Raw genomic sequence first — 72,089 nt, 5'->3', positions numbered from 1 at the left:
CTGTAATTCAAAAACGGCTTGACTGATTTGAACGAAACTTGGTATGCAGATCCCTCACTACCTGGGGTGATATGTTCTGGAGGTCTCGCGGCCCACAACTCTATGTTGCTTGCTCAAGGGTGGGTTCACCCAAGAATTTATATGTTCTTGCTCCAGGAGGTGAAACTAAAAATGTTGTTTATAATCACGTTTTGCATTAGTTGTATTGTATTCATTTTGTCAAATATTTCACATTATAATTTGAATATTGTACTTTTTATTAAGTTGTAAAAAAATAATTTCATTCACCACTATAAAGTATCTTTATTTGAATCCATTTACAGTGTTATTGCTATAATTAAATACCCGTGCAACGCCGGGGCATCAGCTAGTATTTAATATTATTTTCTGATTCTAGATCCTCTGTGTTCATCCCACGCTTCTTTGAACTCCATCACCATTTTCCTCTCCACCAGCTCTCTCAGAAGCGCATTCAAGGCATCTACCACCCTCTCTGTAAAGTAGAATTTCCTAACGTTGCTCTTGAATCTACCTCCCCTCAACGTCAAATTATATCCTCTGGTTTTACCATTTTCCTTTCTCTGGAAAAGATTTTGTTCTACGTTAATACCCTTCAAGTATTTGAATGTCTGAATCATATCCCCCTGTCCCTCCTTTCCTCTAGGGTATACATATTCAGGGCTTCCAGTCTCTCCTCATACATCTTCTGGCGCAAGCCTCCTATCATTTTCGTCGCCCTTCTCTGGACCGCTTCAAGTCTTCTTATGTCCTTCGCCAGATACGGTCTCCAAAACTAAACACAATACTCCAAGTGGGGCCTCACCAATGACCTATACAATGACCTTCTTTCTTCTACTGGCTATGCCTCTCTTTATACAGCCCAGCATCCTCCTGGCAGCAGCCACCGCCTTGTTACACTGTTGTTGTTTTTTTGCCTTTAGATCTTCGGACACTATCACCCCAAGGTCCCTCTCCCCGTCCGTGCATATCAGCTTCTCAGATCCTAGCAAAAAGGTTCCTTCGGATTATTAATCACCAAATGCATTACTCTGCATTTCTTTGCATTGAATTTTAGTTGCCAGGCATTAGACCATTCCTCTAACTTTTGCAGATCCTTTTTCATATCTTCAGTGTCTACTCCATTACAAATCTTGGTATCATCTGCAAAAAGGTACACTTTTCCTTCTAACCCTTCAGCAATGTCACTCACAAACATATTGAACAGGATCGGCCCCAGCACTGAACCCTGAGGGACTCCACTACTCATCTTTCCTTCCTCCGAGCAACTTCCATTAACCACCACCCTCTGGCGTCTGTCTGACAATCAGTTTCTAACCCAGTTCACCACTTTGGGTCCTAACTTCAGCCCTTTAAGTTTGTTCAACAGCCTCCTATGAGGAACCGTATCAAAGGCTTTGCTGAAATCTAAGTAAATTACATCTAGCATATGTCCTTGCTCCAGCTCTCTGGTCACCCAATCAAAAAATTCAATCAGGTTCGTTTGACATGATTTACCTTTTATAAAGCCATGTTGCCTCGAATTCTGTAACCCATTAGATTCAAGGAAGAACACTGTCCTTTCTTTCAGCAACACTTCCATTATTTTTCCAACAACCGAAGTGAGGCTCACCGGCCTGTAGTTTCCCGTTTCATCCCTGTGACCACTTTTATGAATAGGAACCACATCCGCTCTTCTCCAATCCCTGGGAACCACTCCTGTCTCCAGAGATTTGTTGAACAAGTCTTAATAGGACCCGTCAGAACCTCTCTGAGATCCTGGGATGGATCCCATCTGGTACCATTGCTTTGTCCACTTTCAGTTTTTCAAGTTGCTCATAAACACTCTCCTCCGTGAACGGCGCAGAATCTACTCCATTTTCTCGTGTAACTTTGCCAGACAATCTCGGTCTTTTTCCAGGATTTTCTTCTGTGAACACAGAAAAGAAGTATTTGTTTAACACATTTGCTTTTTCCTCATCACTCTCCACATATCGGTTCCCAGCATCTTTTAGTTTAGCAATTCCATTTTTCATCTTCCTCCTTTCACTAATATATCAGAAAAAAATTTTGTCTCCCTTTTTTACATTTTTAGCCATTTGTTCTTCCGCCTGTGCTTTCGCCAGACGAATCTTTCTCTTGGCTTCTTTCAGTTTCATCCTGTAGTCCTTTCTGCACTCCTCTTCTTGAGTTTTTTTATATTTCACAAACGCCAACTCTTTCGCCTTTATTTTCTCTGCCACTAGTTTGGAGAATCATATCGGCTTCCTTTTTCTCTTGTTTTTATTTATTTTTTTCACATAAATGTCTGTAGCCATTTTTAGTGCTCCTTTCAGCTTAGACCACTGTCTTTCCACTTCTCTTATGTCCTCCCATCCTAACAGCTCTTTCTTCAGGTACTTTCCCATTGCATTAAAGTCCGTACATTTGAAATCTAGGACTTTAAAGGCTCCTTTTATCAAGGTGCGCTATGGGGGTTAGTGTGTCAGACATTTCATCATGCGCTAACCCCCGTGGCAAGTAAAAAACCTAACGCCTCATCAATGGAGGCGTTAGTGACTTGCGCGGCAGGCGGTTTAACACACGGTATTCTGTGGATTAAACCCCTACCGCACCTTGATAAAAGGAGCCCTAAGTATCGTGCCGCGCTCTCCACTTTAGCCATTATATCAAACCAAACCGTTTGATGATCGCTACTTCCCAGGTGAGCACCCACTCGAACATTAGAGATAATAATAATAATAATAATAACTTTATTCTTGTATACCGCAAATACCATGGAAGTTCAATGCGGTTAACAATAGAAGAGACTGTACATTTACAGCGAAGTTACATATTACAGCGTTATTACATTTACAACGATGTTACATATATGGCAGTGAAAGGCATGAACTAAAGAAGAGACTGTACATTTACAGCGATGATACATATTATAACGGTGTTACATTTACAGCAAAGTTGAATATATGGCCATGAAAAGGCATATACTATGGAGGCCTGAAGGGCCATTAGATCAAAACAGAGATTGGGTAAGAGTGGCCATAAGTGGCTTGATAAGGAGGGCGAAGCCAGAGGGAATGGAGGCGTATCGAGGTCGGGAGGGTGCAGGGAAGGAGGGCAGGCAGAGTTAGCGGAATTTGTCGAAGAGGTAGGTTTTTAGTGACTTCCTGAACAGGTGATAGGGCGGAGAGTTGGAGATGAGGTCGGTTAGGCAATTGTTCCATTTGCCCGCTTGGAATGCTAGGGTTCTATCAATGAATCTCTTGTAGAGGCAGCCTTTTAGGGAGGGAAAGGTGAATAAGTGGGCGTTTCGTGTGCGAGAGGGGCCTGCTATTTCAAGGTGCTCAGACAGGTAAATTGGGGAAAAGCCAGTTAGAGTTTTGAAACATAGGCAGGCGAACTTAAAGATGATCCTTGCCTCTACTGGAAGCCAGTGGAGTTTGGTGTAGTAGGGGCTAACATGGTCGTATTTTTTGAGATCGTAAATGAGGCGGACGGCCGCATTTTGGACTATTCTTAGATGTTTGATGGTATTTTTATAGATTCCAAGGTAAATAATGTTGCAGTAGTCTAATATGCTTAACACCAAAGATTGAACGAGTAGTCATAGAAAACATAGAAACATAGAAGATGATGGCAGAAAAGGGCTACAGCCCATCAAGTCTGCCCACTCTGCTTACCCACCCCCTGTCTATGCCCTAATGACCCAATTTCCTTATCTTGACCCTCGTAGGGATCTCACATGGGTATCCCATTTATTCTTAAAGTCTGGCACGCTGTCTGCCTCGATCACCTGCACTGGAAGCTTGTTCCAATGATCAACCACTCTCTCTGTGAAGAAATACTTTCTGGTGTCGCCATGAAATTTTTCGCCCCTGAGTTTGAGCGGGTGCCCTCTTGTGGCCGAGGGTCCCTTGAGAAAGAAAATATCATCTTCCACTTCGACACATCCCGTGAGGTACTTAAATGTTTCGATCATGTCTCCCCTCTCCCTACGTTCCTCGAGAGTGTAGAGCTGCAATTTGTTCAGTCTCTCTTCGTACGAGAGACCCTTGAGCCCCGAGATCATCTTGGTGGCCGTCCGCTGAACCGATTCAATTCTGCGCACATCTTTACTGTAATGTGGCCTCCAGAATTGCACACAGTATTCCAGATGAGATCTCACCATGGCACTGTACAACGGCATTATGACTTCAGGCTTTCGGCTGACGAAACTTCTATTGATACAACCCAATATCTGCCTTGCCTTAGATGAAGCCTTCTCCACTTGATTGGCAGTTTTCATGTCTGCACTGATGATTACGGAAATCGGAAGGCTTGGTGGTCGAAGTAGCGTTTGATGGTGCACAGTTTCCAGAGGGTACAGAAACATTTTTTCACCTGGGCATTGGTATGGTCATCGAAAGTCAGGATGCGGTCCAGGATGACTCCAAGGATTTTTATGGTGGGTAGGATAGGGTAATCTAGCCCATTCAATTTGAGGGAAGTGTTTGTTAATTTATGGTTGGGACTCGCTAGGAAAATTTTGTTTTTTTCAGAGTTCAGTTTTAATTTGAGTTTTGAGGTCCATAGTTCTAACTCCATTTGTGAGGACCAGATCCAATATCGCTTTTTCCCTCGTGGGTTCCGTAGTGTGTTGTATTGTGTTTTGTTTTTGAAACACAGTGTAAATTCCAGACTACATCTGGAAATGAGCATTTTAAATTCATAAACCTCAAGTACCATGGTTGGTGACTGAAATTGATCAGTGGACCTGTTTGACTATAAATGAATTTACAGATTAATCTAAATGTAGTATAGAGAGTGACGTGTAACTCTCAGGAGCAAAACAATAATCTTGTCATTCAGATGTGGAATGGAGATCCTGTATATATTTACAGTGCATAGGAGTTGAAGGTTATTATTTTAAATAATTCTTTCAAGCAGGTAGTTGACAGATAATTTGGTGACATAAGTAGAAAAATTGAAATCTCTGTAGTGTCACAAATATCTGACTATTAACCACGATTAACCATTAATCGCATTGCATCTGTATACAGATTTATTTAACTATCCCCACTGGTATACAAGCTCAGCAAGATTATTGATATAAACATTTGGTTACACTGATAAGATCCCATGATAGAGATGAATGATGGACTGAGCTAGAAAATAGACGCCAGCCCAGATCCGACAGGCATGCTAAAGGATGGATATTATATAACCTCTAAGGATAGAGTCACAGTTCTGTAATCCAATCTAATGATTGCCTTATACCAGAGGTAGGTAATTCCGGTCCTTGAGAGCCGGAGCCAGGTCAGGTTTTCAGGATAACCACAATAAATATGCATGAGATAGATTTGCATCTCAAGGAGGCAGTGCATGCAAATCCATCTCATACATATTCATGGTGGAGATCCTGAAAACCTGACCTGGCTCTGGCTCTCGAGGACCGGAATAGCGTGTAGGGCTGGCCTGAGGGCTCAGATGCAGGAGCTGCTTGCTGTTCTGTTGTAGACTTAGGGCTCCTTTTACTAAGCTGCGTTAGCGTTTTTAGCGCACGCATTTTAGCGTGCGCTAAACCCGCGCTACGCAGCTAGAACTAATGCCAGCTCAATGCTGGCATTAAGGTCTAACACGCACGGCAATTTAGCGCACGTTATTCCACGCGTTAAAACCCTTGGTTCCTTTTCTGAACCAAGACAGGGAAGTATCACATGCCCTGGAATAAAAGATCACTCATCATTTACTTACTTACCCCCCTTGTCAAAAGCCCTGAAGCCCTTTAAATCCCTATGGGCTTTGGGGCAGTTACCACAGCGGCAGCCGCTAGCGCAGCTTTTTAAAAATAAGGGGGGGGGGGAGAAGGAGGTTATTTATTTAAAATATTTATAGCCTGTATCATCCACAGATCTGATCATTGCTTAACAGTGAAACAGCCAGTCTTAGGGTCCTTGGGCTAGATTCACTAAGCAAACCGATCGTTTGCGACCCGATTTCCCTCTGACCCGATTCACTAACCTCTCCTCCAATCCGATTCTGATCCGTGCATGCAAATGAGGGGAAACGGCATGCAAAGTAGGCAGGGACACGATTCACAAAACTTTTCAGGGAACAGCGACTGGGTTGGCCGATCCAAAAAGAAGTGACTGCTGAGGACCAGTCACTCAGGTCCTTTCTGACTGCCCTGCCTTCTGCTGCCCTGCTTCTCTGCTCTCAGACCCAATCTCCTGCCTGCCCCGAATCTACTTCTCTCTCCTGCCTGTCCCGAATCTCCTGTGTGCCTCGAATCTACTTCTCTCTCCTGCGTGCCCCGAATTTCCTGCTTGCCCCGAATCTACTTCTCTCTCCTGCCTGTCCCGAATCTCCTGTGTGCCCCGAATCTACTTCTCTCTCCTGCGTGCCCCGAATTTCCTGCTTGCCCCGAATCTACTTCTCTCTCCTGCATGCCCCGAATCTCATTCTCTCTCCTGCCTGCCCTGAATCGCCTGCGTGCCCCGAATGTCCTTCTCTCTCCTGCCTGCCCCGAATCTCCTGCCTGCCCCAAATCTCCTTCTCTCTCCTGCCTGCCTCGAATCTCCTGCATGCCCCGAATCTCTCTCTCTCCTACTTGCCCCGCATTGCCTGCGTGCCCCGAATCTACTTCTCTCTCCTGCCTGCCCCGAGTCTCCTGCATGCCCTGAATCTACTTCTTTCTTCTGTCTGCCCCAAATCTCCTGCGTGTTGCCAAATCTCCTTCTCTCTCCTGCCTGCCCCAAATCTCTCCTACCGCTCCGACTCTCCTGCCCTTCCCTGCAGTGTAAGCCCATGGTTTTAACCCGCAGGCTTAAAGTGGGTTAAAACCATGGGCTTGCAAAAAAAGTTTAAAACAGTTAAAAAATAATTCTCTGCTGGGCTCATAGGGCCAGCGCATGCTCAGACCATCTACAGATGCGTCGGGATCGCTCTGTAGCAATCCATGCAGTGGGTGGAGGGGTGGGGGTGGGGGGGCGTGTCAACAATTGTCCCCATTTGCATGCAGGCCTTCTGTGAATTCATCCCGAGGGTACTCAATTTATTTATTGGAAGCCTGTGTGGAACACTGTCAAAGGCTTTGCTAAAATCTAAATACACCACATCTAGTGCACTTGCTGTATCCAATTCTCTGGTCATCCAGTCAAAGAAATTGATAAGATTCGGCTGACAAGACCTATCTCTAATGAATCCATCTTACCTCTGGTTCTGTTATTCACCAGATTCCAGAAACTTCACCATTTTCTGTTTTAAAAGCGTTTCCAGTAATCTGCTTACCACAGAAGTCACACATACCAGCCTGTGATTCTCTACTTCATTCTTACTTCCACTTTTCTGGAGAGGGACCACATCTGTCCTTCTCCAGTACCACTCCCGACTCTAGAGAAGCATTGAAAAGATCAATCAGCGGAGCCACCGGAACTTTCCTAAGTTCCTTCAGCATTCTCAGATGTACACCATCTGGCCCTATCACTTTGCCTACCTTTAATTTAGCTAGCTCCTCATGAACACAACTCTCTGAAAATTGATCAGGGTCTACCACTCCTCCATCCTTTTTCACATTTATATTTTGCACTCCCACTCTCGGTGCTTCAGCTGTGAACACACAACAGAAATATTTGTTAAACAATTAGCCTATTCTTTATCAGCTTCTACATATTTCTCCCCTTCACCTTTGAGTCTCACAATGCCACTTTTGCACTTCTTATCACTGATATATCTAAAAAAATATCTTGTCTCCCCGTTTTATTGTCTCAGCTATTTTTTTCTTCCATTTGCATCTTTGCTTTTCTGACTACTCGACCAGCCTCGCTTAACTTTTCCAGATATTTTTGCCTGTCTTCCTCTTTCTGCAACCTTTTGTAGCTTATGAAAGCTAACCTCTTATTCCTTACCTTTTCAGCTACTTCTTTTAAGAACCAAAGCAGCCTTCTTTTCCTCTTACTTTTACTTACTTGCCTCACCAAAAGGACCACCAATCTGGAGGCAGAGCGCTGGGCTGCATGGAGGTGGGACTAGCACTGCAGCCTGGAGCTGGCAGAGTACCTGATCTGCTGGGGCAAACTCTTCAATGGCCTGCGCTGCATAGTTATCCACCACATGCTCGCCGTTCCACCGTGAGAGAAACTGGGTGGGCCTGAGCCAAGATTGGTCGGGCATGCAGGGACCGCCTAGCCCACCCATAGATAAGCCCCTGCGTCAGGTGACTCAGAAGATATGCAAGAACCAGCCGATATTCGGAGCCAATACTGCTCTTTGTGTGGTCCTTCTGCTTGGTTAGATATACAGGAACCTTCACTGTATATAGTTCATGCCTGCATTCTGGTTCTGTCCAAACCACGCTGGCATTGCTTGGATTATAACAGGCCAGTTAGAGGTGACATTCACTATCTGGTTAAGTGTTAAATATAGTCACACAGCCATTGGACCCTGATTTAACCAGGCAAAAGCCTTTTCTGCCTGGTTACATCATTCTTAATATCAACCCTGTAATTTTTTGCTAAGTACCCAGTTGGCTTGATGCATCAGCCTCTATGAATTTCGACACTGTAAAGGCAGCCGAAGCTGCCGAGTAACTCAGTCAGATGCCTGAGTGCTTTTCCAGTTCTCTCTTGTGAAAAGAAGAGACCCACAGAGCTAAGCACAGAGTGAGGCTTGTATAATGCTTGCCTCGTCCATCCGGCAGCAATAACCACATGAAAGTAAAAACCTTTCCTCTTATGTATTTGTCCTCTAGTGCTTTAAGTAACTTTTAGAATAAAAACAGATGCTAATAACATATTTTGTCTTTTTTAGTTTTGTATTTAATACGGTATAAAGTAATGTGGTGGACAGATACAAATCTAAACTGAGTACAGCATAAGAGCAACTCTTTGAGCTAGGCATGTGTGTTACATGTGTAAATGTTTAGAAAATTAGCATGTAGCGTTACCATATTTATGAGAGAGAAAAAAAAAAGAGGCCACAAAAAATAAAAATGGTTATTAACTTTGCTAAAGAACTATTTTTTCATAGCCAATGTATACAAAGATATTAGTTAATGAACACACATCAAACCACTACTACTATTATTTATGACTTCTGTAGCGCTGTACATTAAACATGCAAGAGACGGTCCCTGCTCGAAAGAGCTTACGATCTAATTATGACAGATACACAGAGCATAGGGTAGATCAATATATATTCAGTCCATGAAGTGGTATACAAAGGGATGAAAAGGTAGAGAGGGTAGGGGCTGCAGAGGGAATGAGAAACAGATTGGTGTATTAGAAGTTGGACGTGATAAGGACCTAAACACAGCTTCAAAAAAAGTGGGCTTTGATCCTGGATTTGAATACTGCCAGAGATGGAGTCCAATGTACTGATTCAGGCAGGTTGCTCCAGGCATATGGCGCAGAAAGGCAGAAGGGGTGGAGTCAGGAGTTGGCAGTAGAGGAGAAGGGTACAGACGAGAGATTTACTCAAAGAACAGAGTTTCCGGGGCGGGGTGTAAGGAGAGATAAGAGAGTGGAGATATTAAGGAGTACACTTGTAGGTCAGTAAGAGGAGTTTTAAGCAGACAGGGAGCCAATGAAGAGATTTGAGGAGAGGGTAACATGAGCATAACAATCTTGACGAATACATGGCCAAAATAGAACTCCTTATCTTTCCTCCTAAACCTGCTTCTCCTCTCCCTATAGTCTCTATTTTGTTGGATAATGTTCTTATCTTCCCTGTCTCGTCAGCGCACAACCTTGGGGTCATCTTTGACTCCTCTTTGTCCTTCTCTTCACATATCCAACAAGCCGCCAAAACCTGTCGCTTCTTTCTAGATAATCGCTATAATTTGAACTTTCCATTCTGATCATGCTGCCAAGATTATTATCCACGCCCTTGTCACCTCTCGCCTAGATTACTGCAATGTGCTTCTCGTGGGTCTCCCGCTATGCCATCTCTCCTCCCTCAATCTGTTCAGAATTCTGCTGCATGTGGCTGATTTACAGTACAGCAGGAGGCAATAATCTACAGTACTTTTGGATTTGAGTTTAACTGAGTTTGAGCCCAAGTATACTTATCAGAAGAGCAGATATCCATCAACAACATTCTTGGTTTCTTTCCGAGATATATGTGTAACTATATGCATGACATATGATTAAAATTCTGTTGCGCAAACAAAATTCCTCTGACAGATTCAACCAGAAGGGAAATAGAGTGGAGATCAGCAATGCCTTTCTCTCTCTTTAGCACTCCTATGCATCTAGACTGACTAATAGGACAGACATGGTTTTATGTAGGTAGGTGTGTTGGTCATAGTCGTTTCTGAAATCGAGTGGATTACAGGACTTGAGGCAACATGGATTCACTAGAGACAGGTCTTGTCAGACAAATCTGATCAATTTTATTAGACAGGGTGACCAGAGAATTAGATAGAGGGAGTGCACTAGATGTGGTGTATTTAGATTTTAGCAAAGCCTTTGACAATGTTCCACACAGACGTCTAATAAATAAACTGAGTGCCCTTGGGATGGGTCCCAAAGTAACAGGTGGGTGAGGAACTGGTTGAGTGGAAGGCGACAGAGGGTAGTGATCAATGGAGATCGCTCTGAGGAAAGGGATGTTACCAGTGGTGTGCCTCAAGGTTCTGTTCTTGGGCCTGTTCTTTTTAACATTTTTATAAATGATATTGCTGAAGGGTTATCGTGTAAGATTTGCCTCATTGCAGATGATACCAAAATCTGCAATAGAGTAGACACGCCGGATGGCCTGAACTGAACCGACTATATAAAAAATACAGCCACACCTCATGCGACTTAAACTACTGCCCATCGTATCTACTCACAAATGCCTCCCCTAAATTCAAAACCAGCCTCATGCAGTGGATACAAAGCACTCTCATAGAAGGCCAATTCCCACAAGATCTAGGAGAGATCATAATCACACCCATACTGAAAGACCAAAAAGGTCCTGTAGACACACCTACCAACTATAGACCGATCGCTTCGATCCCACTCTATGTCAAGCTGATTGAAGGACTTGTGGCTCAATACCTCTCTAACTACTTAGCTGACCACAATATACTTCACTCATCCCAATCAGGATTTAGATCTTACCACAGCACGGAAACACTACTAGCAACACTACTGGACATAGCCCGACAACACCTCAGTAAAGGTCACAGGATCCTAATTATCCAACTAGATCTCTCCGCAGCCTTTGACCTAGTTGATCATACCATACTACTCCAGATACTTGATGCAATAGGGATCTCAGGGGTGGTATACAACTGGTTACAAGGATACCTTAAAACAAGAGCTTACAGAGTTAAGATAAACGATACGAAATCCAACACATGGTCTAATCCATGTGGAGTCCCTCAGGGATCTCCACTTTCACCCATTCTATTCAACCTCTACATCTCTTCCCTTGGCACCACTCTAGACAACCTAAATGTAACATCCTTCAGTTATGCAGACGACATAACTATCCTCCTCCCCTTCGAAACCCAAGACAACTCCGCAACTGGACACTTGGAAACAATACTGGACGAAGTAGAAAAATGGATGACAAACCACAAATTAAAACTAAACTCGGACAAAACCAAATTCTTAATGCTTGAAACGGACAAAATCCCATCCATAACAGACCTGGAAATTAAAACTATCAAATACCCAATCCAGACCTCCCTCAAAATCCTGGGAGTGCTGATAGATAGATGCTGCACTATGCAGACTCAAATAAACAAAACTACCCAAAAAGCATTCTTCACAATGCGCAACTTAAGAAAAATAAGAAAATTCTTCGACAAAGAACACTATAGGATCATTGTTCAATCCCTGGTACTAGGACTTGTGGACTACTGCAATATCCTATATCTACCATGTCCTACAAAAATGATCAAAAAACTACAGACCATTCAGAACACAGCTCTCAGACTAATCTATTCCCTCGGAAAATATGACCACATAACTAACGCCTACCTAGACTCACATTGGCTACCGATTAGAGCCAGAATCCAATTCAAACTATACTGTCTAATCTTCAAAGTACTCAACGGTACAGCACCTGCCTATCTAATCGATCGTCTAAACCGTAACCTTCCACCCAGAATAAGAAGATCACGGACACCATTCTCATACCCACCACTCAACGGCACTCATCGCAAAAAGCTTTATGATAACCTCATAGCAACACATGCAGCAAAACTCGAACCCTCCATAACCAGATTGTTAACCTCAACATCTGACTTCAAAGCATTCCGTAAAGAAATCAAAACGCTACTTTTCAAAAAGCATATTCAAAACACCTAATCTCACTCTCCTCTTCCACGTACACCGACCAGGTTTACCCACTCCCTGGCACCATACCCTCAACCGACCAAAATAAAAAAAAAAATAAAATTAAAAATTAAACCCAATTCCTCCTACCGAATCATATTACCTACCAACGCCTGGAAAAGATTTGATATGTAATGTAATATAACTGCTTTCATCCAATGTTACTAAGACTATACTCATTCTGTTACTTTGTCTTACCCTAAATGTCATGTACCCTCCTGGAAATGTCCAGCTTCTTCTTATGTAATCCGCTTTGAACCGCAAGGTACAAGCGGAATAGAAATCACTAATGTAATGTAATGTAATGTAATGGTGTGAATAACATGAAGAAAGACCTGGCGAAGCTTTAAGAATGGTCTGAAATTTGGCAGCTAAAATTTAATGTTAAGAAATGTAAGGTCATGCATTTGGGCTGCAAAAACCTGAGGGAACGGCACAGTTTAGAGGGTGAAGAACTTATGTACACGACAGAAGAGCGGAACTTATGACATTTGATTTCACCGAGCTGTATTTCCAGTGGCATAAACTCCTACACATCTCCTGCAGCAGATTCAGGAATGATGCATGGTTGTATATATGAGTTGTTATAAAGGAATTTTTGATGGTTACTCAGTTTTCTTACTATTAATGATTGTGAAATAAAGTGTAACCAGCTAAGTACATTGCCAGTGAAAATATATCTCTATTATGATGTCATAGTGATATTTTAGAAATGCTATTCACATTCTAGATGTGTATAAAGCAGCATAGAAATGTTCATATTGCATGTACATCTAAATCGTAGTTTACAAAGCTGGGATATACACAGCTAAACTGCAATCTGGTCTGGGCCTGTTTTGGGTGGGTTTAGAAGAGGCCTAAAAAAGTTGAGTATTCCACATCCCCGAAGGAAAATTCATGTTTATATATATATATAAAAAAATCAACATTGAGATTTATACCTGCTGGCAGGCACATCTGGGTTTCAAAAAGGACCTCATTTTGTGCAACGCTGCACTGGAGGGATTTTAGGAGATTACCCCCTTAATCTCCCAGTAATTGCTGCTCAGATGAATGTGAATCTGAAACAGGATATTGGAGTCTGTGACAGTTTAGGTATAATAAGCTTTTATGTTTCTAAAATGGCTAAAAAGCTCCACCATGCTAGGAATGATTAAGATGGGGATCACGAACAGATTGGAGAAGGTTATCATGCCGCTGTACCGGGCCATGGTACGCCCTCACCTGGAATACTATGTCCAGCACTGGTCACCATATATGAAGAAGGACACGGTACTATTCGAAAGGGTCCAGAGAAGAGTGACTAAAATGGTTAAAGGGCTGGAGGAGTTGCCGTACAGCTAGAGATTAGAGAAACTGGGCCTCTTCTCCCTTGAAAAGAGGAGACCGAGAGGGGACATGATCGAAACATTCAAAATACTGAAGGGAATAGACTTAGTAGATAAAGACAGGTTGTTCACCCTTTCCAAGGTAGGGAGAATGAGAGGGCACTCTCTAAAGTTAAAAGGATATCGATTCTGTACAAACGTAAGGAAGGTTCTTCTTTACCCAGAGAATGGTAGAAAACTGGAACACTCTTCCAGAGGCTGTTATAGGGGAAAAACATCTTCCAGTGATTCAAGACAGAGTTAGACAAGTTCCTGCTGAACCGTAACGTAGGCAGGCAAGGCTAGTCTCAGTTAGGGCGCTGGTCTTTGACCAGATGGCCGCTGCGGGAGCAGACTGCTGGGCACGATGGAACACTGGTCTGACCAAGCAGTGGCAATTCATATGTTCTTATGTTTACCACATAAATGTTTACAGTATTTGCTTCTTTTGACCCCCCTTGATATTTATGGCTTCTGGCTGGCTAAATAGTGCTGAATATTGGGCAGTATGTTGGCCAATCCTACTCTAAAATATTATCGGAACTTGACATGTTCCCCGAATTCTGATTTGAGAATGGAACGAGGCTGGCAGCGGGTCGTTTGTCACGGGGTTGCTCCTTGAAACAGCATATCAGCAAAACATGGCTCTGTGTTGGAGCCCTGTTCAGCTTTGCAGTTATAGATGTTTATTGCTTATTGAGCAGTTGAAGTTATAAAGAATAACGAAATGAGAAGAATGTTAAATATTCAGTGGATAATGGAGGAAGACCAATGAGGAGGCCAGCGATGTTGAACCTGAAACTTGAATGAAATAAGATGTTCCAGTGTAGCCTCTGAGGTCTGACTTCCTGGATGCTATATTTTGAAGAGATATTGGTGAAATAAGAATATTTCTAAAATCTAAAATGAAATATTGATTGTGAAGTTTAGATGCGACTTAAGCTTGAGCATTAAAATACTTCACTAAAACAAAGAACTGAATTCTAGTCATAGTTTTTTAGTAATTATCAATTCTGATTTGTACATCCTTTTGAAAATGCCACTCCATGCGTTAGTGTGGGTGCAACTGTGCAGACCTCAGAAACAGTAGACAGTCCTAGGTGGACTGGGGCAGTTAGTGACAGACTCTCCCGGTAGTGTGGCTGTTTACACATTGGCAAGAGGATGCCCACAGCTTTGTAATGGTCTGCATGATGTAGGTTTACAGATTGCAGTACACGAGTTATTACAATGACAGGAAATGCAGCCATGGATCCATAGATACGAATTACAAAAATAGAGATCTCGGAGCATCTCCAAAGAGGTTGCTGTCTAAGAGAATAGATAAAGTGGATGGGAATGGTATAGGAAGGTATAAAGCAGATGAAAAGGGATGGGGGAGGGGAGTTTATAGCAGTGTTGAAAAGGGGTGAGAAAATGTTGGGGAGGGGAGTGATGTAAAAAAAATCTGTGAAGAATAAGGATGTTGTAGCACAGTGGTCTCCAACGCAAAGCCTTTGCAGGGCCACATTTTGGATTTGTAGGTCCTTGAAGGGCCTCAGAAAAAATAGTTCATGTCTTATTAAAGAAATGACAATTTTGCATGAGGTAAAACTCTTTATAGTTTATAAATCTTTCCTTTTAGCTAAGTCTTAATAATAATATGGGCTTTGGGGCAGTTACCGCGCTGCAGCCGCTAGCGTGGCTTTGTAAAACAGGCCCTAGGGGACACTTGATGAAGTTACAGAAAAATACTTTTTAAAACCAATAGGAGGAAACATTTTTTTCACTCAGAAAATAGTTAAGCCTGGAATGCGTTGCCAGAGGATGCGGGAAGAGTGGTTAGTGTAGTTATAACAAGGGGCAGGTGTACAATAAAATGGTTGATAATAATCTATTACATTCATGTTTCTGAGTAGAGGGGCGGTCTAATAGCCTATTCCTATAAATTGTGTCTTTGCTGTTGGGGTGGGGGGTGGGAAAGGAACAGCTTTTCCCTGAAAAAAAATGATCTCATTTATGAAAAAAAAAAAAAATATATATATATATTTATTTATTTTGTTTTTTTCCATAAATGAGATCATTTTTCTTCATTAAATTTGACAAAAAACTCTCAACTGGAAATCATTTTTCTAAATGCTGGATTCGGGTGAATCAAGCTCCATATGTCTGGGAGAGGTGACAGAGAAAAGGGACTTTCATTATGCCATGGCTTTCACTCCCTATTCAGAGTGTTCACAAGCCGACTATTTATCAGACAGTGCACAGTGTGCTGGAAGACCTCACGTGGCCTCTGAATGGAATAGCAATTGAGCTTGATTCACAGAGGTTTCTCTGCTATGCAACATTTTAAATGCACATTTTATAATGGAATCTGTTTTATTCCTTTTTGATGTGGGATACTGCTGTTTCTGTGCACTGGATGTCTACCAGGCTTTATGATCCTTGCAATTTGTAACTGTACGAGCAGATGCATTCTTAGGGTCTGGGAAATGATCCTGGCTGGTGGTCTTCCTTTCCCACAATGCCAGCAGAATGTCCTATTAGACCCTTGAGCAAAATACAGGTGTGGGCACAGATTTCTGTGATTTTCTATTTATTTATTTATTTTATTACTTTTTAATTATTGCACTATACATACTTGAGTAATTGTCCAAATGTATTTAAGTTCTCCCCTTGAGGTTAGATGGCATGTGAATTAAACAATGGTAGAGGTTTCTACCGCAGCCCAGAGCGCTAAATGCTCCAACGCTGCTTTGACACGCATAGAATGCGTCAGAGCACTTAGCACTCCGGGCTATGGTAGAAACCTCTACCGCAGCTTAGTTAAAGAGGGCCTTAGGCCCAGATTCACTAAAGATAGCGATTCAATTGCTATTGGCCAATTTCTGGCCGATTTTTAATAAGATTCACTCTTGAAACAGAAACACGGATAAAAATGAAATCCAGGAAAGTTTCCATCAATGAATATAAAAAAATATTATATCTAACCCTCCTTAGACCACAAATTGAAAATAGGGGGCGTATAACAAATCAAGAGAGAGAAGAGAAAAGAAATATAATATGGAGTAAGGCTAATAAATGAGAACTGTTGAACACTTATTATTACATCATACTTTAGCTGATTCTACTCCCCTTGTGATCTTTTTCAAGTCTATAAACGCCATCAAATGTTGAAATTTAAAAAATACGTATTTTAACCCAAGGTATTTCACTACGCATTTGCAAGGGTACATTAGAAGAAATGAGGCCCCCAAAGATCTAACCTCCTCCTGCATAGCTAGAAACATTTTTCTTTTATCCTGAGTAGCCTTTGTAACATCTGGATATATCCAGATCTTTTGTCCCAAGAATAATGACTGTGATTTTCAAAAAAAAAAAAATGTTTCATTACCAAATTTAAATCATTTTCAAAAACAAATGAAACTAGAAGTGTAGATCTCTCTGTAACATCCATCAATGATTCTTCCAATATGGCTGACAAGTCCTGAATCAAATCTCGTTTTTCCTTAATTTGACCATGGTTCTCCTTTTCCTGAGAGAGAGAAGCTGGTACTTCTTTTTTTGAGGAATATGGTAAATAATACACCTTGTTTAAAGGAGGTATATTTGTAGAGGAAAAATCCAAAATTTTCACAAAGTATTTTCTAAGCAAATCAACCGGTGCCATCTCAGTCATTCTAGGAAAATTAAGAAGTCTCAAGTTTAGCCTTCGATTAGTTTTCAGACCTGCAACATCTTTATCTGCTTGTACAAAATGAGCCAAAGTTTCCTGTTTATTCACTTCCAAAGACTTAGATAAGTTGTCCACCTTACTCACGAGTAGTGTTGTCTCTTGGGTCAATTTGAAGACCAAATCTGTCAGGTTTTGAATTGCCTTCCAGACAGTATCAAGGGTTACCACAGTGCTTCCCATGGTTGGTGGTTCAATAGAGCCCTGACAGTGATCTTTTGGCTCTACGGGTGAGACTCCGCCTTCATGGCTCTCGAGCTTGGTGTCTTCATCTAGGCCCAGGAGCGTCATCTCTCCCTGTTCACCAGCCGGGCATGGTGGAGGAAGATTTGCCGGTGGGGACAACGATGCGTCCAGTCCCAATGCGGTGGAGGCTCCCTCCTCCAACTCGCCTGCAGGAAGACCAACTGGTGTTTGGTTCAACAGTTTAACTGTGTAGCGATCGAGGGACTGTTGGATTGGGGATGACATCTGTGAAGGCGTTAAAGTCGGATTCGCCTTCACTGTCCCTTTACGCTTGGTGTGAGGCATAACGCTGTTGAAAGAAAAACGAAGAATCAGGACAACTCAGCAGCTTCTCAACCTCAAATCACACTCAGCCTCAATCCGCCATCTTCCCACGCCCCTAGATGTTCCCCTCGGTTCACTATCTTTTTTGCATGCAAATGATTTGCACGGAGGTGCAAATCATTTGCATGCAAACTCCCGACTCAAGTCACTCATTGAGTGATTGAGTCTGGGCAGCCCTGATAGTAGCGACAGGAGAAGCAGCCTCCTGTCACTGCTGTCAGGGCTTCTGCCGGGGTTTTTTTTTTCATTTTTTAAAAAAATGGCACTGATATTTTGAGTGTATTACACATGCAAAATATCTTGACAGTAAAAGAAAAAAATGCCTCCCGCCCTCCTGACAGTGCCCACTCCCACCAACCCCCCAAAATTGGCAGAAGGAATGCCCACTTCCTCCAGCCACCAGATGCTCCCACCTCCTCTGCGTGAATATGGCAGGAGGATGCCCACTCCCTCCTGCCATTGGCACCCTCCACCGAACCCCCCCAACTTAGATATGGCAGGAGGGTTGCCAACTCCCTCCTGCCACCAGATGCCCACCACCTTCCAGCTGACATCAAACTAATCCCCCCCATTGGAACCCCCCACACATAGCAGGAGGGATGCCAACTCCCTCCTGCTGTGGCCCGGCCCCCCGATACACCCCCGCCCCAGTACTTGAAAGTTGGGATCAGTACCTCCTGCTCCTCTGGGCTCCAGCGATGCAATCAGTGCCTTAGGTCCTGCCCCGATGCATCATGTGATGTATGGGGAGAGGCCTAAGGCCCTGATTGGCTCAGGTGCCTTAGGCTCCTCCCTTGGGAGGGGCCTGAGGTATCTGAGCCAATCAGGGACTTCCTGGAGGGGGGTCCAATGGGGGATTAGTTTGATGTTAGCGGTGGTGGACAGCAGGCGTGGGGGAGGCGTCTGGTGGCAGGAGGGAGTTGGCATCCCTCTTGCTATATCTAAGTTGGGGTGGTTCGGCATGGGGTGCTGATGGCAGCAGGGATTGTGCATCCCTCTGCCATATTCGTGCAGGGAAGGTGGGAGCGTCTGGTGGCAGGAGGGAGTGGGCATCCCTCCTGCCATTTATTTGGGTGGGGGAGGAGGCGTTGTCAGGGTGCTTTTCTTAATTGGCTTAATCAGTACTGATAATTGAAGGTGCCATTAGAAAATAATTATAATTAGCTGGTAGATGCACCAACTTGGTAGGCGTCTACACCAATGCGCCTACCAGCAAGTAGACCTGGTTAGGGGTGGATTTTGTGGATTCAAGGAAGGTTTTGAGTACGGATTGACTTAGGCACACTCTTTTAGATCATGAAAACCCTGGCCTAAATGGCAGTGCACGATTCTATAAATGGCACCTAATGGATGATTGACAATCGTGCTTAATGACGCCTATGAATTAGGCACCATTTATAGAATCAGGGAACATGTTCAGGCTATAGTAAGGAAGATATTTTTCAAACTACGCTTATTAAATAATCTTAGATCATACCGCTCAGGAAGTAATTTCAAATTTATTTTACAGACTGTAGCATTGTCTGGTCTGGACTATTGTAACCTTGTCTTGTTGGGTGTACCTGCAACTGTGATATGTGTGCAACAGGTCGCTCAAAATTCAATCATCAGAGCACTTTTTAAAGTGGGGAGGTATGAACATGTGTCAATATACTACGTAAAGCTATACTGGCTAAAAGTAGAATATAGGATTCAAAATAAATTGTTGTTAGTTTACTGTGCATAAACCAATTGGCACCAAAGTATTTGGTGGATAGTATTCTGGAAGAAAGAACACCTTGCCTAGAGATATATACAATCTAACAGAAGGCAAGGGAGGCGTCTTTTCAACCAATGATCAAGTCTTTATTTTAATCAGTGATTTTTAAGCTTGCTTAGTTTTTTTTTTACCAAGTTATATCCATGTTTGTTTAGTGTCGTTACTGCCACCTCGACTTGAGTACATAAGAACATAAGAACATAAGAAACGCCCTCACCGGATCAGACCGAGGTCCATCTAGTCCGGCGATCCGCACACGCGGTGGCCCATTTAGGTACTTCTTTTTGGAGACCCGGATTTACCGTGATTACCCCGGATTTACATGATTACCCTGTTTCTTGTTTTTAAGTCCTGACCATTTCGCGCCAGTTTTTACTTTCATTTTCAAGGCTCTGTGCGCTACTGGCTACTTTTGCAAGTGTATTTTTACCCGTGGCTGTTTTCAGCAATGCCCCCTGAGGCTGTTGACTTTTGTTTTAAACCTTTTCCATGAAGATTGACCCTCGTCATCCAATGGAAGGTACTTATAGGACTGTTGCTTCTGCTTAGATCAACTGTCAAAGAAGGTGTTCTAGAAGAATCCCTAGAATCATCCAATTGGTGCTGCAGATTCCCGAGAATGTAGCCTGTTGGACCAGGGCAAGGAGATGAGGGCTACAAAGAACAGCAATGGAAAGGACACGCAGTTCTGTATGGAAAAATCAGTCAGCTGTCTTTCTCGACATCCCAGTCTCCTCATTGGACCTGGGGAGATCTTGTGCCAGTTCACTAACTTGACAACACTAGAGTTTGGGAAGCCCACCAGCGATCCATTAACATTTCTTCAAATATAAGAGCATAAGAACATAAGAATTTGCCTCCACTGGGTCAGACCAAAGGTCCATCGCGCCCAGCAGTCCGCACCCGCGGCGGCCCATCAGATCCATGACCTGTCAGGTTATCATGATTTAGCCCTATAGCCCCCTTGCTTTTATCTATACTCTTTCCATACTGATATCTACCCCTTTCTGTATCCCTCAATCCTCCTTCAGGAATCCATCCAATCCTTCTTTGAATCCCCGTAGCGTACTCTGCCCGACCACTTCCTCCGAGAGTGCGTTCCATGTGTCCACAACCCTCTGCGTGAAGAAGAACCTCCTGGCATTGGTTCTAAACTTGTCCCCTTCCAGTTTCTCCGAGTGCCCTCTTGTGTTTGTGGTCCCCCGTAGTTTGAAGAATCTATCCTTGTCTATCTTCTCCATGCCCTTCATGATCTTGAAAGTTTCTATCATGTCACCCCTAAGCCTCCTCTTTTCCAAGGAGAAGAGCCCCAGCTTGTCCAGCCTATCAGTGTATGAACAGTCCTCCATACCAATTATCATTTTCGTAGCTCTTCTCTGGACCTTCTCAAGTATCGCCATGTCTTTCTTGAGGTACGGCGACCAATATTGGACGCAGTACTCCAGATGCGGGCGCACCATTGCACGATACAGTGGCATGATGACTTTCTTCGTCCTGGTTGTAATTCCCTTCTTAATGATGCCCAGCATTCTGTTAGCTTTCTTTGAGGCCGCTGCACATTGCGCTGATGATTTCATTGTTGTGTCCACCAGTACACCCAAGTCCTTTTCAAGATTACTCAGGAGAGAGCAAGGATGAAGGGCAGAAACCAAGAAGGAATCTAAAGTACTCAGAAACAGAAGCAAAAAAGCCAAAATAAACCAAAACTCCGCAAAAACAAAAAATACAAAATCTGCAAACGGAATATATAACAAAGTGCGGAAACATGCTGTATCCTCGCAACCCTATTTTGAACTCTGTAATGTTTTCTATACCTTCACAAATTTCTCAGGCCCTCTGCTTCCTGATTCTAACAAAATATTTTGGCAGTAACCAACAAAATCAGCCCTAATGTAGAGCCTGCTTTCATTCATTCTCATACATCTGCTGGTGTTCCCTAGGTGACAACATCATTAAATGCAACAACCAGACTAACAATATTCCCGTAATTACTGACCTGCCTTGGCTTGTGTGTTTATTCTGTAAAACCACAGATTGCCGTGGTTAGGAAGAGAGGAAAGCACATCCTGTCTCTTGAAATAATGACTCTGTGCTAAACGTGAAATTCTTGCAGCTCTGTCCTCCATGACAAGAAAGATCGAGTTTTGATGCAACTGGCACTTGCCGGACAGACATTTGACTCACCTGAAGCACCAGGAGTGGATCTTTACTGTACTTCCTTTCCCACATATTTGAAAGGTTCGTACTTGGATGCCCCTCCCTTCCTCCCGTAAGGCCCCAAATTCGATGCAGGTTTACACTGGAAGGAGATTCATGTCAGCCTATTATGAACATTCAGATGAGGTAGTTCAGTTTTCGCCATCTGCTTTAAGGGTTGTAGAAAGGATTATGTTTCGCAGTGTCAGGTTACGTTGTTTCCTTTCAAAACTGGGGCTATGGCTGAGACTCTGTTCAGAGAAAAAGGAGTCAAAATAAGGAAAACAGAGACCTGAGAGCACAAACACCATTTGGGTCACGGGCAAAGGATCTGTTGCTCTTTCTGAATCCTTAAACCACAGAGCTGCAAAGGGCTAGAAGTGCTAAAGGGTTATTGTTTTTTTTTAAATCCTAGGTCGTGTCTATGGAGAAAAAAAATGCTTAACACTTATGACCTAAAGAGTTTTATTTTTAGCTAAAACCCTAGTACATCCTTAGGCAAACATATCCAAGAAACTAATTTGGCCCCCAAACACCTTGGTAACTATCTTGTAAGAAAGCTGGCAACTGGTATGTTTGGAAAGTATATAAAAATGGTTTATGGGACAAGCTTGTGGACGCACTGCTTCATGAAGCTGCATCTATCTTTTGACAAACAGCTTGGCTCCAACAGTAATGAAGCTAAGTTTGGGTTTCTTTGGTAATTGTGTGTTTACAGAACAGATGCAGCGTATAAATCAGAGGTGCACACTTCTGTCAGCAGTCAGGGATGTCTTTTTCCAGTGCCTAGACATTTGCGAATTGATACCTTTGGTCACAAGTAGAAATATCCGAGAAAAGTGCAAATGGGGGAACATTAAGGGCTCCTTTTACTAAGGTGCGCTAGCGTTTTTTAGCGCACGAATGAAATTACCGCGCGCTAAACCGCGCAGTACACTTCTAGAATAACGCCGGCTCAATGCTGGCGTTAAGGTCTGGCGCGTGTGGCAATTTAGCACGCGCTATCCTGTACGCTGAGGCCCTAACGCACCTTAGTAAAAGGAGCCCTACAACTGAAATTAGAAATGTGAGGAGAAATTCATTTTGGGCAGTTTGTTTTTTTTAAATTAAGTACGATCAGGGCCGACATTAAGCAGAGCAGGGGCTGTGTAAAGAAAAGCAGATGATTTGCCTTTATGCCAAAGAAGCTTTACTAGAAAATTCCCTGGATTCTTTCAGTCAGTTCCGCATTTGTCTCAGAATATAGAAATGTGGATATCCTGGTCCCACTGGATATCGCAGCTTATGATATATCCAGACAACATATCTGGATATCTTGGGCCAGGAAAATCTGTGGAATATCACTAAGGATCTGGATAACTTTTGGCCCACCTCCAGAATACCTTTCCCCCTTCTATTAAGGGTACCTAATACTAATATTTCAAGCTAAAATTTATGCATAGAGCTGGCAAGGATTTTTTTTTCCCTTTTAAGTGGGACTGATGCAGTTGGTACTTGATCCACCATGTTATTTAGAGCTGAGGGAAATAAACTTTCATATAGTTTGCCAATATTATACTTTTGTTTCTGTGTTAATTTGGAATGTTTTATCAGCCTCTATGATTTATTGGGATTTATTTACTGCCTTTTCATGAAGAGATTCACCCAAAGCGGTTTATGATACATTGAATAGCGCACTTCTCCCTCCGTATTTGCGTTTTCAGCATTCGTGATTTTGATTATTCACGTTTTTTTTTAGCTTTCTAGCTTCTCCCACCAAATTACATCAGCTTGCATAGAGAAATCGCCGATTCCCAGCTGTTTCTTCACCGTGTTTTGCCCCTCCTTCAGGAACAGGCCAGGTCTCCCACCATGTTATTCGCGGTTTTACCATATTCATGATAGTTTTTAATAGAAAACAGCGAATAACATATGAAAAAGTTATTTGCGGTTTTTTTTGTATTCGGGGTTCTGTTAATCTCCTATCACAGCGAATATGGAGGGAGAAGTGTAATCAGGTACTCTTGGATATTTTCCCTATCTGTCCTGTTCACAACCTAATAGTAGTACCTGGGGCATTGGTGAGTTAAGTGACTTGCCCAGAGTCACAAGGAGCAGGCAGCGATTAAACCCACAATCTCAGGGTGTTGAGGCAGCAGCTCTAACCACTAGGCCACACATCGTATACATGTTTCATAAGCTATTGAAAGATGTTCTTCTGTTAGTGAGGGCTAAACAGTTTTATATGCGGGGTATATGGGAGACAAAGACTGTGTCTGAATTCAAGAAAGCATGGGACAGGCATGTGGGATCTATTAAAATTATCTATAAAGCCAAAAAATTTGATCACGTCTCCCCATTACTTAAAAAGGCACATTGGCTCCCAGTTGCACACCGTATTTTATTCAAACTATGCTTGCTTACTTTCAAATCATTATTATTTAAAACCCCTGCTTTTATTTCTAGAGTCCTAATTCCTTATATTACCTCTAGACAGTTGAGATCACAAGACCGACACTTGTTGGCCATTCCTTCGTTAAAAGTTATCAATACGAGGCGTCACACTATCTTCGCAATAACCGCTCCCCAGTCTTGGAATGACCTCCCATTATTTATTAGAGAGGAAAAGAATTTGGAGAAATTCAAGACCAAACTTAAGAGTTTTCTTTTTATAGATGCTTTTAGTGATTCTGTCTCTTTTTATCTTATATTTTACGACAAATTATATTTGTTTCCCCTCCTACTGTTTTTTCCCTAAACATATTTAAACTAAATATTGATTGTAATATATTAATAATTTTCCCTTTGTTTTGATATATGTATAGGATAAACTATGTATAGGAATGTTCATATTAGTGATTTTAATTTGACATGATTTTTGATTTGTTACCTGTATTTGATTATTTAAAAACTGTACATCGCCTAGAAATTGTAATAGGCGATTAATCAAATTATATAATAAACTTGGAAACTTGGAAGAGATAGTGGATGCTATGGATGGGCAGACTGGATGGGCCATTTGGCCTTTATCTGCCATCATGTTTCTCTGTTTTATTTTGTGTAATTATGTTGGCTTAATTTTGGTTATGAATATGGGTTGTAAACCATATTGGACATTTTGGTGTGATATTTTGGCATGTACATTTTAACAAATGAAATATTCTACACACATGTAAGAGGAAGAAGGATGGGATGGATTGAAAGAAAATTTGGCTGAGGTGATAGCAAACAAAAGAGAAATACGAGGGACATTCAATAATTTATCTATCTCACTAGGAAAGAGTTTTCAAAATTTTTGTTTTAGTTTTCAATATAGTCCCCTGATAGCTCCATATATTTCATCCACTTTTCCTGCAATGACTTTAACCTCTTTGGAAAGAATTCTTCTATTTGACCTTCAAAGCAGGACGTCACAGCTTTCTTGAAGTCTTCTTCACTTGAAAATTGCTGTTCACAGAGAGATTTCTTCAAAACTCGGAAAAGGAAATAATCTGAAGGAGCCAGGTCAGGACTGTAGGGTGGATGGTTCATCTGCTGAAACCCACATTCTTGGATGGCAGCCTGTGATTATGACAACATTTGCACCAGTGCATTGTTGTGAAGAAGCAGCACGCATGCTGTGAGCTTTCCTCATCTTTTCTCCCACAAAGCGCTCATTGTGTTGGCGTAGCTCTCCCCGGTTATAGTTGTCTTGTGTGGCATGAACTCCAGAAGCAAAAGTCCTTCATCATCCCAGAAGACCATTGCCTGCAGATTTTTCTGTCTTTAACTTTTTTGGGGTGGGGGATGACTTGTGCTTCCATTGCATCGACTCCATTTTGGACTCAAGATCTCTGTGATAGACCCAAATCTCATCTCCAGTCACCATCTCCAAGTTCTCCTGACAGCACTGGAGCCTCGTGGCCTTCTGACATGGCATCAGAGTTCTTGGAACCCATCTTGCACTAACCTTGGACATGCCCAACTTTTCATGAATTATTTTCCAAACTGTACCTGCTTAACTAAGAACATAGAAAAAGGAGGTTAGTAAATTTAGAGGCTGACAAATAACAGGAAACCAGAAAGAAGAGCTGACAAGGAGAGGTTAGCCTAGCATGGAACTTTATAGAACCACTAAATAACTGGGCACTAGAAGATGAGTTAATGAATTCAGCATAGCTATAATACTCTCCTTCTCTCTTATCTCTCACAGGAACCCTTAGGAATCATAAGAGGTGCCAAGAGGCTTAGCCTGGGCCATGGTAGCCAGGGTTTTACAGAATACATATAGACAGGATTAAGATTTATTGCATTTTGGAAACAGGATGTTTATCTCCCTGAAGCTACCTGAACAAATCATTTGATTGTCAACTCCATAATATAATATTTAATTTAATTAAAGAACTTATAAATTGCCTTTCCAAATTACAAATCTGACAAAGCAATATGCAGTTAAAGACACTGATTACACAGAACATATTACATTTAGCAGTTATATATTTGAGCTGGAAATACATTCAGCTCTTCAGATCAAAACAGGATCATTGATGCAATTTATTGAATGCAACTCTATGCTTTCCAGTCTATTTTCTGTACTTACTGTCATTAGATCTCTATAAAAATGATAGAGATTTTTGAAGTGTTGAATCTAGGGAAGATTATGGTAAATTGGGCCATGTGAGAGGGAAATACACCATACAAGTTAAGAGAAGGCACATAAACAGAACAGGGGACTGACAGGGTGGAGTTCTTCTCTCTCCGTGTGCTCTTTCTGCACAGGATTGGCTCTGTAGCATGATACGATTAATTTTGCTGGATTAATAAAAACAAGTATTTTTTTTAAACTCCACTTTGAGGAGCAAATTCTATAAACGACGTCCCGATTGTAGGCGGCGGTAGGCGTCCTACCGCTGTCTAACCAGCCAATTGGGACACGTTAAAAAACCCCACAAAACTCCCGAGGCAGGGTGGTCCAGCAAGGGGGGGTGGGAGTTCCGGAAGAAGGATATATATATTTTCACTCAGAGAATAGTTAAGATCTTCTGGAACGCATTGCCAGAGGTTGTGGTAAGAGCAGATAGTTTAGCTAGTTTTAAGAAAGGTTTGGATAATTTCCTGGAGGAAAAGTCCATTCTCTGTTATTGAAAAAGACATGGGGGAAGCCACTGCTTGAAAAAAAAACCCCTCAAATACCCTTAGTGCAAATCCTGTTCTCAAAAAAAGAGATTTCACTTTTAACTCCTTTACAATAGCATAGTTTTAAACCTCATCCTAAGGCTCAACAACGCACTGTGGACTTAAAACTCAAAAAGCCACTACTATGCTTTAGGAATTTTGTAAAGGGGAAGAAAAAGTCTCAGACTCGTGCCTGCGGCTAATTTTATAAACATTCAGGCTACTATTAGAGTTACCTCATCAGCATAAAAACCCCCTCCTCCAAGTATTCCTACCTTCAGTAATAAATACTTTTCAAATATTTCAATAAATTTCCATCCACATGCGCTGGGAGCCCTACTCTAAACTCCTAAAACAGCTGTGTCGGGTGCGACCATAAAATCGTTTTCCGCTAACGTAATTGGACTGCATGGATGGGAGAACATCGCAGGGGAGGAGACATAGGCATCCTGGGACTGTCTGCCAAGTCTCTTCCCTGAAGAAGCCCTTTCTGGAAACGTCAATCGCTCCTCCTAAACTTACTTGCTCCACTTCATCACTGACGCTGAAACCGTGGATTGAAGACAAAGTTTTATTTTATTTTTCTTTCCAGCTTATGATTTATCTTTAATCTTATCATTTCTATCATTTAAATTTCTCCAGAATTCTACTGTTCATCGGCTCCCCCTTCTGCTTCTATTCCTTTCTCTCCTCTCTTCTACCTTCCAAAGTATTTAGATCATTGCTGTCTTGTTAAAATGTTTATTTTATTTTTATTTTTCCTCTAACTCTACTTTTCACTTCTCTATTACCCTCCAGGTACTTTAGTTAGATTGTGAGCCTTCGGGACAGTAAGGGAATTTTTCAAGTACCTTTCTTATTTCTAATCTTAATGTATATTTTCTGTAAACCGCTTAGAACCTAACGGATGGAGCGGTATATAAGAAATAAATTACATTACATTACATTGTGTGCCAGTATATAATGTTACTAATGCTTTTATGATAAACACTCATCTTCCCAGCGCTGTGCTGGATCAGGCCCATGTGTTTTTCATACACACTGCTGTTCTTGTGGTAAGTCTGCTCAGCTCCACATGGAAATACCTACTCGTATGTAGAACCCTCATTCACGAACTGTAAAACAGGCTTGCCTTTCTATTGGACTCCATGAGTTTCAAGTACTACTTGATCTTCTGTCTTCATGGGTCGATGATGCCATTGTACTGTGCTTTCGGTGGAACTCCAGTCCAGGGAGTGCTGGTTTTCTATTATCCTACTCCCAGGACAATGCTGGCTAGAAGACACTATACCAGGGGTGTCAAAGTCCCTCCTCGAGGGCCGCAATCCAGTCGGGTTTTCAGGATTTCCCCAATGAATATGCATGAGATCTATTTGCATGCATGGCTTTCATTGTATGCTAATAGATCTCATGCATATTCATTGGGGAAATCCTGAAAACCCGATTGGATTGCGGCCCTCGAGGAGGGACTTTGACACCCCTGCTCTATACCATTTGTTCCAATATTTAGAACTTGACTGTTCGGCTCTGGGATTCGGATCTACCAGGACAAAAAAAAAAAAAATGCACCAGGCTTTTTGAAATGAAAAGCCTTCCTTTGATCTATTTGTGCCTGTTACACAGTCCTTTTCTGCGTTCCCCTCAGTGGATTTCAGCACATGCTGATTTGATATGGATCACGCAGGTAAAAGATTTCTTTTGGTTTTGTTTATTCTTCTTTATTTCTAATGCCACTTTTGCTTTTTTTAACAGTGAGGCTTTTGCCTTTATCCCTCCTTTGAGAAAAACAAGCAGGCAACAACAGTCTGCCATCATTGATGGATGCAGCGAGGAGCAAATCAGTGCCCATTAGCTAACATTGTAAGAAAACATTAACAATGCACAAGTATGTCATAAAGCAAAAGCTGGCATTCGATGAGCCCATTCCCGTCAACATACTAAAGGGGTATTAACGGCTCTATTTCCTCAGTATTTTTAGCTCATCGAGAGTCCAACCAAAGTGAAATGTTGATAGAAGCAAATAGCTCAGATCCCTGGGATACCATCCATCCAGAAGTTAATGTTTAGCTTTCTGCATTGTTCACAAGCAACTATGTACCACGGTGAGCGCAATCCATTATCGAGGACTTGATTGGTAGGAAAAAATGTGCAATGCATTCAATTTACACCAGGTAAAAGGCAAGATAGGCATGGCATAAAATATGTGACTTGCAGCTAACAGCAAATGTTCCATCCAAGGAAAGGATCCATATTTTGGCAGGGACTCTTCATCATGTTCTGACAAGGGGGCTGGTATTTTTGGTGGTAATGAAATTTTCTACATTTAACAAATGCTACCATCTGTTGACTGACAGTTTTACTGCAAACTCAGATTGGCAGCAGAGCTACATAGCATTGTGTCCTCTTCATTGAAATTTGACAGACCCACGCTGAGCTTACCAGAAATGACATTTACATGTTAGTCGTTAACCTCTACAGATATGTTTACTGAAAATACAGAGAAAACAGTGTTTGTAGCTTTGTCCCAACATTCATTTAAAAAAATGTTAATTATTACATGTTTGATTTGAATTCACTTGCCATCTCTCTCTCTGTTCCCACGACAGCGATGCAAATTACCGGTGCGTTTTCTGGCGTCTTGAGAGACAAATCAAAACAACTTAAAGGGAAAATGTAAATGAGCATTTCTGTTACCATGTGCCGCATTAATAGCAAAATTTGATTCACTGAAGATAGGTTTCCGTGCAGTGATCTTATAGAAAACTAATAAGATTATCCAGGGCATTACATAAGAGGGACTAGATTCAGTAAATGGTGCTAAAAAAAAAAGTGCTGTTCTATAATAGGCACTGAAAGATGCAATTCCTGGCGCCCGATTTGGGCACACAGTCCTAGTATTGTATAACACTGTGAACAAGTTTTAGGAGAACCTCTGACCCGCCCATGCACTTTCCATGCCCACACTCCCTCTTGCATTATGTGCCATAGGATATGGGCATATAAAGTTATAGGACAGCATGTAGCAAGAAATGTGCCTAAATCCAAACAGGTACTGATTATGGGCACTAAGGGCCAGATTCTATAAATGGTGCCCTAATTGCGGATGCCTAGTGACATTTAACTAAAATCCACGTGCAACCCAAATGGTTTTAATTAGCTTAAATGGAATGGTAATCAACCGCATCATTGAAGTTAACTGATAATTAAAAAAAAAAAAAAAAGAAGAATTCAGAATTCCACGTGGAACTCAGAGTGGCACCTAGTAAAGCCTAAGTTGAGGTGCCCTCCAACACCTAATGATGCCTATCTGAAAAGTAGACATGGTTGACTTAGCTGTCACTAGGCGTCTGAGTTAGGTGCTAGTAAATTTGGCCCAGTAAGTGCCTAGTGATTCTTAAGTCTGCTTAGGCACTGCTATATATGATTTTATAAACAGCACCTAGTGGTTGATTGCAAACCGCATGGAGTAGCACCTACAAGGTAGGCATACTTAGGTGCCATTTATAGAATCTGGACCTAATTGCCTCATTAACCTGTTTAGTTGGGATTACATCTTGGATCGGTGCTCAATATTGGACACCATATATAGAATCTAGGAATCTAGAGGCAAGTGCTTATTTTAAAAGCACTATTTGGATTTTAGATATACATAAACTGGCATGTAGGCCCCAATTATATATAGTGCGTCTAAAGTTAGGCGTGGTTTGGACATCCCCGTAGGCGCGATTCTACAAAAGTTACACGTCCTTTAGAGAATTACATTTTAGGCGGAAGTTAGATGTCCAGAAGAATGTCTCTAATGCCACATTTCATTATTATGACATTATTAGAATGGCGATTTTATGTTGGTTTTCATTAAAATTGTATGCTGTAAAATGCTGGCACCACTATAATTTATTTTTTTAATCTTTATATTTTTTCATTTCTCTTCTGTCACAGGGAATGAGTGGAATTCAAACCAGCAATGTCAGGGTAAAAGGCTGAAGGTCTAACCGATGTGCCACAGTGTGAGCTAGCGAGCTATGTAACAATTGTAAAACTAGGTCTTATAGGCATTGTAAAACAGGTCTACATTTGAGCGTGGTTTGGATAATCGATAGACGTGAGTTAAGTGGATAGGACTTAGATGGGCTTTGGATGTCTCCAATATGTTTCACTAAATAGGTTTTTATTTTTGCATTTAATAATGTATCACATAAACAGAGTACATGAATACAAAGATATTGCATGCAAAACCTTCTATTTTTGTGGGAAAACAGCAATGGTATTTGCTAATTATAGGAAAAGATCCATTAGCTGAAGCAGAGCACATGAAAAAGATAGCTTTACATTTCTTGCTAAAGAGCTACCCTTTTTTCTGACTATAGATTGCTGCAATGAGCTAATTCTTGAAAGAGCTGCATTAAGCAAGCAAAACACATGAAAATAATATATATATTGCATAGATAATTTCATTTCTAAAAGGTTAAAAACAGAAAAGAGATACAGACCTCAGCATGGCTTGTAGTTCATTGCAAATGGACGTCTCCAGCTACACAATGGTGACTTCATTGTGAGATCATCAAGGTACACCTTGATGGAAGGTAGAATACCACTAATAAAAATAGGTTCAGTTCTTCTGCTCAGAGTCCAAGATAAACTCAAAATTATAAATCCTCTAAACCTACAAAAACGTTTTCTTTAATACATCAGTCCCACCACTCTACTACATCAAATATCTTTCATAGTGGTGAGCTTTATATGGTATTTTCCTCATCTTCTCATACTATTTAAATTATTTTTAAATTCTTTCAAGCAGTTTAAATGCACCGTGCTTCGTGCTGTATTTTCCCTATTTATACCTCAAAAGTGCAAATGCTTTGTCAATTATTCTTTATACCAATTTATAGAGATTTAAAAAAATATAAATACTTAAATATTTAAAAAGATTTAGTTTCACATCTCTGAGAATCTCGGAGAGAACGGGAACTCAAAGGCCTTGAGCATACGCAGATGCTCAAGGCCCAGCACATAGAAGAAGGCAGATCTTCAAGCACTGGCACCGGCATGTCCTGTGCTTCTGGAATGAATTATGCTCGTAAACCAAGGTTCCACTGTATTAAAGAAAACTTTTTGTAGGCTTAGAGTATTTATAATTTTGACTAATACAATAGGAACGTGTGCTTGGGGAGTAGAGAGTTGCGCGGGGACAGAAATCCCACCCATCCCCGCCCGTCCCCACCAGGATCCTCTCCGTCCCCACCCGTCCCCATCAGGATCCTCTCCGTCCCCACCCATCTCTCTGCAAGGAATTACCTCCATCCCCTCCCGTCCCCATAAAAAGCAGCAATTACTTCTGACAGGATCATCAATTCCACAGTTTCTTTTGCTGTTTTCCTTGTGGAATCTCTTTGGTGGAACCCATTTTTTGTTTTCTGTTCAGGTAATTAACTTATAAACCCCTCTTTTACTAAGGCTGACGTGTTCATTATATTATATGGACGAACCCTGCTTCCAAAGCCTTCCATCCCCGTGGGAGTCCAGTTGGCTAGAGGGGGTCCCCGTGGGAGTCCCGTGGGTTATGGAGGGATTCCCGCGGGACCCCCGCAATCCCCGTTCAGACCTCTATTGGGGAGCTGACCATACTTGGGATTCAAAGCCATGAAAGATGGGAACGGTGCCTTTACCCACTGAGCCAGATAAACATCTGTTTAGATGGTGCTTCCTGCCCTGTGATATGATACCTTAGGGATCTCCTTAGGTATGATCTCCTCAGATATCACATTAGAAAGCAATTCTAGCTCAGTGGTTTAGAGCACTATTTTCATTGTCCAAAGTTCATGGGTTTGAATCCCAAGTATGGTCAGCTCCCCCAAAACATATTCATATTTTCATTTTGGCATTCTACTTGCTAAGTGTACCTTGATGATCTCACAATGAGGTCACCATTCTGCAACTGGAGACGTCCATTTGCTCTGAACTAGAAGCTGTGGTGAGGTCTGTATCTCTTTTTTCTGTTTTTAACCTTGTGGAAATGAAGTTTTCTATGGAATATATATATATTTTTCATGCCTTGCTTGCTTAATGCAGCTCCTTTCAAAAATTAGCTCATTGCAGCACTCTTTACTCAAACAGAGAAGCTTTTTAAGTAAGCAATATAAATATATTTTTGTCATGAGTTGTGCTTGTTAATAGGAACCCCTACCTAAACAGAAGCTCCTGTGGCTTAGTGGTTAAAGGCACTTCTTCTATTTTCTTCAGGTCATGGGTTCAAATCGCTATAATCTCCTTCCCCCCGCCAGTACCCTAACTACTTCTTTTTGGTCTCATAAGAGAGTATGGGTTGTGGATTTTGCCATTTACATTTGCACTCTGTCATTTCCAGGGTTCAGAGGGAAACTTATTTTTACCCTGAGATGGCTATGATCTCGTAAAGCAGGGTGCCCACACTTTTTTGGCTTGCAAGCTACTTTTAAAATGACCAAGTCAAAATGATCTACCAACCATAAAAATAAAAAAAAACCACAAAGCACACTGTACACAGAGAAAATGTTAATTATTTATATTCGGGGTTTTTTTTTCAGAGGTCAAGGCAGATGACTTTAAAATATACAATGTCACCTCAGTAACAACTATAGAAAAAAACATATAGTACAAAATATAGATAGCAGATATAAATTCTCAAAACCGACACATTTTGATCACTAAATTGAAAATAAAATCATTTTTCCTACCTTTGTTGTTTGGTGATTTCGTGAGTCTCTGGTTGCACTTCCTTCTGACTTTGCATCCAATATTTCTTTCTTTCTGCCTCCTGCATGCTTCCTCTCCTCCAGACCTCGTTCCATTCCCCAGCCAACATCTCTCTCTATCCTTCCAGGAGTCCAACTTTTCTTCCTCTCTCATCCCGCAGATCACGTGCAGCATTTTTCACCACTGCTCACCAGCCTCATGCCCATTTCTCCTTCTGTCGCCCCTCTCCAACACAATGCCACATCTCTCCCTCCATCACTATGCTCAACATTCCTTCCCCTTGTATCCCCTTCAATCTATCCCTCTGTTCCCTCTCCACCACCATATCCAACATGTATCTCTCTCATCCTTCTATTCCCCATCCATCTCTACCTCACTTCTCTCTTTCTTTCTCTCTAAATGCCCAATTTTCCTCTTCCTTTCCCAATATGCACCATCTCTTTCCCTCTCACTCACACACTCAGGCTCAATTGTCCCTTTCTATTCCCTCCCTCCCAACTATGTCCCAAATTAGTGCTCCCTTTCTCCTTCCCTTGTGTCTCATGTTCATGCCCCCTCCCTTCCTTCTATGTCCTGAGTTCGTGCCCCTCCCCCTCACTGCATTCCAGCCTTTGTCCCATCCCCTTCCTCCCTCCCCCCACAGCCAAATTACGCCAAAGTCTGCCTCCCCCCCCCCCCCCTGCTGCCACTAGACAGCTCTATTCAATCACCCCTCGCTGCAACTCTGGGCAAGGAAGGGCTAGGCGCATGCAGCGATTGCACGCCACCAGCCCACAAGCCTTCCCCCCGATGTCAATTCTGATGTCAGAGAGAAGGTCTGGGCCAGCCAAGCAATGATTGGCTGGCCTGGAACCTTCTCTCTGATGTCAGAATTGATGTTGGGAAGGAAGGCTTGTGGCTGGCGACGTACTGCACGCTCCTGGCCCTTCTTACCTGGAGTTGCAGCTGCAGTGAGGGATGATTGAATAGAGCTGTCAGGTGGCAGCGGCAAAATTTTTACATTGTGTGGTCTCTCTGCAATCGACTCGCGTTGCCTTTGTGATCGACCGGTAGATCGCGATCGACGTGTTGCGCACCCCTGTCCTAAGGTATCATCTCACATGGCAGGAACCCCTAACTAACAGAAAGCTCCTGTGGCTCTGTGGTTAAAGGCACACCTTCCTAAGGTGGTGGGTTCAAATCCCTAGTATGGTCAGGTACGCCAGCACATATTCCTATTTTTTTAAGTGACAATCTGCCATCTAGATGCATATTGATGATGTCACAATGATAAGAACATAAGCATCGCATCTGCTGAGTCAGATCATAGGTCTATCACACCCAGCAGTCCGCTCCCGTGGCGGCCCCCCAGGCCAAATACCTATAAGCGATCTATTACTCTAGAGTATTTTGTACTGTATAGTAACCCTCTAATTGTACCCTTCAATCCCCTTTTCCTTCAGGAACTCGTCCAATCCCATTTTGAAATCCAAAATCGTACTCTGCTCTACCACCTCTTCTGGAAGTGCATTCCAGGTGTCCACCATCCTCTGAGTGAAGAAGAACTTCCTAGCATTTGTTCTGAATCTGTCTCCCTTCAATTTTTCCGAGTGCCCTCTAGTCTTTGTTGCCCCTGCCAGTCTGAAGAATCTGTCCCTCTCTACCTTCTCCATACCCTTCATGATCTTGTAAGTTTCTATCATATCCCCTCTATGTCTCTGCTTTTCCAGGGAAAAGAGCCCCAGCTTCTCCAGTCTCTCAGCATACGAAAGGTTTTCCATGCCCTGTATCATTTTTGTTGCTCTTCTTTGGACCCTCTCAAGTATCGCCATATCCTTCCTAAGGTACGGTGACCAGTATTGAACGCAGTACTCCAGATGCGGTCGCACCATCGCCCACTTGCTCTGAGCCATAGCCACTGTGGGCCTGTTTTACAAAGTCGCGCTACAACTGCCCCATAGCCCTTTAAATCTCTATGGGCTTTGGGGCCGTTACTGCACTGCAGCTGCTAGCGCGGCTTTGTAAAACAGGCCCTGTGAGTAGGGTTTCTCTTCTTACTTTCTTAAACTTTGGGAATGAGGTTTAGTATGATATATATATATGATATATATATCCTATATAATAAAAGGTTAGTGGCGCATGCGCTTTTAAAAAAGCGTGATTACTGCAGCCGTGGTGTGTGATCCGTGGCCGTGTTCCATTTTAGAACCCGGCCAATGATCACTCTGACCACTCCCCTCCTCCCGCCCTCACCAACCCGAAGCAAGCTGGACCATACCTCCCACTCTCGCTCACCGCTGCTGTCACTGCCGCTGCCACTGATCCTCCTCTTTGGGGCAGCCTGCGATCGTGGCTGGCTTTGCCGGGCCTCGCGAGCCGCTTTCCGGCCTCTGTGGCACGTTCCCTCTGACACACGGGATTGCGTCGGGGGGGAGCGTGCTTCCGGGTTGGAGAGCAGCCTGCGAAGTTCGCTGGGGCCGGCCACCACGATCACGGCCTGCTTTGAAGAGAAGCAGGTCAGAAGACGCCGGGATGGAGGGAGGATAAGCAGGGGGATTAATTCAGGAGGCCAGAGGGAGAGGGAAAGACGGCTGCTTTGGGGGGGAGGTGTGCTGGGAATAGACAGTTTTATTCTGGGGGGAAGACAAGGGGCCATGGAGAGACAGGGAGAGGGAAAGGGGGTTGCTTTGGGGGGGAGGTGTGCTGGGGATAGACAGTTTTACTCTGGGGGGAAGACAGAAGGGGCCATGGAGAGACAGGGAGAAGGAAAGGGGGCTGCTTTGGGGGGGAGGTGTGCTGGGGATAGACAGTTTTACTTTCGGGGGAAGACAGAAGGGGCCATGGAGAGACAGGGAGAAGGAAAGGGGGCTGCTTTGGGGGAGGGGTGTGCTGGGAGGAGACAGAAGGGGCCATGGAGAGATAGGGAGAGGGAAAAGGGGCTGCTTTGGGTGGGAGGTGTGTGCTGGGGCAGACAGCTTTGCTTGGGGGGGGGAAGGGGGGAGACAGAAGGACACAGACAGCGGCCAAGGAGAGAGATAAAGAACCACAGACAGACAGACAGACACTCTATTCTAGCACCCGTTAATGTAACGGGCTTAAAGACTAGTTAGTATATATATATATATCTATATACAGTGGTGCCTCGCATAACGAACGCCTCGCACAACGAACGCTGCACACAACGAACTTCATGTCTTGATTCACACAATGAACTTCGTTTCACACAATGAACTTCGTTTCACACAACGAACTTCACACAACGAACTTCGTTTCACACAACGAACTTCGTTTCACACAACGAACTTCGTTTCACACAACGAAGTCGCCCGAGCTGCCGATGTATTGCATCCTTCCGCGCAGGCACTGCAGGCAGTCGTTAGTCACTGCGCTTAACTGCCCTCTCTCACTGTATACAGTCGTCCTTTTAAGATAAACTCAATATTTTTTATATATCATGGCTTCTAAAAAAAGCAGGAAGGTGATTTCTGTTGAAATGAAACGGGAAATAATTAGAAGGAGTGAATGTGGGGTAAAACAGTGTGACCTCGTCAAAGAGTTTGGCCTCAGCAAGACCACCATTTTCACCATTTTGACAAATTTATCTTTTTTTATGTCATCTTAGCATATTTTATGCTGCAGAACGAATTATTTTTTTTAACATGTATTGTTATGGGAAAACGTTTCACATAACGAACTTTTCGCATAACAAACTTGCTCCTGGAACGAATTAAGTTCGTTGTGTGAGGCACCACTGGTATAAAATCGGAGGTATGTATGTGTGTATGTGTGTGTATGTGCTGCGATCACACAAAAACGGCTTGACCGATTTGAACAAAACTTGGTATGCAGATCCCTCACTACCTGGGATGATATGTTCTGGGGGTCTCGCGGCCCACCTGCACACGTGGGCGGAGCTACAAACAGAAAATCAGATTTCACCCATTCATGTCAATGGAAAAAATGTAAAAAGCTGCCATTCTCACAGTAATTCAAAAACGTCTTGACCAATTTGAACGAAACTTGGTATGCAGATCCCTCACTACCTGGGGTGATATGTTCTGGGGGTCTCTCGGCCCACAACTCTATGTTGCTTGCTCAAGGGTGGGTTTACCCAACAATTTATATGTTCTTGCTCCTGGAGGTGAAACTAAAAATGTTGTTTATAGTCACGTTTTGCGTTAGTTGTATTGTATTCATTTTGTCAAATATTTCACATTATAATTTGAATATTGTACTTTTTATTAAGCTGTAAAAAAATAATTTCATTCACCACTATAAAGTATCTTTATTTGAATCCATTTACAGTGTTATTGCTATAATTAAATACCCGTGCAACGCCGGGGCATCAGCTAGTATATATATATATATATATATATATATATATATATATATATATATATATATACATATATATCATATCTGTATCATATCTGAATCATATCTCCCCTGTCTCTCCTTTCCTCTAGGGTATACATATTCAGGGCTTCCAGTCTCTCCTCATACATCTTCTGGCGCAAGCCTCCTATCATTTTCGTCGCCCTCCTCTGGACCGCCTCAAGTCTTCTTACGTCTTTCGCCAGATACGGTCTCCAAAACTGAACACAATACTCCAAGTGGGGCCTCACCAATGACCTGTACAGGGGTATCAACACCTTCTTCCTTCTACTGACTACGCCTCTCTTTATACAGCCCAGCATCCTTCTGGCAGCAGCCACTGCCTTGTCACACTGTTTTTTCGCCTTTAGATCTTCGGACACTATCACCCCAAGGTCCCTCTCCCCGTCCGTGCATATCAGCTTCTCTCCTCCCAGCATATACGGTTCCTTCCTATTATTAATCCCCAAATGCATTACTCTGCATTTCTTTGCATTGAATTTTAGATGCCAGACATTAGACCATCCCTCTAACTTTTGCAGATCCTTTTTCATATTTTCCACTCCCTCTTCAGTGTCTACTCTGTTCCAAATCTTGGTATCATCTGCAAAAAGGCACACTTTTCCTTCTAACCCTTCAGCAATGTCACTCACAAACATATTGAACAGCACCAAACCAAATAATACTGTGTGTGTATATATATATACACACACAGTATTATTTTATTTTTTATTTTTTTCTTCATGTGCTTTGATTGAGGAACACAGAGGCCAAAAGAGTTTATTTGGAAAACAGCAGAGGAATTGGACAAGTGTTGAGGTACATGTGTAATATTAATCTTAGAGAAATGACTGCTTATGAATCAAGGGGATATAAGCTTAGTGTATGGAGCAATGGTTAGAGCTACAGCCTTAGAACCCTGAGGTTGTGGGTTCAAACTCCTAATTATCCCAGGTACACTAGATAAGAGTTTGAGCCCACTGAGACAGAAGGGAAATATGATTAACTAGCTAAATGCAAATACCACTTAGGATATAAATAATAGTGGTGCCATTTTACTGCATACAATTTTAATGTAAAAACAGCACATTTCACACCTTCAAAAAGATATAAAAAGGATGGAGTCGGTCCAGAGAAAGGCTACTAAAATGGTATGTGGTCTTCATCATAAGGCGTATGGGGACAGACTTAAAGATCTCAATCTGTATATTTTGGAGGAAAGGCAGGAGAGGAGTTGATATGACAGAGATGTTTAAATACCTACATAATGAGAAAGAAAACTCTACAAATAGAGGGCATAGGATGAAGTTAAGAGGTGATAGGCTCCAGAGTGATCTAAGGAAATATTTTTTTTCAGAAAGGGTGGTAGATGTGTAGAACAGTTTCTCGGAAGAGGTGGTAGAGACAGAGATTGTGTCTGAATTCAAAAGGGCCTGGGATAGGCAAGTGGGATTTCTCAGAGGGAGAAAGAGATAATGGTTACTGTGGATGGGCAGACTTTGGGCCATAGATGGGCCATTTGGTCTTTATCTGCCATCATGTTTCTATAACATTGTCATTCTAATGACGACATATTGCTAAAACTAAACTAAATTAAAACTTAGTTTTATAGACCGAGTCATCAACCAAGAGGAGCTCGACTCGGTTTACAATAATGTAAAACAAAATACATAAATTTGACAAGAAAAAGTAGACTGAAATAGTTAATTTCCAAAATGTTTAGCAAACAAAAATGTTTTCAGAACTTTCTGGAATAAAGCAAAAGAACCTAAACTTCTTAATGTAAGCGGTAAAGCATTCCAGAATTCGGTTAATTTAAAAGCAAAAGAATAACTAAATCTCTTAAAGGTTCTGTTTTTACCACTGAGAGAGGGAAATGTAAGTTTTAATTTTTGAGAACTTCTGGCAAGATGAGATCTATGAACATTCCAGTCTAAAACTAAACTAAACTAAGCCTTAGGTTTATATACCGCATCTTCTCCACTGAAGTGGAGCTCGACACGGTTTACAAAGTTTAAAAAATATGGGAAGAGAGAAGAGAAAGAGTTTACAAGGCATAAAAAGAGGGGAATCAAAGTGGCAAAAATACCAAATAGTATCTTAAATGCAATACAAATGCACTTAAATTGAATTCTGAGATACACTGGAAGCCAATGCAATTGGCAGAGCAGTGGGGTTACGTGATCAGATTTACTCTTACCAAAGATAAGTTTAGCTGCAGGACGTCTATGCGATGCCTACAGGACGATTCTATAAAGGATGCCTAACTATATAGATGCGCTTAAATTCGTTGGACATCTCTGAGCGCGATTCTCTTCTTGTGCATCTATGCATAATAGAATTGCACTGAGCTTTGTGCTCTGGATGTCTAAATAACGCCTAACTTGTAAGCGTCCTTTATAGAATTTGCCCCTAAGTGCCATATTGCTTGATTTTATCTTTATGATTTGTGACTTTTAACCTTTTTTATGTCTCAGTATTTTGTGTGGTGTTACATACAAAACTTTTTTCTGGTTTTAAGGTTTATATCTGGGTTGCAAAGAGGTTAAAATGAGACATTGTAAAGTTAGCCAGAGTCCTGACCTGGGTCATCCAAGTCTCAGCCGAGCGGTTGAATGAGGCATGGAGGGGTGTCTATATCAAATAAAAAGGTCCAGCAAAGGTGTTTAGTGTGAATTTATCATGTCTTTATTTTCTGGCTTTTTGTAATGGTAGTGCAATTCAAAACACACAAATACTCTCATTGGTGGCTAAACAGCCTGTTAGCCCATCATGCTTATTCTCTTTACAGTTCAAGAAAATCTGGCAACTTCCAAAAACTTGCCTCTGGAGCAATTCTCAGGGTGTAATTAGCTTTCTCACCCTGAACATGTGATTCTTCCTACCCTTAACAGGTCTGGGTTGTTTAGATCCCCTACCCAATCAATCCCAACAATTAATGGGATAAAAAAAGGTGCCTTTACCAAGCTGTGCTCTGCCAGTTTTCAAATCATAAAAAAATAACTTTTCAATTTCAAGTTCTGGAACCTGCAACCTGCTTGCACTACTTGGACAGGTTCCCCCACAGTTCTCCTGTGATTATGCAAATTGAGAAGCAGTGATTCTTACCTCTTCTGTTACCCTTAGTTAAATCAGAAGCAGTGATTCTTGATTCTTTTGTTACTTTGTTTTGTGAGGCAACACCACATTATCAGAAATAGCTTTTACTTCCCTCAAACTTTCCTCTATGACCATGCCTTCACACATGCCTAATTCCTCAGGCTGCATTTCAATATCATTTACTAACATTTCTTCTGGCATTTGCACATCATATTCAGTACCTTTTGAAGAATGATTAGAGGCTTCAGTTCTGAGGTTTTCTACCTGTTTGCTTTGGGAAGAGCCGGTCTCTGCCTTCTGAATCCGGGCTTACACAGGTCTGCTTCTCTCCAAAGTTTCAGGTATGCTGTAAGTTTGTGGCTGCTTCCCTGGCATAGAGACCACACCATTTTCTCTAGCATTGGGCTGATTGTCTCTAGAAACACCTGTGGTTCTCTGGTGCTTTGCTAATGAGCCTGGATAGCTTCCCTGCTGCCTAGCCCTGCCCCCAGCAGAACTGATCGCAGGAGCTAATCCCTTTGTGGGCTTTGCTATCACCGGCCAGGTGCCTGCTGGTACTCATAATTCTTTGCCTTTAGCATTCCCTACACTAGAACTAGGCAAGTATAATCGGGTCACTTTTGGGCTGCCTTTCACTGGGGATAAATTCTACAGGGCAGTTTTCCTAACTGGTCTGCTTCTAGGAGCAGATTTAGGGATAGTTTTAGAGCACTGCAGAGTTGCTTCCAGCATGACAGGACTCTCCCTGTCACAATACAATAAACATTACAAACATCCATAAATAACAAACAGTTACAAAATCTCTTCCAGCACCTTGCTGGTTGGCTAACATCACAATTTACATTATTCTGGTCAATACGCTAGCATCTATTTATTTATTAAAGTCTTTATACACTGCTTATAACCTATGCAGTTTACATTCAGGGACTTGAGTATTTTTGCTGCACAATTAAAGAAACTAATTCTTTGGAAAGCTTTGGGAATTCTGTCATTTTTTATGGGATTTTCTTGTTACATAGAGCATTTTGGACCCCTGTTCGATTACAGAAATTAGATAGTTCCAAGTCTAATAGATGCTGGCACTGTCATCTCGAAGTTGGGACGTTGGATCGTCACTATTGTCCCTTGATACTTAAATTTTGAAGATCCATCTGGGATCAAGTGAACAAAATATTGGAAAATCCAGTGGCATTGATGTATGATACCATCTTATTTGTAATGTAATGTAATGTAATTTATTTCTTATATACCGCTACATCCGTTAGGTTCTAAGCGGTTTGAAGAAAATATACATTAAGATTATAAATGAGAAGTAAGAAGGTACTTAAAAATTCCCTTACTGTCCCGAAGGCTCACAATCTAACTAAAGTACCTGGAAATTAATAAAGAAGAGAAAATAAAGATGGTTGAAAAAAGAAAAATTCTATGTGAACTTATAGGATGGAAATTAAACTGACAGTGAAGAACTGTATGAAAAATACATATGGAATGCAGTTAGAGAGGGTAGGTTACAATCTATTGATGGTATTTGTTTAATTGGAAGGTGTTAAGGTGGGTAATTTGGGGGAAGGTTATCTGAAGGTAGGTGAATCTTCTGGAGGTAAAAGAGGAGGGGTTAAGATATTTGGATGAATTTTTTGAAAAGCAGGGTTTTGATTTCTTTTCTGAATGTTTTGAGGTTGTCTGATATTGTCATAAGATTGGAGATGGAATGGTTGATTTTTGCTGCTTGTGTTGCCAGAAGGTTGTCAAACATTTTCTTGCGATGTGTGCCTTTGAGTGGAGGGAAGGCGAAAGGGTTCGAGGTTCTTCTGTGTCTTGAGGTGGAGATTTGGTTTAAGCGGTTGTTTAGATAGGAGGGGGAAGAGCCGTGTAATGCTTTGAATATCAGGCAGTAGAATTTGAATTGGATTCGTGCTTGTATGGGTAGCCAGTGAGAGTCTAAGAAGGCAGTTGTTATGTGATCATATTTTTTGAGTGAGTAGATCAATCTGAGGGCGGTGTTTTGTATGGTCTGGAGTTGTTTTATCATAGTGGCTGGACAAGGAAGATATAGGGAGTTGCAATAATCCAGCAGACCTAAGACTTTGGTACGTTAATGAGGGCTAAAAGCCAAATATCTGCTCGGAATAACAAACTTCTCTTTATAAAGACAGAGGTGGCCATAAAACTTATTTTGAGGAACTGGAAGAACTGGGATCGGTTAAATTATATGTTTTGGTGGGAATCTCTGTGTTATACTTTTAAAATGGAACGTATGATGGCCATACAACAGGGACATTATAGGAAGTTTATGGATATTTGGGAGCCATTGACAAAATTCTGTAAGGAATGATTGTTGATTTTCCCCTTTGATAATACACATCCAGGGTGAGTGGGTGGGGAGGGGGTTGGGGAGATACTTTTAACTGGAGTGCAATTGTTGGATATGCAGAAAGGGGGGGATGATATATGTATTTGTCATAGAATATATTTCTGATTGAATTTAAGTGATGTTAAAGTATAAAATGATTGTATAATATTGTTGCACTTATTTTTGGTTTTAAAATGAATAAAGATATTTAAACACCCCCCTCTAATGAAGAGGTCCTTTTATTAAGCTGCACTAACTTATTTAGAGCACGCTAAATGCTAAGATGCCCTTAAGATATAATGGATGCCTTAGCATTTAGCATGCACTAAATCAGTTAGTGTACCTTAATAAAAGGACCCCTAAAAGACAAGCACACAAATATGCAAAATGGTCCTGCTGTTCTCTTCTCTCTTGTAAGTGACTGGTTAACTTCTGTTTTTGTATTCATAGTTCTAGCTGAACTGTTAGGGATTTATTGCTTTCTCATTTCTAGGCCTGTCCTAGCTGACAGTAAAGTGATAACTAAGATGTCTTGCATTACACAGTAAGATGGCCAGGCTGTACTGCAATTACCTTTGTCCCACCTGCGGTGCAGATAATGATGACTTATTACACAATTTTGACAGCACTTCAGACGGGTTGTCCCTAGAACCACAGCTGCATTCAATGTAACCTTCTAAACTACACATAGCAATTGTTGCTATAGTTCCAGTGATACAAGCACTAAGGGCAAGGCGGGGTGTCAGTTTTCAGATGAATAAGATTCAGTGCAGCCTGCCATCCGCTCCATTGCACGACCTTCCCTGCAGCTGGCAAAACGCACAAAGGTTCATGCTGGGAATGCTGTGGGAAGTGAGCCCTTCAGAATGTAAAAATAATATTCAGTCACCGTGGTTAGTGTTTCTTTAAACACCGGCTCAAGCTGGCTATAGTAGACTGTGATATATAGTGCCAGTCTCTGTCTATGCTTTATGCAATTGGTGGCATGCCGAGAGTTAAATGGATGTCGCCGATATTCAGCAGCAGTAACCAGATAGCTTACCTGATTAACTTGGAACTGTCTTTCTGCTGATCTAAACCAACCAGGAAGTTACCCAATACCTGCAGTGCCAGAGTAACTCTCAATTCCACCCAAGTCAGTTTCAGGCCACCCAGGCACTAAGCGGATAATGCCACGGTGGTCTGCCTGAGTATCCAGTGGCATAGGGTTGCTAGACATCCGGATTTCCTCCTTTTTGAGGACATGTCCAGGGGTCCAGACAGCTTTTCAAAACCCCAATGCTCTAAACTCACCATGCCTATAATGACTGACGCTAAACCAGATCTTACTGGTTTGGCGTCAAAGTATTTTACCTACTGATGCGCATAATCTCTTCTTTCCAATAGATCAAATCCTTAACCCTCCCCTCCCCCTCCTTAGCGCATCCCACCTCTTTCTTTACTTTTTCCCCACCCTTCCAAGATTGTTGCTCCCCCTCTCATCTTTGTTCCCCCTTCTCATAAATCCAATTGTATTCTCTTACAATTCTCATACTGTATATGCTCTGTATTAGCCCTTCCCTCACCTAAATTGTCAATGTAAACTAGTTTTGACCTTTCAATTGCCTTGCTATGTTCTTCTTTTCCCAATCACACTGTATGTAATTCATCTATTTGTTGTGAACCGCCTAGAACTCCCTGGGTATGGCGGTATACAAAAATAAATTATTATTATTATTATTTATTTTTCTTTCCAGCTTATGATTTATCTTTAATCTTATCTATTGTTTTGCCTTTTGTCTTTGTTTTGTTCTATTTCTATCATTTAAATTTCTCCAGAATTCTACTGTTCAACGGCTCCCCCTTCTGCTTCTATTCCTTTCTCTCCTCTCTTCTACCTTCCAAAGTATTTAGATCAATGCTGTCTTGTTAAAATGTTTATTTTATTTTTATTTTTCCTCTAACTCTACTTTTCACTTCTCTATTACCCTCCAGGTACTTTAGTTAGATTGTGAGCCTTCGGGACAGTAAGGGAATTTTTCAAGTACCTTTCTTATTTTTAATCTTAATGTATATTTTCTGTAAACCGCTTAGAACCTAACGGATGTAGCGGTATATAAGAAATAAATTACATTACATTACATTACATATAATGGCTTACTGCGGTCTTTTCCGTGCTTCGTAACAGCCTCCGACTCTGCTACGCAAATGTAGTACAACGAGGTCATTTCTCGTAATTTTAAAACGAGCACTCCAGGTGATGCTCTGGCATTGCCCAGTGATGCACAAACTGAAGCACTGACTTTTAACGCCCCAAATTTACTGACTGGCCTGGGGCTGCCAGTGCTGTTAAAAGCACATCTCAGGCATGTGGGTCTGGGGCTGACGATTGCGTGTCATGGAAGTAAAAAGAAAAATACTCCAAAACCTAGCAGATGTCACCTTCATTATTTCAGATACAAATTGTATTACCAATGGGGGTGGGGGAATCTCAAACTAGCAAATGATAAAGCAAGCAAACTGCACCTGGAGTCATGTATTGATGCATTCATTGGGGTTGGGGGCGTGTGTTAAGACCGTGTCTTGCGTGCATGAAATAAAGGCACATCTTATGTGCAATCATTGAAAGCTGCTGATTGCATGGTTTGCAGAAAGTTCTTCGCTCCGCTCTGCTCCGCTCTGTCTCCTCCCTTCCCCTCCATCCAACAGCATCGACAATAAGGCTTGCATGCCTATGATGGTGCCTATGACTTAGCATTTCCTGGCGCATGTGCACATTTATGCATCTTTCTGTGGACTATTCTACACATGTGTCAGTTCCTTTCTCCAACAACTGTTCAGGTGGGAATTCCGTGGACCTCTGCGAACCTCATTTGCATGCGAGGTTCTTTGGGCATCGCTCGTCATTTTGAAATCGCTAAATTTACAGGCGCTGCAGCAACCCACGGAATTTCAACAGCAATTTTAGAGCATCGGGACCTGAGTGTTTTGAATTTAGAAGAGATTCATTATAGGTCTTTTTTTAAAATACTACTGGTGGCTGTATTCTTTGTCCTCTCCACTGTCATGCAGTGTGTGGAGTTCCTGTTCTTCTGTTCCTAAAAAGTCCCCTTTCTATATACTATTATGCAGATAAGCGGTTTGAGGAGGCAAGATCAGATTACAGTATATAGAACATTTGTTTGGCTTAGAAAAAGCTTTCTAATCAAAATCTGAGCTTCCCTTGGAGAAATGTCCGCAGAAACCCACACTTTCGCCTGCTTTTTAGCAAAATCGCTGCATTTTTATTTAAATTGAATGTGAAAGGTCTGAGATCTGAAAGCACCCCGCTTTGGCCGGGGAAGATTGGAATTTAAATTGAGGTGTCAAAAAGCAAGGGGAATGATATCAGATACACTTTCTTTGCTGGTAATGGCAGTTCAGCATTTCTTGGGGGATGGGGGGGGGGAGGGGAGGGGAGGGGGGAGAAACCCTTTAGGTTCTGGAAATCAAAATAATAACACTCTTGTAAACAAGCCTATAGTATGATTGATCTTGGCATTTTAATTTGCTGCTTGTTAAATGTGCATTTTCTATGGATTGAACAAGCCAAATTGGAAAGAATTTGAACTTGTTACCACAGAAGGTTTGATAAAAACTACTTATTATATAGCCCAGAGCTTCTGTTATCCCCAGAAGGACTTAATATGCAATTGCTTCCAGATTAAAAAAAAAAATCTAGTCCCATGTTTTTTGGTTTCACAAAATACCCTTATTCTGTTGGTTCATATTCTGCTTTCAAGGGCATCTTCCTGTGGCTCCAGAATTTGATAAATGCAGTTGTCTGACAGCATTAAGGTTGTTAAGGCAAAATTCAAATTACCCACATAGTTTCGAACTATGCTAGTGCATGGAATATAGCCATGTATTTATTTAATTTGGATTTCGATCACAGCTTTTTTCAGTAGTTCCAAGAGGGCTTACACAGTCTAAGGGGCCCTTTTTCTACAGCTTAGTGCATCCTAAGGGCCACTTGGCAAATCGGCATATCATAGGATGTGCAGCATTTTCCTTGTTGAGTCATCAGAAAGTGCAAGAAATATATAGGGACCAAAGCAGGAAAAAGAACATATCAAATATCGCACACAAGCAAATGTCAGCATAAGAATGACAGATGCTTTATATGAATTCCCCTGCAAACCCCCCTTCCTCTCCCATCATGTCCCAATCAAGCCAACAAAACATCCTCCAACATCACTAGTTTCCCTTTCCAAATAAAAATGATTAGAGTTCCAAATTATTTAACAAAGCAGAGTGAACTTACATTATTAAAGTGTTCAAATAGAGCAGTGGTTCTTAACCTGGGTTCGACCGAACCCCAGGGGTTCGGTGAGTCAGTCTCGCGGGTTCGGCGGAGGTCAAAACACACCTCCGACTCATATAGCGCTTCGGTCACGTTCAATCATCTATCAGTTATTCAGTGATTTTGATCAAGACTGATTGTGTACTCTATTTCTTGATCTATCAATCTGTAATCTATCAATCTATCAATCTGCCTTTTATACATCAATCAATTCCTGATCAAAATTTGTGATTTAACTGATCGATGATTGAACGTGACCGAAGCGCTTATGATCCGTGATGATACGCCCCGCTTGTCCATAATTGGCTGCAGGTGATCACGCAACATCGCTTGGCCTATCTGTGCTGCAGGGGATTTGATGCGCACAGTAGTCGAATTGTAACTGTTGTGATGGTACGTCGTGTGATACCTATCTTAATATTTTAATCCCCTACTAACTATGTCGAGCAAAATACGCAAGTGGTCGGACGAATATGTACAATATGGATTCACATGTATAACGGAACGTGATGGGAGTCAGCGTCCTAATTGCATGATTTGCAATGCCAAGTTGAGTAATTCTAGTCTAGCTCCGGCAAAACTAAGGGAATAAAGAAGGGTTCGATGAACACGCATATGAAAATGGTGGGGTTCAGTACCTCCAACAAGGTTAAGAACCACTGAAATAGAGAGTCCATAGTGTCCACAGAAATGCACTCCATTTGCTGCTGAACAGTATTTAACACACACTAATTCCATTAGAGCCCCTTTGTACTTGAGGTAATTTTTATTTACATATGTATGTACCACTTTATACTGAACAGTAATTAGATCCTAATTATGGTACCTGGAGCAATAGAAGGCTAAATGATTTGCCCAGAGGCAGGAGCTGAGATTGAACCCACAACCTCAGGGTGCGGAGTTAGCAGCTCTAGAGCAAACAAACCAAAACTGCAGACTTTGTACACGATGCAGGCAGACTTTATTATGACAAGTAAATCTTTGATTAAAAACCTTTTACCAGGCAAGGGACCCAACACGGTCCGTGTTTCGGACAACCTTCATCAGGGGTCCTAATAGGTACAAATACAATATTAAAACCAACATATTTAAAAGGATAATTTTTAGAAAAATGCGGTGTATCAATAAATTAATTACTGATACACCGCACTTAAATATGTTGGGTCCCTTGCCTGGTAAAAGGTTTTTAATCAAAGATTTACTTGTCATAATAAAGTCTGCCTGCATCGTGTACAAAGTCTGCAGTTTTGGTTTGTTTGCGCTGGATTGTTTTTTACTGCAGACAGTTGGACCTTTGGTCTTTCCCTTTGAGTTAGCAGCTCTAACCATTTGGCCACACCTCCATACAGAAAAATTAATTGACTTAGGGCTAGATTCACAAAGCAAACCGATCGTGTACCGATAGGTTTGCGACCCTTTAGCAACCAAATTTCCTTCCGGCCCGATTCACTTACCTCTCTGGCGACCATCCTCCGATCCGCACATGCAAATGAGGGCAGCGGCATGCAAAGTAGGCAGGGAGCCGATTCACAAACCAAAACCCTGCAACATCGACTGGGCTGGCCAATCACAAATAAGCGACTGCTGAGGACCAGTCACTGAAGCCCATTCCATCTGCCCTGCCTTCTGCCGCTCTGCTCTCTGCCCTGTCAGCTCCGGTTCAGTGCCGTTGACTCAATCAGTTACTGGGCAATTTTTCCCATTAGAGGAAAGGGATGAAACGCTTCAACAGCATTTGTGCAGCTCTAATATCCAACTACATGAAAAGTGTACTAAAATTCAGCTTCTTTCTCCCTATTCGGCGGAACTGAAACTCACAGCTGTAAGCCGCCTGCCTGCTGTATAAGCCGCCTGCCTGCTGTATAAGCCGCCTGCCTGCCCCAATCGTCTGCCTGCCTGTCCCGAATGCCTGCTGGCCCCGACTCTCCCACCCTTCCCCCACAGTGCAAGCCTGTGGTTTTAACCCGCGGGCTTAAAGCGGGTTAAAACCACGGGCTCCAAAGTTAAAAAAAGAAGAAAAAACAATCTCTGTCGGGACTCTCGCTGGTCCAGCACATGTGCAGACCATCTACAGATGGTCTGCACATGCGCTGGGATCGTTTTACAGCAATCTGGGCAGGCAGATAGGGGCGTTCCTCCGATTGCTCCATTTGCATATTGGACTTTGGAGAATTCATCGGACCTGCTCGGATCGGGCCCGAATCAGGCTTGATCGGGCAGGCTCATGAATCTAGCCCTTAGGCCCTGATGCTCAAAAGGTTTCCTTGCAAGTAGACTGGCTTTTACCAGTCTTACTTGCAAGGAAACTCCTGCCGATGCAGAAAAGGGTTCTCTGTGGCTGTTAACAATCCTTATAGCAGCCACCGAGAATCCTATGCTAATGCATTAATGAGGGCTTTTTGTGATGCACAGCAAGGAAATGCATTGTTTCCCGTGTAGGGTCTGAGCTGTTGTAGCCTTACTTTCCTGTCAGTGACTAAGCACTGATTGGCTCAGGCACTGACAGGATATTAAGATAGCAGTAGACCGTGATGCCCCATTAAAAAAAAAAAAGTCTGCTGGGATGCCCTCCCACCAACGAACCCAGGAACCCTCCCCTCACGACAACCCTGGGACATCATATGTCTCAGAGGACCGGCAGGAGGGATGCACATGCCCTCCTGCCATGGGGGGGAGGGAGACTGGGGGCACCTGAGCCAATTAGGGTTTCCCCTCCTCCCAGTGCATCCCTCCTGTAGTTCTTCATTTTAAAGGGATGGGGGATGGGGGTGCCACAGCGGGAAGGAGTGCTCTTCATTTCACAGGTATGGTGGTTGGGAGGGTTGTCAGGCGTTGGGAGCTCAGCAGGAGGGGGCGGGGGGCTATCTTTGAAGATTCAGGTGGGAAGGAGGAATTGGGAGTCTCTCCCTGACAACTGAGCTGATCACAGCAGGGGACTCTCCAATCAGCTCAGCTGGCAGAACTCCCCAAAGCTGCGGTTGATTGAGATTCCCTGTGCCGCGATCTGCTGAGCTGGCAGGGAGATCAGCAGCAGCAGTGAGCATGTTTTTCCTTTTTCTGACTGGAGGGAGGGAGGATTGCTCTTCTGACCAAGTGCCAGTCACAGTTCCTCCCCTGGTGTTTCTCCACATGAATTCAAGCCAAAAGGAACAGCACTAATGTAAATGTTGATACTACAGTTAAGGTTTCTCCACTAATCACATTGGAAAGTTACTAACTATACACCGTGGCCATTTTACAGCCTTGGACTTTCAATCAGGATTAGCGTTATGCTGTATTCCGGATAAGTCTGGTATTTATATTAGCATATAGTTGTTTGTAAGTACTGTCGGACACCGGTTCATTGAACTAACGGGGTTCTCCTTTTTTTAGTGAATCATGTCCCCGACCCTGAGGAAACATCTGAAACGCGTCGGTGGGGAATGAAACAGACCCGGTGCAAAAAAGATAAGTTATTCTTTATAGCATATATCAGCTTCAACAAATTATAAGTTATAGAAATAGTATCACTATATGAAAAATATAAAGTTCACATTAAGTTACAAAAAATTGTTCCGGTGAGGATATGCTACCACACTGCTGTCTGGTGTGGCATTCTGAGGAACGTTAGTAACTTTCCAATGTGATTAGTGGAGAAACCTTAACTGTAGTATCAACATTTACATTAGTGCCGTTCCTTTTGGCTTGAATTATCAACATTATGGCACACTTACAATCATCAAGTAATCAGCAAACATTTAGTTTTTCGGAGGAACAACGGTCAGTGTTAACTAACCGACCCACTCTGTACGATAGTTCCCAGGAAAATGCTATTGCCCCATCCTGGAGTGAGCTAGAGTTGTTACGGCAAAGATTGATAAGAGCTGAATTACATGCCAACACTCTGGCTCAATATGTCACTTCGTCTATGATCCCGAGAGGCTTACGGATCCAAAAAGCACCTACTTTGTATTCTTATGATTCTGATTTCACCAACAAATGGTGTGCTATCCTTAATAAGTGCAGCATCGATCTCATGCTACTGATAATAGAACAAACAACTAAGTTGGAAACCGAACTCAAAGGGAACATTGAACAAACATTACAAACGATCAAGAATACGTATACAAATGAAGCTGAAATGTCCAAATTGGAGGGGGATCAACAATTAGCTTTGGATACGTACAGAGATAAGATCAAACAGACAAAAATAAAAAAATATAAAAGGGACGAGAGGGACTATGCCAGCAATAAGGTGTACATATGGCTATTTAAAACCAACAACGGATCACGACCACAACATACAATTTCAGATGACCAAGGGTCCTCCAGCTCGACATCCGGTGGTAGTGATAGTTCCAACTCCTCTGCTAGAAGTGGACACACCACTCACGGAACAATACCGCCAAAAAACTACATACCACAAGGCTCCAGAGGACGCCAGCGATATCGCAGCAACCGAGGACGGAGAGTAGCTTTTCAATCCACGGGATATCAAGGGCTCCAAATGAGGTCTCAGAGGAACTATCAGCCGTGATCAATATATCAGGATACAATATTTCTCAAGACCAATTATCCTTGTTGGAATTGGGACTGGGTTTTGTACCCATGAATACTTATGATGCATTTGAAGCTCGCATAGCGGTGTACAAACTAATCCGCAGACTTCATACTTACTTGTACTTTAAGGACAGAGATATCTCTACTGATTCTTCAATCATAGCCAGAAAATCAGGATGGTGTCCACCTATACCTCTCCATCCCAACATCAGCACTTTTCTGGATTTGGTATTGCAAGACATCGAGATGATGGAACAACATTACACTCCTCCCCCCGACAATATTTCAAGAAATCAAAGAAGATCTATAAGAGAATTAAAGAATAAACAGGAATTGATCATATCCCGAGCGGATAAAGGTGGAGCGATAGTTCTTCAATCTCGTGAGAAATATAATATGGAGGCTGAGAAACAGCTTAACGACACCTGCTTCTACAGTCTTTTATCTGAGGATCCAGCAATGGCATTGAAAATCGACATTTCCATCATTGTATCTCGGGCCTATAAGTCCAAAATCATAACTACAAAAGAAGCTGCCTTCCTCCGCCCCCCTTTTCACAGTACTCCGAAAATTCAGTTCTTACCCAAAATACATAAATCAATGATCAACCTCCCGGGTCGACCCATCGTGTCTATGAAAAACTCCTTGTTAGAACCTCTGTCCAAATTTGTGGACAAATTTCTCCAACAGGAAGTGGTTAAAATTAAATCCCATGTGAAGGATAGCACTCACATGATTCTCATGCTAAAGGAACTTTCAGAGATCCACCCTGATTGGCAACTCATTACGTTGGATGTCAAATCTCTTTACACCATGATCTCCATTGAAGGAGCTCTTAGTATGGTGGAGAGAATCTTTGAAAGTCAAACTTTTTGTAATAGAATTCCTACCACCTTTCTCATGGACTTAACCAAGTTAGTTCTAACTCGTAGTTATTTTTGGTATAATGGGAAGTTTTATCTACAAACCCATGGCATAGCCATGGGCGCTTCTCTTGCTCCGTCTATCGCCATTTTGTATATGGCGAATCTTGAGGAAGAACATCTTTATCAGTCTCAGTGGTTCCAACATGTGGTTATATGGAAGCGATATTTGGATGACATATTTTGCATCTGGCGATCCAATTTGAATCATTTCAATGAATTTTTGTATTGGTTAAATCAAATGGACCCTAACATCCAATTTTGTGCCACCAATAACCAACAACACATACCCTTTTTAGATCTTTGGATTTTCAAGTTTCAAGGGAATTTGTTAACCACCATATTCCGAAAACCCACAGACAGGAACAGTATGCTTCGTTATCACAGCCATCATCCGCGCCAGCTAAAGGACAGCCATACAGCCAGTTTTTGCGTTTGCGCCGCATTTGTTTTTCTACCAGGGAATTTAAAATTCAAGCTCGGGACATCAAAAAAAGATTTAAACTAAGAGGCTATCCTAAGGAAGTCATACGCCAAGCCTACACTCGTGCTAGATATGCCCACAGAAGTGTTCTACTCCAATACAACCATACCAATATTGAAAATAGACCTATAGTGTGTGTGCAACTGTTCTCCCCTCTAGCTCTCAACATCAAACGCAGCATACTCAAACATTAGCATATTGCCAAGTTAATTTTAGGACAGGATGTGGATACCCCTACCTTTGCATTTAAAAGATCGAGGAATATAGGGCAATTGATTACCCCTTATAGAGAAAGTATCTCTAGCGAGGCACGGGGTCATTCCGCCTGCGGACAGTGCCAGTGGTGCGCATTTGCCATCACAGGGGAGAGTTGGGAACACCCTCAAACAGGCCAGGTTTTTCAAGCCAAGCATAAAACCGATTGCAACTCGTCTCATGTTATCTACATGATATCATGCCCCTGTCCTAAGTTATACATCGGACGCACCACCAGGGCCATTAAAATTCGTTTAAACGAACATAAATCTAGAGTCCACACAGGCACCGAAACTGCTCCTTTGGTCCGTCACTGGACTCTATTTAAGCATAAGTTCACTGACATGAGATGGCGGATCATTGACAAGATAAATGTTGGGTGGGAGGGAGGCAACATAGAACACAGGCTTACTATTAAAGAACTACGATGGATGTTCTCTTTAAACACCATGAATCCCCATGGATTAAATCTTACTAGTGATTGGCTGACTTCAGCACTTTAATTCTCTGTCCTTTGCTCCGTTGTTTACCTTTTCTGTCAATCTACTCAGGGTTAGATAATTAATGACACTTTGATTCAGCTGGTTCTTGTGACATCATGGGTCACATGTTAGGGGGAGGCTGCTTTAAATACTCCACTATACACCGTGGCCATTTTACAGCCTTGGACTTTCAATCAGGATTAGCGTTATGCTGTATTCCGGATAAGTCTGGTATTTATATTAGCATACTAGCTGATGCCCCGGCGTTGCACAGGTATTTAATTATAGCAATAACACTGTAAATGGATTCAAATAAAGATACTTTATAGTGGTGAATGAAATTATTTTTTTACAGCTTAATAAAAAGTACAATATTCAAATTATAATGTGAAATATTTGACAAAATGAATACAATACAACTAACGCAAAACGTGATTATAAACAACATTTTTAGTTTCACCTCCAGGAGCAAGAACATATAAATTGTTGGGTGAACCCACCCTTGAGCAAGCAACATAGAGTTGTGGGCCGCGAGACCCCCAGAACATATCAGCCCAGGTAGTGAGGGATCTGCATACAAAGTTTCGTTCAAATCGGTTAAGCCGTTTTTGAATTACTGTGAGAATGGCAGCTTTTTACATTTTTTCCATTGACATGAATGGGTGAAATCTGATGTTCTGTTTGTAGCTCCGCCCACGTGTGCAGGTGGGCCGCGAGACCCCCAGAACATATCACCCCAGGTAGTGAGGGATCTGGATACCAAGTTTCGTTCAAATCAGTCAAGCCGTTTTTGCGTGATCGCGGCACATACACACATACACACACACATACATACACACACACATACCTCCGATTTTATATATATAGATAGTTGTTTGTAAGTACTGTCGGACACCGGTTCATTGAACTAACGGGGTTCTCCTTTTTTTAGTGAATCATGTCCCCGACCCTGAGGAAACATCTGAAACGCGTCGGTGGGGAATGAAACAGACCCGGTGCAAAAAAGATAAGTTATTCTTTATAGCATACTAGCTGATAACCCGGCGTTGCCCGGATATTTATTTATCCCAAAATGTCCAACCCCCTACATGTCCCACCCCCCTATGTCCCACATGTCCCACCCCCCACGTTACCCCCCCCCCACATGTCCCATATGCCCCACCCCCATGTCCCAACCCCCTACCCTCCACATGTCCCAAAGGAATGTCCCTCTCTATGGGGCTGAACTTAGACTTAAACGGCATCGGGAGTGTCGGTATTCATCTCTGCGAGCCCGAAAACTATGGGTTGGACATTAATATCTGTCGCTTTTGATAATTTTAACATATCACCCCCTTCCCACCCACACAGTATTTTACCCCGTCCCACCTGCACAATATTTTTCCCCAGATAGTAAGTCATATGTGTACCAAGTTTGGTTGAAATCTCTCCATGCGTTTCAGAGTTATGCTGAGTATTCATGTGTGAGCCCGAAAACACTATGGGGTAGATACTAAAATCTGTCATTTTCAATCATTTTTACATATCCCCCCCTTCCCACCCCCACAGTGTTTGTCCTCAGATAGTAAGTAATGTGTATGTCAAGTTTGGTTGAAATCTGTCCATGCATTGAAGAGTTATGCTGGAACATACATACATACACACACACACATATATTCAAATTATAATGTGAAATATTTGACAAAATGAATACAATACAACTAACGCAAAACTTGATTATAAACAAAAATTTTAGTTTCACCTCCAGGAGCAAGAACATATAAATTCTTGGGTTAACCCACCCTTGAGCAAGCAACATAGAGTTGTGGGCCGCGAGACCCCCAGAACATATCACCCCAGGTAGTGAGGGATCTGCATACCAAGTTTCGTTCAAATCGGTCAAGCCGTTTGTGAATTACTGTGAGAATGGCAGCTTTTTACATTTTTTCCATTGACATGAAAGGGTGAAATCTGATTTTCAGTGTGTAGCTCCGCCCATGTGTGCAGGTGGGCCGCGAGACCCCCAGAACATATCACCCCAGGTAGTGAGGGATCTGCATACCAAGTTTCGTCCAAATTGGTCACAGTGAGAATGGCAGCTTTTTACATTTTTTCCATTGACATGAATGGGTGAAATCTGATTTTCTGTTTGTAGCTCCGCCCACATGTGCAGGAGGGCCGCGAGACCCCCAGAACATATCACCCCAGGTAGTGAGGGATCTGCATACCAAGTTTTGTTCAAATCGGTCAAGCCGGTTTTGAATTACAGTGAGAATGGCAGGTTTTTACATTTTTTCCATTGACATGAATGGGTGAAATCAGATTTTCAGTGTGTAGCTCCGCCCACGTGTGCAGGTGGGCCGCGAGACCCCCAGAACATATCACCCCAGATAGTGAGGGATCTGCATACCAAGTTTCGTTCAAATCGGTCAAGCAGTTTGTGAATTACTGTGAGAATGGCAGCGTTTTACATTTTTTCCATTGACATGAATGGGTGAAATCTGATTTTCTGTTTGTAGCTCCGCCCACATGTGCAGGTGGGCCGCGAGACCCCCAGAACATATCATCCCAGGTAGTGAGGGATCTGCATACCAAGTTTCGTTCAAATCGGTCAAGCCGTTTGTGAATTACTGTGAGAATGGCAGCTTTTTACATTTTTTCCATTGACATGAATGGGTGAAATCTGATTTTCTGTTTGTAGCTCCGCCCACGTGTGCAGGGGGGTCGCGAGACCCCAAGAACATATCACCCCAGGTAGTGAGGGATCTGCATACCAAGTTTCGTTCAAATTGGTCAAGACGTTTTTGATTTACTGTGAGAATGGCAGCTTTTTACATTTTTTCCATTGACATGAATGGGTGAAATGTGATTTTCTGTTTGTAGCTCCGACCACGTGTGCAGGAGGGCCGCGAGACCCCCAGAACATATCACCCCAGGTATTGAGGGATCTGTATACCAAGTTTCGTTCAAATCGGTCAAGCCGTTTTTGAATTACTGTGAGAATGGCAGCTTTTTACATTTTTTCCATTGACATGAATGGGTGAAATCTGATGTTCTGTTTGTAGCTCCGCCCACGTGTGCAGGTGGGCCGCGAGACCCCCAGAACATATCACCCCAGGTAGTTGGAATTACTGTGAGAATGACAGTTTTTTACATTTTTTCCATTGACATGAATGGGTGAAATCTGATTTTCTGTTTGTAGCTCCGCCCATGTGTGCAGGTGGGCCGCGAGACCCCCAGAACATATCATCCCGGGTAGTGAGGGATCTGCATACCAAGTTTCGTTCATATCGGTCAAGCCATTTTTGCGTGATCGCGGCACATACATACATACATCCGATTTTATATATATAGATATCAGCTTTAACAAATTATAAGTTATAGAAATAGTATCACTATATGAAAAATATAAAGTTCACATTAAGTTACAAAAAATTGTTCCGGTGAGGATATGCTACCACACTGCTGTCTGGTGTGGCATTCTGAGGAACGTTAGTAACTTTCCAATGTGATTAGTGGAGAAACCTTAACTGTAGTCTCCACATGAATAGCATACATATAATTTGCATGCAATTGTGCTGAGCATTGCCAATAAAACAAAAAATCACTCCCAACACAATTTTTTTTTAATTTTTTTTACTGTGGCATTGAAGCTATGTGCATCCTGCCCTTACTCAAGATCACAAGGAGCAGAGGTAGGATTTGAACTGGGCTTCCTTGGTTGGCAGCTTGGTGCACTACAAAAACTCGCCTCCACTTCGCATACATTTTCATAAAAAAACCAACCCATATCTCTGAAAATTGCAACCTCTGCACACTACAAGTATCACCGTACTTTATACCTACCTTTTGTGCTGGTGACCTGATATGAGGCAAATTAAAGGTACGATACATGAACTGCTTTCCTCTCCCCCCCCCCCCCCAATTATGACCTCAGGAACATCTCTTTTCCTTCATCTAAATTGCACATTATGTGGATTACTTTAAAAGGATTTTTCTGCATTTAAAGCCTATTCTAAAAGTGTGTGGCAATATATAGTGTCATAGCGAGAGGAAGAGGCACCCCTCCCCTGCCCTCATCTCCACCCCCCCACCTCCACACACTCCTTCCCCGCCCCCTCCTGCCGTGCGTGTGCCGCTTCCCTTCCCTTTTTCCACGCACCTCTGTAATGTTCCTGGAGAGAGCAGTAACCCCCAAACTGCTGTCACACCATCATCGGCTTTTTCTTTGATGTCACTTCCTAGGCGCGGGTCCTGGAAGTGATGTCAGAGGACGAGCTGGTGCGACAGCTGCTTGGGCGTTTACTGCTCACACCAGGAATGTCGCAGAGGTACAGGGGGGTGGAGGCAGAGAGGTTGATGGCTGCTTGTGCTCTCAACCAAGATGGCAACTGGGGTAGGCTGTCCACCCCGCCTCCCCTTAATTAGCTACATTACAATCTCAGCTCTGGAATGTTGCTCTCATCGGGGTTCTGGAATCTTGCTATTCTTTCAGATGCTGGAATGTTGCTACTCCTTGGGTTTTGGCCCAGGTACTAGGGACCTGGATTGGCCACGAGAATGGGCTACTGGGTTTGGTGGACCATTGGTCTGACCCAGTAAGGCTGTTCTTATGCTCTTATGTTACCCAAGTATAGGCCAATCAAGCCACTGTAACATCACTGATGAGGTTGGCTCTGAGGCACTGTGGAATGAGGCATTATGACATCACAATCTCAGCTCTGGAATGTTGCTCTCATCGGGGTTCTGGAATCTTGCTATTCTTTCAGATGCTGGAATGTTGCTACTCCTTGGGTTTTGGCCCAGGTACTAGGGACCTGGATTGGCCACGAGAATGGGCTACTGGGTTTGGTGGACCATTGGTCTGACCCAGTAAGGCTGTTCTTATGCTCTTATGTTACCCAAGTATAGGCCAATCAAGCCACTGTAACATCACTGATGAGGTTGGCTCTGAGGCACTGTGGAATGAGGCATTATGACATCACAATCTCAGCTCTGGAATGTTGCTCTCATTGGGGTTCTGGAATCTTGCTATTCTTTCAGATGCTGGAATGTTGCTACTCCTTGGGTTTTGGCCCAGGTACTAGGGACCTGGATTGGCCACGAGAATGGGCTACTGGGCTTGATGGCCCATTGGTCTGACCCAGTAAGGCTATTCTTATTTTCTTATGTCTCACAGCATTTCAGTAGGAAGAAAACTGGACAGAATACATGGGGCTTCCAATCTCCTCTACAGTATGTTTCTTTCAAAGTCTTCATGATTGCATTTTGAGTTGATGACTGTTTTCCTTTGAAGAAAACATGTGATGGTTACTTTCCCAAATGCTGGATTAATAATTATCCCCTTCTATTTCTAGAGCTTTCTTGAGTTGAAATGTAATGCAAAACCTTTAGAATCCGTATGAGAGAACATACTGTACTGTGGTTTCACAGACAGAAGCAAGGTTCTGAAAGGTTAATTATTTCCACAGTATGACTTCTCTGAAATTTCTTTGGGCACAGCTGAAACCTGTCATGTTTTGAGCACTGACATACTGAACATGGTCAGACTAAGGGGCTTATCCTTAAAGCTGTGATAACTTGTATTACATACAGAAATCATCCCTCAATGTAGTACTTAATCAGATCCAATATGTACACAATAGAAATGAACTTTACTATATATAAATACATGCAAAACAGCTCATTAATATGTAAATAGTTAATGTTAAGTCCTTGATGAATAGTTAACTATTGCTAAGAACATTGGAAACTGAGGCACCTCTTAATTCTCTCAAGTCCCTTTCCAAGTAACAGCAGATCCCCTGGGTGGTGAAAGGACAGGAACAATCATTCCTGCTCTGCTTGCACCATCATCCAAACTGGTTCTGATGGATCTTAACTTCCTCATCACAAGGAAAGATTATTTTATCATTGATTGTATGTGGCTCTGAATTTTAGTGCAATCCCTAATTCTATCTTGACTAGACACTGTAACATAATTCTAGTTCTTTGCTCTAAATGTTGTTAGCGTGTCTACAACAGTTCTGATGTTGGGAGAAGGCTTGTGGGCCGGCGACGTACAATCGCTGCACACTGGCCCTTCCCTTCCCTTCTTTGAGTGGCAGCGCAGCAGCAGTGGACCCGGGCCAGAGGAGGAGGAATCGGCGGAGGGTAGGCAGGCTTCAGCGCAGCAGGGAGGGAGGAAGGTAGTGTCTGGCGTGGCACGCTGGCCCTTCCCTTCCCTTCCTGGAGTTGTAGCACAGTGGCGGCCAGCAGGGAGCAGCTGCGGCAGGCAGGCGGGCGGCAATCAGCCCGCATACCTTCGAGTGGGACATTTTGAAAACATACAATGGGGTGGGTGGAGGTGTTTTAAAAAAAAAGTTACATTCGCTTCATAAGACGCACCAAAATTTCCACCCAATTTTGGGTGGAAAAAAGTGCGTCTTATGAAGCGAAAAATACAGTAAATGTCTATCATATCACCTCTCTGTCAATTTTCTTCAAAAATATAGATATTGAAATCTATATGTCTGTCCCCATATATTTATCTTATTTATTGAAGCTGTAGAAAGGTTATATAATCCTACAAAACAAAATATGAAAATAAAAAAAATCTATAAAACATTAAATAAACATAAATATATTTAAAATTGTACACTCATATTGATAAAGATTAAAATTAGATAGGGACTGAGTGGAAGACAACATGCATGATCACCAGATTAACAGGTATCATCAGCTGTCAACCGACAGCTGCAGAGACATCACATTAATCTTTATTTAAAATTTTGGTAAAAATTCAGTAAATTGAGTTTAGGCTGAAAGTTACAGCAAAAATTCATACTTGCAGCGCAGTCAGCAAAACAGACTTGCTAGCTTATTCATAGCTCAGCAGGTATTCTGGAAACTCATTTTTTTAGATTATAGTTATAGTTACCTTGCTATATCTCTCTTCTTTCATACATTTCATCATGGCTCTGAGTAAAATGTGCAGTAGTGATACATTAAAGCAAAAAAAGAAAAAAAAATTATTGGCGTTCACAGAATATTAAGGTAAACAATGCAGTGATTGCAACACAAAAAATACAGACATATATTGAAAAAATAGGGCAGAATAATACTGAACATCTTTTTTGGATATAGCATGTCTGAGTTTCTAGTATGTTGCTTTGGCTTTTCACAATAAACTGAAAAATTGCTATACCTTCCCCCCCCCCCCATAGTAGAGAGACAGAGTTCAATAGTGAGTAGAGAGCAGAGACCTCTAGTGGCTCTACTAATGTACTGGACTTTGATTTGTAAATACTCCCATAGGTCCTGGAACCAAGGGGAGGGTTCTCTTGACCAGTGAAATAATGGTGGGAGGAGACTCCTTTTGGAGGGAAACTGTGGCTGCTATTAAACCCCAGGCTTGTTTGAATTTGTTGTCTTTGGCTCCTGCTTCCCTCAACCATTGTACCATCAAGTAGAAAAAAGGTCTTTGACTAGTCCGACCTTTGAACCAGGAGAAGAAGGATAAAAGCAGTGACAAGGTTGTTGAGACCGCTGCACTAGCCTTCAAGTGTAAATTGGAAGGGGGAACCAACCCACTGCCATTTTTAAGAAGCAGGATACAAGAGTGAAGGAGGACGGAACTAGAGAAGTAATAGCAAATTCTGATCCTAAGAAGCAGGAAAGGACAATTGGGAAGTCCATGGGATAAAGATATTTGTAGAGGAGCGCCCCTTTATTCACCTGTTTTATACTCATGTTGTTTAAACCATGATGGCAAATAAAAACCAAATGACCCATCTGGTCTGCCCATCCATAGTAACCATTATCTCTTTCTCTCTCCAAGAGATCCCACATACGTAAACACAGGCCCTCTTGAATTCAAACACAGCCTCTGTTACCACCATCTCTTCCGGGAGACTGTTCCACGCACCTACCACCCTTTCGGTAAAAAAGTATTTCCTCAGATTACTCCAGAGCCTATCACCGCTTAACTTCATCCTATGCCCTCTCATTGCAGACTTTCCTTTCAAATGAAAGAGACTCGACTCATGCGCATTTACATCACATAAGTATTTAAATATCTCTATCATATCTCCCCTCTCCCGCCTTTCCTCCAAAGTATACAGATTGAGATTTTTAAGTCTGTCCCCTTATGCCTTATCATGAATACTACACACCATTTTAGTAGCCTTCCTCTGGACCGACTCCATCCTTTTTGTATCTTTTTGAAGGTGAGGCCTCCAGAATTGTACACAATATTCTAAATGAGGTCTCACCAGAGTCTTATACAGAGGCATCAATACCTCCTTTTTCCAAAATAAATGAAACTCTCTAATTTCTTATTTTTCCTGTTTGCTTTGAATAGATTAAAAGCTCTTTGGAGCAGGAACTGTTTCTTATGAGTCTGTGTGCATGCGTCAGCACTTTGGCAATGATAAGTAGTGGCAGTGGTAATAGTAGAAAGTAGGATCAACTCAGAGAGGGTGCAGTACTGAAAGAGTTAAATAGGGGTCTCAACTGGAGTGAAGGATCTGAAGAAGGAAATAAAAGACAGTAAGTATTGCTATTATTTTATCACTTTTGCTTGTAATATTATTACTAGGCCAGAATGAGTTATAGTGTGCCAGTGCCCTAGAGTATATGTGGATTATAATTGCCAAAAGCCCCCTATTGAATATTGGTCCAGACCTGGACCCACCAACAAACTCATATGTTTTACCTAAAAATAACTAACCTAAGACTTATCTAGGCGTTGCCAGAGGATGTGGTAAGAGCGGATAGCGTAGGTGGTTTTAAGAAAGGTTTGGACAAGCTCTTGGAAGAAAAAGTCCATAGTCTGTTATTGAGAAAGATATGGGAGAAGCCACTGCTTGCCCTGTATTGATAACATAGAATATTGCTACACCTTGGGTTTTGGCCAGGTACTAGTGACCTGGATTGCCCACCGTGAGAATGGGCTACTGGGCTTGATGGACCATTGGTCTGACCCAGTAAGATTATTCTTATGCTTTTATGTGAGCCAAGTTTAGGACAATCAAGCCATTGTAACATCACTGATGAGGTTGACTCTGAGGCACTGTTGAATGAAGAATTATGACATCACAATCTCAGCTCTAGAATGTTGCTCGCATTCGGGTTCCGGAATCTTGCTATTCTTTGAGATGCTGGAATGTTGCTACTCTTTGGGTTTTGGTCAGGTACTAGTGACCTGGATTGGCCAACATGAGAATGGGTTACTGGGCTTGATGGACCATTGGTCTGACCCAGTAAGGCTATTCTTATGTTCTTATTTTCTCATTGGCTGCCACCCATCCCCATAAACCCCAGTGCTCTACATCCTCTGATCAGATTATTGTGCTGTCATTGCTAATGTGAATCTCACTGAATTTGACCTTGCATGGCTTCCATACTCCTGGAATATGGAAACCACACGGGTGCAGGGTGAGAGCTGCATGGGCACTGGTTTGGAGAAATAGATGGCAGGATCTAAATCAGCTAAGACGCCCCTGAGAAAGACAAGATAAACTGGCTAGAGTTGGTGAGTGGAAGCAGTAATGGAGAAACCTGAAGCAGCAGTTGGACATATTTAGGATGAGTAGGGGTGAGGATAAGGAGCGGAGTGTTGAGCACTAAGAATGCGCAGTCATTAATTTGCATTTGGTTTGTTAGCATGCCTTAAAACATATAGGACTAGATTCTATGGTGCCTACAAAAATCAGTGCTGAAATAAAACGCTGCACTATTCTATAAATGGTGATCAAAGGTATGTAAAAAAACACACCCATATATCTGAAGGAGAAAGTCTTAATCAAACAGCTCCATGCTGTATATAATGTATATTCTGTTCCCATTTTATGTGGGCATTTCTCAGTTCTTGTATACATAAGAATATGTGTTTATCTGCCTTTGCATACAGTTCAAGCTCCTATTGCAGAACTACAAGTGTGTTCATTTTGCTGCCCCTCAATATCTCTCCTCTCTCCTTATACACCTCCCAGAGAAATCCGTTCCTCACATAAGCTGCTCTTAGCTGTACCCTTCTCCTCCACTGCTAATTCCAGACTTTGTTCCTTTCATCTAGCTGCCCCCTATGCCTGGAATAAATTACCCGAGTTTGTCCGCCAAGCTCCTTCCCTTGTTTAAAAGCAGACTGAAAACCCACCTTTTTGATATAGCCTTCAATCTATAACCCTATTCCCCACTGTCCACCAACCTCGCTAGCAGATTAACAGTTCCCTTTAACTGTATCCATGACATCCTGTTTCGCTGTCTTCTCTGTTTAAGGGACTGACTTCTTTGTGAGTCTGTACAGTATTGCGTACGTCTGGTAGCACTATAGAAATAATTAATGGTAATAATAGTAATAGTATTCTAATATATGTAAGCAAAGTGTGCTCTGAGGACTCAAATCACCAGTAGGCTTTGTTTCTCCCAGAGAGCCAGCCTGCAACCAAAGAGCTTAAGCCCACCCTTTAGCTTCTGGGAGAGAACAGTATCCATTTTGTAAGACCGCATGGCTACATAAAACTTGGATCTAGCAGGCTTTCACCCTTTATTTCCGCTAACCTAATTCAACTTAGGTTCTGTATCTAAGTCTGGAGCACAGTGTTATTTCCCACAAGGTGTGTGGACACACTCCTAGCTTTCCCTTGAATAGGATGTGCTGGTAGACTGAGAAGATTCTGTATTCAAGTTGGACTGCCTTGAAATCATCAAATTATGAGTGATTAATCTTCAAATGATTAAATAAAGATGTTAAAAAAACTAGAGTTTGGCTGATAACACTAATGTTACAGAATAATTAGTAATAGTAGCACTAAGGGTTAACTAAAGGGGAGCATCAGAGAAGTGCCAACCTAATCAGTAAGTTCTACAGTGCTTGACCATTTTGAGGAGTCCCTGCTTTTCAATATAAAACCTGAGGAGGTTTCAGTGTAAGTCTATGGTGAAGACTGTTCGGTAAAGCTGTACCCAGCACTAATCTATATATCTCTCTATATTTATATAGAGTACTAGCTGAGTATCTATCTCTCTATATTTATATAGAGTACTAGAGTACCCGGCGTTGCACGGGTATTTAATTATAGCAATAACACTGTAAATGGATTCAAAAAAAGATACTTTATAGTGGTGAAATAAATTATTTTTTTACAGCTTTATAAAAAGTACAATATTCAAATAATAATGTGAAATATTACTAACACAAAACTTGATTATAAACAACATTTTTAGTTTCACCTCCAGGAGCAAGAACATATACATTCTTGGGTGAACCCACCCTTGAGCAAGCAACATAGAGTTGTCCATGGGAAAAACAGGGGGATCTTAAATCCACTCCACAGTATGTAATAGTCTGTCCTTGTGATTTGTTGATTGTGATAGAGAATGCAAGTCTCACTGGAATTTGCAATCTCTTAAATTGAAAAGGAAGATCTGTTGGAATAAGTGGTATCCACGGGATAAATACGGTTTCACCTTGTCCCTTTCCGGTTAAGATAGTCGCTTCAATTACATTGGACAGTAACCTCTTTACACAAAGCCTTGTGCCATTGCAAAGTTTTGGTGGGTCAAGGTTGCTATGTAAAATAACTGGAGATCCCACAGCTTTTTACATTTTTTCCATTGACATGAATGGGTGAAATATGATTTTATGTTTGTAGCTCCGCCCACGTGTGCAGGTGGGCCGCGAGACCCCCAGAACATATCACCCCAGGTAGTGAGGGATCTGCATATCAAGTTTCGTTCAAATCGGTCCCACAGCTTTTTACATTTTTCCCATTGACTTGAATGGGTGAAATCAGATTTTCTGTTTGTAGCTCCGCCCATGTGTGCAGGTGGGCCGCGAGACCCCCAGAACATATCACCCCAGGTAGTGAGGGATCTGCATACCAAGTTTCGTACAAATCGGTCCCACAGCTTTTTACATTTTTTCCATTGACTTGAATGGGTGAAATCAGATTTTCTGTTTGTAGCTCCGCCCACGTGTGCAGGTGGGCTGCGAGACCCCCAGAACATATCACCCCAGGTAGTGAGGGATCTGCATACCACGTTTCGTTCAAATCGGGCAAGCCGTTTTTGCGTTGGCAGCTTTTTACATTTTTTCCATTGACATGAATGGGTGAAATCTGATTTTCTGTTTGTAGCTCCGCCCACGTGTGCAGGTGGGCCGCGAGACCCCCAGAACATATCATCCCAGGTAGTGAGGGATCTGCATACCAAGTTTCGTTCAAATCGGTCAAGCCGTTTTTGCGTGATCGCGGCACATACACACATACACACACACATACACACATACATACCTCCGATTTTATATATATAGATATATATAGTATACATATATGTGTTATATCTTAAATCTTCAATATTTTTTTAATCTATCTGAAAAGCAGGAGGAAAAAAGTCATCAGACATTCCTTATAACAAAATCGTGGTGACTACTTAGTACATATTCCACCATTCTTACAAGGTTGAGTTCAGTCATAGGTCGGAAAAAAACCTACTAATCATCTTAACCTACAAAAAAGTTAAAGAGCAGGAGGACAGCACTTATCTTGTTTCATCCATGATCCCGACAGGGACCCGTTTCACTGTCTGCTTCAGTGAATCTCCCTTGCTGGATAAAAAATGATTGAAGGTTTAAGATATAACACATATATATTATCTATGCAGCATGGAAGCTTTTTGATTATGACTTTCTCCTTCAGATATATAGGTGTTTTTTTAATAAAGAAAATTTTTGTGAAGTAGATCTTTCCTGTTTTGGGGTGGGAAGGAGACCCCATGGCAGGAGGGAGTGGGCATCCCTCCTGCCGATCTTGTATAGGGTGTGGGGGAGCTGGGCAGCGGCAGATGAGGGGGGTGTCATTGGATGGGGGAACATTTCCCTCTGCTGCTCTCCCTGCCAGTCAATCAGCTGAGCCAGCAGGACTTGGGGAGACCTGCAGCTCAGTCGAATGGGGGCAGGGAGAGCAGCTTTGACAAAAGGGAGGAGCTGTGCTTAGTGATTGCTCTTCTGAGCAAGTGCCAGGCACAGTTCTTCCTGCACTTTACTGGTGATTCTTTGCACAAATAGAGTACATATAATTTGCATGCTATTATGCTGAGAATAGTCCGTAAAATAAAAAAAATTGCTCCCACTACGTCCACTACATCGACTTGCCGGATTTTTACCGGCGAGTTATACGAATCTGGCCCTGAGTGAGGAGAAATGGTAAGGGGCAGCAATGGTTGAGGAAATGAGAGGTGCTACAGAATGGGAGGGGAGATGGGAGAAGAGAGTAAGGGTATGAGGAAGGGTGCAGCGGTGTGGGGAAAGCATGAAAGAGGGCGTGTGGTGTGAATAAATGAATTGAAAAGAGTAGGGTATGAGAATTTATTTTAAAAATTTATTTTTACAAAGCCGCGGAAATGAGTTTCTGTGTGGCAAATGCGATGCTACCCATAGGAATTAACTGGGCTGCATCACATTTGCCGCAGCGGTATTACTCCTAGGGCTTTGTAAAAGGGGCCCTAAGTGTATTACAACAAAAATAATATACAGTGGTGCCTCGCATAACGGACGCCTCGCACAGCGAACGCTGCGCACAACGAACTTTATGTCTTGATTCGTACAACGAACTTCGTTTCACACAACGAAGTCGCCCGAGCTGCATCCTTCCGCGCAGGCACTGCGCTTAACTGCCCTCTCTCCGCCTGGCTCCCTCTTGCCCCCCCCCGACTCCCCGACACGATCGGGGCAAGAGGGAGCCCAAGCCCTCTTGCCCCCCCGACTCCCCGACACGATCGGGGCAAGAGGGAGCTCAAGCCCTCTTGCCCTCTTGCCCCCCCGACTCCCCGACACGATCGGGGCAAGAGGGAGCCCAAGCCCTCTTGCCCCCCCGACTCCCCGACACGATCGGGGCAAGAGGGAGCTCAAGCCCTCTTGCCCCCCCGACTCCCCGACACGATCGGGGCAAGAGGGAGCTCAAGCCCTCTTGCCCCCCCGACTCCCCGACACGATCGGGGCAAGAGGGAGCCCAAGCCCTCTTGCCCCCCCGACTCCCCGACACGATCGGGGCAAGAGGGAGCTCAAGCCCTCTTGCCCCCCCGACTCCCCGACACGATCGGGGCAAGAGGGAGCCCAAGCCCTCTTGCCCCCCCGACTCCCCGACACGATCGGGCCAGGAGGGAGCCCAAGTCCTCCTGGCCACGGCGACCCCCTAACCCCACCCTGCACTACATTACGGGCAGGAGGGATCCCAGGCCCTCCTGCCCTCGACGCAAACCCCCCCTCCCCCCAACGACCGCCCCCCCCAAGAACCTCCGACCGCCCCCCAGCCGACCCGCGACCCCCCTGGCCGACCCCCACGACACCCCCAACCCCCTTCCCCGTACCTTTCTGTAGTTGGCCGGACAGACGGGAGCCAAACCCGCCTGTCCGGCAGGCAGCCAACGACGGAATGAGGCCGGATTGGCCCATCCGTCCCAAAGCTCCGCCTACTGGTGGGGCCTAAGGCGCCTGGGCCAATCAGAATAGGCCCGGGAGCCTTAGGTCCCTCCTGGGGGCAGGGCCTGAGGCACATGGTCGGGTTGGGCCCATGTGCCTCAGGCTCCGCCCCCAGGAGGGACCTAAGGCTCCCGGGCCTATTCTGATTGGCCCAGGCGCCTGAGGCCCCACCAGTAGGCGGAGCTTTGGGACGGATGGGCCAATCCGGCCTCATTCCGTCGTTGGCTGCCTGCCGGACAGGCGGGTTTGGCTCCCGTCTGTCCGGCCAACTACAGAAAGGTACGGGGAAGGGGGTTGGGGGTGTCGTGGGGGTCGGCCAGGGGGGTCGCGGGTCGGCTGGGGGGGCGGTCGGAGGTTCTTGGGGGGGGCGGTCGTTGGGGGGAGGGGGGGTTTGCGTCGAGGGCAGGAGGGCCTGGGATCCCTCCTGCCCGTAATGTAGTGCAGGGTGGGGTTAGGGGGTCGCCGTGGCCAGGAGGACTTGGGCTCCCTCCTGGCCCGATATTGTCGGGGAGTTGGGGAATCGGCGGGGCAAGAGGGCTTGGGCTCCCTCTTGCCCCGCCGTGTCGGGGAGTCGGGGGGGCAAGAGGGCTTGGGCTCCCTCTTGCCCCGATCGTGTCGGGGAGTCGGGGGGGCAAGAGGGCTTGGGCTCCCTCTTGCCCCGATCGTGTCGGGGAGTCGGGGGGCAAGAGGGCTTGGGCTCCCTCTTGCCCCGATCGTGTCGGGGAGTCGGGGGGGGGGCAAGAGGGCTTGGGCTCCCTCTTGCCCCGATCGTGTCGGGGAGTCGGGGGGGGGCAAGAGGGCTTGGGCTCCCTCTTGCCCCGATCGTGTCGGGGAGTCGGGGGGCAAGAGGGCTTGGGCTCCCTCTTGCCCCGATCGTGTCGGGGAGTCGGGGGGGCAAGAGGGCTTGAGCTCCCTCTTGCCCCGATCGTGTCGGGGGTGCCAGGGACCACACGGAGTCACCCACCGTACCACCCGATTCGGGTAAGCGCAGGTATCGGTGGGTGGCTTGTGTGCGGGGGGGTGCCTTATTTTACATTTTTTTCTAAAAAGGGGGGGCTGTCTTATTTGATGGCCCTGCCTTATCATCGGGGAAACACGGTAGAAAAAAAAAAAAAAATGAACAGTTAAGTCCCAGTTTTTGCCGCTGAGACTCTGCCCTCTCTCACTGTAAAATTAGACTCTACTTAGTCTGTCTTTAAATTTAAAAAATGTGTGTTGTTTTAAAAAACAATTATGTTTTTAGATGTATCTAAATAAAAATAATAACCAAAAATTTATCTTTTTTTATGTCATCTTAGCATATTTTATGCTGCAGAACGAATTATTTTTTTTTACATGTATTCTTATGGGAAAACGCGTTTCACATAACGAACGTTTCGCATAACAAACTTGCTCCTGGAACCAATTAAGTTCGTTGTGTGAGGCACCACTGTACAGTACTCCCCCCCAATTTTTTTTGGGGGGGGTTTCCATTCCAGGACCCCCTGTGAATTTTGAAAAACCACAAATGCGGTTTTTAGGCAGGGGAGACAGGAGACGGCAGCAGGAGAGGTGGGAGAGGACAGCAGGAGCGCCGGCGAGTGAAGGAAATCACTTGCGGTCCGCTCCGACTGCCTCTTCCTGTAGTAAAATCGGGCTACACTAATCAGGAGCTGCTTTGACACGCAGCTCCTGATTGGTGTAGCCCGACTTTACTACAGGAAGAGGCGGTCGGAGCAGACAGCGAATGACCGGGTATGCGATTTGCGAACCACGAATTCGCGGGGGAACACTGTACATTAATTGTCCCTCCCTTTCCCTATTCCAGCCCTCCTTCCTTCTTCTCTTCCCTTCCCTTCCATCCTATCTCATTCTCTTTTCCTTTCCGTCCTCTGGTTCCTAATTCCCCTATGTTCTTTCCCCTTTCTGCCTTCTACATGACATCCCTTGCCCATTTATCTTCTTATAATCCTTCCTCACCCTCTGAAATTCTCTGTCTTCCTCGTTCATTCTCCAGATACATCCCCTTCCCTTATTCTCTATCCCCCCTCCTTCCATTCCACAAGAGTGATCTCTAAGAAACTTCTCTCAAAAGAAGTGACGAAGTAAATTAACCAGAAAGACATGACATGCAAGAAAATGACTTTATTTTAATAAAGGAACATAATAATGTGCATAATTTCATATAGAAATACAAAGAACTACATCCTTTCTTTCCCCTAGTTGGCCAGTTTAAAGTTCAGGTTTTTTTACAGCATGGCACAACACTGAAATGAGTTTGATTGCTGGTTTAAAACAATTTCTACATGCACATTTTGGCGGGACATACGTATGAGCAATATAATATATTAAGGGTCTGGTTTACTAAGTTTTCTTCCCCCATGAGAGAAACACCTTAGTAAATCAGGCTCCAAATGCTGCTTAAGAGAAAGAAAAACCTCAGTCGTCTGAATTGTATCACAGCCTGGTTATTAAAATTGCTTCTGCAAGGCTCAGCGTGTTTTTGATTTGAACACAGGCCATTGAAACCCCTTCATATGATAGGATTATGGGTTTCTTTACATTTAATACCCATTGCTAGCACAAACAGTTTTCTAGCCGAGGAAATATGAAATAATGAATTTCAATGGAGCAGACTATATTACAACCCTTTATGGATACAAGGTACCCATTTGCTATGTGGTCTGCAAATAAAACATTAAACAGAGCGTGAGCCTGTGGCACAGAGCAGACTGAGCACTGCTGGCACTGCCTAGTCAGACGCTTGTCAACAAGCCTTCATGTCATTTGTAAATATTTTACATGGACCTCATAAGGAATTCTCTCAAATAAATGCACTGAAGAAACATGACCGTGATCATATTTATTTATTTTATTATATACCACTTCTATCCTATGTGGTTTACATTCAGGTACTTTATCATATTTCCCTGTCTGTCCTGGCGAACTTAAACTCTATCTAGTGTATCTGGGGCAATGAGGAGATTAAGTGACTTGCCCAGGGTCAGAAGGAGCAGCGAGGGATTTGAACCCAGAACCTCAGGGTGCTGACGCTGTAGCTCTAACCACTTTGCCACAGCTCTCGATTTC

At 42.9% G+C, this 72,089-nt stretch overlaps 1 protein-coding gene across 5 annotated transcripts; it reads right to left on the bottom strand.

Moving 5' to 3' along the window:
• Positions 1-16,307: 16,307 nt before the first annotated feature.
• LOC117360086 lies at positions 16,308-41,699 on the bottom strand. Of its 5 annotated transcripts, none has more exons than XM_033943734.1 (3): positions 41,445-41,699; positions 21,895-22,157; positions 16,308-17,916 (listed from the first exon to the last, which is right to left on the bottom strand). In XM_033943734.1, exon 3 carries the CDS (start codon positions 17,910-17,912, stop codon positions 16,929-16,931), a length of 984 nt encoding a protein of 327 aa, XP_033799625.1. In that variant the 5' UTR covers positions 17,913-17,916; positions 21,895-22,157; positions 41,445-41,699; the 3' UTR covers positions 16,308-16,928. The 5 variants fall into 5 exon arrangements, with proteins under 5 accessions (XP_033799625.1, XP_033799626.1, XP_033799627.1 ...); XM_033943735.1 differs by having other exon boundaries at positions 41,488-41,699; XM_033943736.1 differs by lacking the exon at positions 41,445-41,699 and adding an exon at positions 25,281-25,389.
• Between the last annotated feature and the right edge of the window lie 30,390 nt (positions 41,700-72,089).

The sequence above is a fragment of the Geotrypetes seraphini genome, chromosome 4 (genome assembly GCF_902459505.1).
Source record: "Geotrypetes seraphini chromosome 4, aGeoSer1.1, whole genome shotgun sequence".
Lineage (NCBI taxonomy): Eukaryota > Metazoa > Chordata > Amphibia > Gymnophiona > Dermophiidae > Geotrypetes > Geotrypetes seraphini.
The sequence above is the reverse complement of the archived record's forward strand: the minus strand, read 5'-3'. Positions and strand labels throughout refer to the sequence as shown.

Excerpts from the sequence above, each read along its gene's own strand:
- LOC117360086 (XM_033943732.1), bottom strand. The coding sequence starts at position 41,624 with ATGCTAGAGAAAATGGTGTGGTCTCTATGCCAGGGAAGCAGCCACAAA. Across the intron at positions 17,917-41,487 it reads GCTCTTCCCAAAGCAAACAG|CGTTATGCCTCACACCAAGC; the intron begins GTAGAAAACCTC and ends TTCTTTCAACAG.